Source organism: Sceloporus occidentalis, unplaced genomic scaffold (assembly GCF_023333645.1).
Source record: "Sceloporus occidentalis isolate IW3139 unplaced genomic scaffold, rSceOcc1.0.p SCAF_55, whole genome shotgun sequence".
NCBI classification, from domain to species: domain Eukaryota; kingdom Metazoa; phylum Chordata; class Lepidosauria; order Squamata; family Phrynosomatidae; genus Sceloporus; species Sceloporus occidentalis.
In genome coordinates this window covers 5,668,919-5,741,007 of record NW_028317035.1, presented here as the reverse complement: position 1 = coordinate 5,741,007, position 72,089 = coordinate 5,668,919, and the positions used below count along the sequence as shown (strand labels likewise).

General features: G+C 42.1%; 1 protein-coding gene across 1 annotated transcript; it reads right to left on the bottom strand.

The window, feature by feature from the left end:
* Positions 1-35,554: 35,554 nt before the first annotated feature.
* LOC149287985 (transcription factor Gibbin-like) lies at positions 35,555-69,472 on the bottom strand. The gene is made up of 2 exons (XM_089492310.1): positions 69,406-69,472; positions 35,555-40,350 (listed from the first exon to the last, which is right to left on the bottom strand). The coding sequence occupies exons 1-2, from the start codon at positions 69,470-69,472 to the stop codon at positions 35,555-35,557; spliced, it is 4,863 nt and encodes a 1,620-aa protein (XP_089348436.1).
* Between the last annotated feature and the right edge of the window lie 2,617 nt (positions 69,473-72,089).

Sequence of the window (72,089 nt, the reverse complement as noted above, 5' to 3'; positions counted from 1 at the left end):
CAGGGTTTATGCGCTAAAACACAACACATAGTTGTTGTGTTAACATGCTTAGATCATCTTTTCATCTCACTCTATTCACTATTAATTATATAATTATATCAATCATATTCAATAATTGTAAAGTGTTATGAAAATATGATGGCACTATATAAAACAAATTATTAATAATAATGGGATTCTCTAGTAGTCCAGATTAGTTAAAAAGTATGATTTAACTGTATAATCGCGATCTTAGAGCTTCCACGCCCAATTAAAAACAGATCACTTCCTGTATTATTAATAAACCGTCATTACAAATACTTCCAAGATTCTGTTCTTACGTGGACAACACACATCACTATCCATCACACACTATCCAACACACAAAGATATCCATCCTGGAATCTTTTGAAAAGTTATGATAGATGGTATGCAGAAAGATAATGTAGCAAGAGTGGAATAAAAATACGTATAACCTACTTTGGACCGTTTTCACTATTTCCCACTCTGGTCTCAAAAACATTGCGTTTATTAACGTTATTGGTTTAACGGCAATCCTCTACTAAAACTGAACCATTATCTGCGCTAAATTAGCTTCTAGAAAAATGTATGTTTTACCTACTTAACCGAATTAACAATCACCAATTTCGAACCTAACACTCAACTTTTTGCTGGCTGGTTTTTTGTTTTTTTTAATTATTTATTATTACGCAAGTTTTGGGTTTTTTCCTCACCTTTCCCCGGGTGGTTCGGCTCCTTACACCGGGGAACGACCAACACTGCCCGCCGTGGACACCGCCCGTCAAAGAACCGCCCAGAAGAGGAATGATTGGGTGCAAAAGTCCAAAATGCCCATATGATTGGCTGCAGCTAGTAAATCCATTTGACTGATTGGCTTAGAATACTTCCTTTCTGCTAGTGATTGGCTGTAAAACGCTTCCTTTTTGCTGCTGGTTGCACGGACCCAGCTGTCACTCTGAGAGAAAGTTCTGTTCCGCTTTCGTCGTTCTCCCTATCTTGCTATGTAGAGCATGTATGTGTGCGCTGGTAGGAGGTCAAAGGGCAAATTCTGGGGAACTTTGGGATAGTTTCAGCGAGGTTATCATTAGATATATGTGCAAGTACGTTCTATGTATTATTGTAAATAAAATATCCTCGGTGTCGTTGGTAGTGAGAGAAGGGGTTAAATGCTGCATCATTGATGCTTTGGTTTGCATTTTTAGTATGAGTAAATTATGGTTCTTGTTCGCCCTGTAAAGAGTCACCCGGCTCTCACATGCACTTTAATGGATACAATAACTGTGTTATTAAAAAGGTTTTGTGTCAAATCCCCCTGCATGCATTTCCCGCCCAGATATTTAGATATTTGTATATGAGGTGTGTTCGGGTGAACTCATGTCTTTGCGTGTTATTTACTCACCTCGAGCACTGGTTTGGCAAAAGCTGCGCATGGGGTCAGGCCCCCTTGCACACATGCGGCAACTGCTCCTATTGATTTTTAACATGTAAATGTTCAGCAACATCCATTGAGTGGAATTATAACTCACATCAAGTTTCTTATTTTTTTTCTTTTTCTTTCATTTATAAGGGAGTAAAATGCTCCCCTATACTGTATTTTCTACACTCTTATTTTTAAACCTTGGACTGGGGACAGGAAAATAATTGTAATGTATATTTCTAGCGGGAGGACACAAGGTGTTTGGGTACCTATTTTTACTTTTTTTTTTTTGTTTATCTATTGCTACTCATTTTTTGACTGGAGATCCCTTTGCATTCTTTGAAGACCTCAGGGGTCTCTTCCTCCTCTACCCCTTATGATGTCATGGTGATATCACTAGATTATTTTTTTTATAAAATTTTTTTTTAACTTTTAAAAAATATATGTTTTTGGAAGAGGGAGCCCATCAGAAGTCTCAAAAGTGTCTGGGCAGACCCTCTGGGAAACTTTGTACTTTTTATATTGTTTCAGGCAGTACTATATTGGCGTCGGGATTGTATGTCCTTGGCCATCTAGGGATTGTTTCCAAGGACGTATTAGTACATCCCATGTCATGAAGGACTTAAAAGAAAATTCTTCTATAGATGAGCCTTTATGGACAACTTCCATCAGAATGATGACAAGGATGTAAGTTACAGCCCCTAAAAGAGGGTGCAAAAAAGTGCATTTTCTATCTATATTTTGTTTTAATTATGTGCGCCTACTAGGGTGCCCACATGTCTTGCATTGCCTGGGTCCTGTTCAGCCTCAACCTGGGACAATGGAAGAGAGCTAAGCCAATCCTGAGAGACTTCTCAACCCTCCTAATTGCCTGAGAGTTCAGAAGCCTTTCCTGATAGGCTGAGTTCCTCTGCTCCCGGAATAGTAAGCTGCCGCTGGGGAGATGGGCCTGCTGCCGCATCTCCCTGGATCCCTGTAGCCATTGCAGGTGCGGGGCAGAGGCCAGCGGCACTATGTCCTGTTGCCAGCGCTTCAGCTGGGACTATGGGATCCGCCGACTCCAGTGTCACGGAGAGGCCGCCTTCCAGAGGACAAGTAGTCCATCTCCAGGTACCGTTCCCTGTAGACTTCTAAGTCAGCTGTCAGGGTCAGATCCTGGGATTTTATCGTGGTCTCCGTACAGGTCCCAGAATCTATAGCTGGCCAGGGACGCCAAAGTCCCCACCTTCCGGAGAATAGTGACTTTGTGACCTCAACTCCTGCTGGCCTGCAGCCCAATACAATGCTCGGTATGGGTCCCCAAGCTCGAGTTCCTTCGGCTACTTCCTCCTCGGTGGGCTACCATCTCATCAAACGAAGCTGCAGCTTAACTAGCTCCCCAAAGCACCGTTACGGGATGGGCAGGTTCTTGACTCGGCAGCTGTACCAGTTTTCCACGGCATCTTCCCACAGCTCTAGCTGAATTAGGGCTCTCTATTCCAGCCGTACTTCTTCTGGAATCGGCCCTCCTCGTGTTGCCAGGGTGACCTCAACTCGCCTCTCAAAGTCCCATAATGGAGCTTTCCACTTATAGTCATCAGCTCCTCACATCGCATTCCTCAGTAGATCAGGGTCAATAATATGTAGCTGTTCCCCCATTTTGCAGCTTCCACTCTTCTTGAAAGGTTGTCCATCAGATATTGGAGTGTTTCTGTGGGAATTTTCGGCCATTCATCCAGTAGAGCTTTTTGTGAGGCCAGGCACTGATGTTGGATGAGAAGGTCTGGCTCGCAATCTCCGTTCCAGTTCATCCCAAAGGTTTTCGATGGGGTTGAGGTCAGGGCTCTGCCCGGGCAAGTCAAGTTCTTCCACACCAAACTCATCTAACCATGTCTTTATAGACCTTGCTTTGTGTACAGGGGCACAGTCATGCTGGAATAGAAAAGGACTTTCCCCAAACTGTTTCCCCAAAGTTGGAAGGATAGCATTGTCCAAAATGTCTTGGTATGTCCCCTTCAGCATATAACTCTGAGGGCATGGGTCCCAGCGAGGCAAGCAAACTTTCTGAATGACTGCCTAAACTATGTCCTAAGTCATGACAAACGGTTGAACGCTGTGTGTTCATTGATGCTGGTCATTTATGCATGCAGGTTGCTGCAGGCTGCTATGTATGGAGTCATATATTATTGTTGCACCGCTGTAAGAGGATTGTGTTTCTCTTTCCTATGAAAACAATAAAATGTTTATGCATTTCTTTTCTTGCCCAGATTCAGTTGGTTTGGGGGCTGGAGTTTTTTTCTAGGTCTTTTTAATTTTTGTTAATTCTTATAAAAATTCTGTGATGCCATGCTATGAAATAACCTATAAATCTGCTTTAAGTAACCTACAAAATAACACATACAGTGTGTTATGATAACTCCATCTATTCATCAGATGGTGACCCTTTCATTGTCTTTTTCTTTCACTCAGTAGCTTTAATAGCATTACTGAATCCAACCCTTGTACACTAGGGATTCGTGCACACATATGACGCAATTAGCAATTTCTATAAAACATGTTATTTTGGACCTTTAGTTATTTAAACCATTATAGCTGATCGAATGGTTATGTTGCATAATGGGAAAACTAGCCCTGGCTATATAGGGCAAAATCAGTGTGCCTACCAATCATGCTAGTAATTGTTTTAGCCTTGTTTCCTGAAGGTTCGAGCTGGCTTGGTTTCTAGGAAACAGAGATCGAACGTCCCAAGGTTTTATGTCACCATAGAAAATATCCACAGTGAGCTTGAGTAGATGCTGTCTCATTCACTGTATGTATTACTCTCACTTATTCATGTCCTCACACTCTCATTCACACTAACTCTTATTCATGCTCTCTACACACTTGCATGCTCTACACGTTCATGTATGAGTCATGTACTGTAATTGTGTGTATATATATATATATATCTATCTATCTATATATATATATATATATATATATATATACAATTACAGTACATGACTCATACATGAACGTGTAGAGCATTCAAGTGTGTAGAGAGCATGAATAAGAGTTAGTGTGAATGAGAGTGTGAGGACATGAATAAGTGAGAGTATGAGAGAGTCAGAGAGCATGGGAAAGCAAGAGTCAGATCATGAGTGAGAGTGTGAGAGAGCATGAGCGAGCATCAGCATGTGTGACAGCATGAATAAGATTGAGTGAGAGAGTGAGAACACGAATAAGAGTGAGAGAGCATGATTAATAGTGAGAATGTGAGATAGTGTGAGCATGTGACTGGTGCAAGTGTGAGAGAGTGAATAAGAGTGAGTGAGAATGTGAGAGACCGTGGATAAGAGTGAGCGAAATTGTAAGAGTGTGAGCAAGCGTGAGCAAGGAACAAATGCAAACAAATATAGTGATGGTGGTTATGCTGTACCACCTTCACTGTCTGTCTTGCTATTTAATGATGAAAGTCATGCTGTACCTTGTCTTGCTAACTGAATACTGATGAGGGCTATGCTATAACACCTGCACATACATAATTGGTATCTAGAGTGCTAACGGTTACTTTACTGTCCCATTGTCCCTAATATCCCATTAAGCACATGCAAAAAACTTGCTCCCTGGTCAGCACAAAATGTTAATAGACCACTGGATTTGCATCTGCAGCTCTTATATCATATGATCAATTGCTTGTTAACACAAATAGCTAATTAATCAATCACATGACAGCAGCTCAATGCATTTAGGCATGTAGACATGATCAAGACAACTTGCTGAAGTTCAAAACGAGGATCAGAATTGGGAAGAAAGGGGATTTAAGTGACTTTGAGCGTGGCATGGGTGTTGTGTCAGACAGGCTGGTCTGAGTATTTCAGAAACTGCTGATCTACTGGGATTTTCACTCACAACCATCTCTAGGGTTTACAGGGAATGGTCTAAAAAGGAGAAAATATCCAGTGAGCGGTAGTTGTGTGGATAAAAATGCCTTGTTGATGTCAGAGGTCAGAGGAGAATGGGCAGACTGGTTCAAGATGACAGAAAGGCAACAGTAACTCACATAACTACTCATTGCAACCAAGGTATGCAGAATACCATCTCTGAACGCACAACATGTCGAACCTTGAAGCAGATGGGCTACAGCAGCAGAAGACGACACCGGGTACCACTCATGTCAGCTTAGAACAGGAAACTGAGGCTACAATTCGCACATGCTCACCAAAATTGGACAATGGAAGCCAGGAAGAATGTTGCCTAGTCTGATGAGTCTCGATTCCAGCTGCGACATTCAGATGGCAGGGTCAGTCTTTGGCGTAAACAACATGAAAGCATGGATTCATCCTGCCTTGTTCCCTTGTATCAATGGTTCAGGCTTTTGGTGATGGTGTAAGGGTGTGGGGAACATTTTCTTGGCAGACTTTGGTCCCCTTAGTACCAATTGAACATCGTTTAAACACAATAGCCTACCTGAGTATTGTTGCTGACCATGTCCATCCCTTTATGACCACAGTGTACCCATCTTCTGAAGACTACTTTCAGCAGGATAATGCACCATGTCACAAAGCTTACCTTATCTCACTTAATGACCAATGACGTGCCTGACACGTCATTTCATTAAACGAGCTTAGAAACTTTCTTCGCTTAAACGGTGTTGCTCTAATGCCTCGATGTGCGTCTGCAATACACTGTAAACTTCAATGGTGTCGCTGAAATGCCTCGATCGCAAGGCATTCAGCGACACCGAACACGCACTGCAGGCCTTCCAAAAGAGTAGGCCGAAGTCTGTAGCAGCGGCATCTACCCGTGATCGCTGTAGCGCGGTAGGCCAAAACCGTGGCCTAAAGTTCCAGCAAGTTCCAGGTGTTGCCCAGACAGCATAATGTTGCACACCTGTGGAGGGGAGGGAGGTGAAGCCTGCCTCCACCATCAACTATCCACTAATAATGTTCACACTCTCTGGCAACCAACTAGTGAGGAGCTTGTTCAGCACAGGGGAGGAGTAGATACCTGCAGCACTATAAAAACCCCTCAGACTGTGACCACCTTACTCCAGTGTTCCAGAACGTTGGTTCCTGTATGTCTTTGGACTCCAGATTTCTGTTCTTCTCTGCTCGCCTTGCTACAGACCCTCTATTGGATTCTCCGTTACTTGACCTTTGGCTTTCCTATTGGACTACCCCGCTTGTCTGTTTCCTGACCCTAGGTTGCACTAGCTTTTTCTCGGATCGCCATCGGCCCCTGACCTATTGGACTGTTCCTGAAATTGTTTTGGACTATCCTCTGCTCTTACGCTCCAAACCCAATCCTGACAGCCCAGAACCCAGATTGCATTCACAGGACTTGCCCAGCACCCTGATTTCTCGCTATTTACCTCTACACTTTCTGTGTATCTACCCCCTTTTCTTAATCACTTATCTTGCTGAAGTCCTGCGGTGGGAGGGAGAGGCCTCTGTTTTACTGCTCAGTCACAGTGCGCACGTCTTCAGTGACCGTTTGGTGAGCCTCTCTCACCTTCGCTCCCTGCGTCCAGGGCTCTCTGCTCACCGTGCACCTGTCTCGGCTTGGCCATGCACACAAGAATTTAAAGGAGCCACTCAGCTATTGTAAACACTAAAGTGTATATAATGACTGGAGTGTATTGCACGGGCAAATCTCTCCCTGTTATTTACTTTTGTAGTAGGAGATTTTGTGATACAACAATAAAAAAAATTACGCTTATAAGTAAAATATAGAAAGATAATCATCTTGAATTGACAGTGCCATTTAAGGTACAATTATGCATCGCACATATAAAATTAGAATTTCTACATTGCTTATGCTCAGGTTAGCATCCTTGTAAAATGTATGCAAAGGGATCAATCCACATGCAGAATTGCCTTAGCAATAGTATACTTATATAATAATGTGCCATGCGGAACTTAGTTGTAAGCAGTGCATTCACACTAAGAGAAGTCGGGGAAAACAAGGCACAGACATAGAAATGAAGAAGATATGAAGATTATTAGAGGCTACCTCTGAGTCCCTATTATTCGTTAAGAAAAATTGTTGCGATAGTTCCACTTCATTTGCCACCTAGGGTAAACTTGAGAGTGTTGGGTCAATGAGGAGTGGTTATGCTGCATTTTCCAGATTGACTTTATCCTTTCCACACCATATTTTTTTTTATTTAAGACTAAATAACCTGTAGAAAAATAGTAACGTTTGTCCATAATTAAGTTATATTTAATTAAATTGTGAGGCTGGGATGTCATAGGAAGAGTCTGTGAATTCCAATTTCAAGCGAGTAGGGATTTTGCTGCTATTAAAATGTGTCTATAAAAATACGAAGGAGAGCAATTTTGGGTGATAGAGGTAAGGAAGGAACCGTTTTCTTTATTTATCAAGGCGAAGGTGTTTTCATAGTACTCTCAGAGAGATGGACAAAACCACCAAATGTGGATTATTTTTTATTTTTTTTTCTCAATTCACCGTTTATTAAAAGAAAAACAGACATAGCCATACATCCAAAGGACAAAGCACAGAGGCGGTAATACATGAACATACAGAGAGAAATCAGTATGCAAGAAACCACAGTGGACACATGGCAGATAACAAAACCCCATGGTAAAAAGTAAACAAGGAGCCTAACGTAACGTAAAGGCCCCAGGGGTTAGGGCCAAAAGAACAATAAAACAGTAGTAGCCCAGATCTAGGCCCCACATAGCGAATCATGCAGGAGGATTCCCAGCTCAAGCAGGGCGGGAATTGAGCAAATATGAGACCAAAACAAAAAAAACACAACAACAATAATAAAGGAAACCAACCGTGGTGGACGGACGGAATACCATTAAGGCAAAAAGGAGGCTACACAGGCCTCCAGATGTATGTGCAGAGGTAAACCAGAAATGCAGGGACCGCACAACGGAGCAAAGCCTGGTACCAAAGGCCCAAGGAATCAGGGGAAGTCAAGGGCCGGAGGGCTCCCCGCAGACGCACCCAAGACCCTATGAAAGGAGGGAGAGGACAGAAATGCCCTCCAGGGAAGCCATTTAAGACCATTCGTGTAACCCCTACCTCTAGATGTCAGAACTAAATCCTCCATTTGACATATAAAGTTAACCGTAGCCAGCCAGGCAGAGATAGGGGGGGAACAAGGCTGTTTCCAGAATCGAGGAATGACCGCCCTAGCAGCATTAACCAGGTGGATAGAGAGGGACCTCTTGTAGGACCCTAGGCTCAATTCGGTGTTATGTAACAGCATACACTCAGGGGAGAAGGGAAAATCAGGATCGCCCAATTCCTTAATAACCTCCCAAACCCTAGACCAGAAAGGGCGAACCAGAGGGCAGTCCCACCACAGATGTAAGTAAGTGCCCTCTCCGGCCGCACAACGCCAACACTGCGGGAGGTCCTGGGGAAGGAAGCGGTGCAGCTCTGCTGGAACCTTATACCACCTCGTGAGCAATTTGTAAGCGGACTCCCGTAGCCTACACGAAGTGGCACCCTTATGCACCAGGGAACAAATCTGGGTCCATTCATCCGAGTCAAACGTGCGGCCCAAGTCCCTCTCCCACAAGCTAAAGAAGTAAGGCTTGGTCGGAATACGAAATGACAAAAACAATTTATAGAGGACGGACAGAAGATGGGAATGACGGCCAACGTCCGAGCACAAAAGTTCGAATGGCGTGAGCGGACGAGCCGGGTCAAAAGCCGGAGACAAGGAAGAGAGAAAATGCTTCAGTTGGTGATAAAGAAAAAGGGAACCAAAGGGCGCCTGAGGGGCCCCCAACAAATCAGATAAAGACCGAAGCCCACCATCCTTATAGAGATGGCCCAACCGCAACACCCGCTCCCCGGAGGGAAGGAAAGGACGAATGGCTCCCCGAGAAAGCCCCGGGTGAAAGGCAGGGTTAGAGGAAACAGAAAAGAGTGGACTAGGAGAGCCCACCCAGCACAATTTAGGGAGGTACAATCTGATCACCCTCAAAGTCGCCGCAATGGTCGGATGTGACGAGAGGGAGGGAAACCTAGGTGGAGTCCCCAGCCAAGGTACTGCAGAAATCTCGAGGGGGAACCACGAGCTCTCAAGCAGCACCCACGGCTTCGGAGTCCTGGCCGTCCATTCTACCACCCTGCGCATATGGGAAGCAACCCAATACCCCTCAAGGTCTGGGAGACCCAAGCCACCACAATCCTTAGGGCCTACCAGGTATTTAAAGGCCAACCTGGGAGAGCGGTCATGCCAAATGTATTTAGTAAAGACCCTATGCCAAGCACGAAGGAGCGATTTAGGAAGGTAAACAGGGAGGGTCTGAATCAGGTAGAGAAACCGTGGTAGTATATTCATTTTCAACACCCCTACCCTCCCAAACCAGGAGATATGGGGGAAGGCCCACCTCCTCAGATCCGCCGAAACAGAGGCGAGAAGGGGAGCAAAGTTAACTGCCATCAGGGTAGTAAGGTCCGAGGGTATACGTACCCCCAAATACGTCATATAAGAGGCAACCCAGCGCAAGGGGTAAGCACGCTTAATGGCCTCCTCCAGGTCAGGAGGAATATGAGACCCCAGAATCTCGGACTTCTGTAAGTTAATTTTATACTGAGAGACAGAATGAAACGTCTGTAATTCAGTAGCCAAATGAGAAAGGGAAACCAAGGGGTCCGACAACATGCAGAGCAAGTCGTCAGCATAAATGGACAGCTTATATTCCGCACCGGCCACGGAAAGGCCCGAGATCCCAGGGTTCAATCTAAGAGCATTCGCCAGGGGTTCTAACATAAGAATAAACAGTAAGGGCGACAGTGGACAGCCCTGCCTCGTGCCAAATGTGGATTATTGAACCATTTTGCTTTCAGTTTCTGCATCATAAGTTAGGTGTACCTGGATAGATCTGGGCTAGACATCTGGGAACTAGGTGCTAATGTGATTTGAGCAATGGGAACAGCAAGCAGTTAGTTGTTTTCCAAAGTCTGTTTAATAGGTGATCAAATATACATATTTTGAGGGCAAGTCCTAAAGCAATATAACATTGTAACACCGAGGCTGGTAGGCAGAGTTGTATGATCCTGTGTGCCAGAGAGGTCACGTTTACTAGCCTGTTTGGTTTAGACAACAGCAGATGACAGACTTGAAGATATTTATAGAAGCCTCTATTATTATCTGTTATTATTGTTTTATATAGCGCCATCAAATTCTGTAGTGCTGTACAATGGGTAGACAGGACATAAGTAGTATGTAACATAACAAATTGACTTACAGACACAGCAGGTGAGAAGGGCCCTGCTCAAATGAGCTTACAATCTATATGGATTTAGGGTGTATTACACAATAGGTAAAAGGTAAAAGTGTCATTGTAAGGGATGGACCAGCCACACTAGTGTAAGTATTGCATTAGAGGGACTAGGAGAGGTGAGCTAAGGGAATATGGGGGTGTTAATGTGCAATATTATAAGCATCCTTAAAGAAGTGGGTCTTGAGGGATTTTTTGAAGGACCGAAGGCAGGGGGAGAGACGGATAGACCGGGGGTGGGCATTCCAGAGGATAGGGGCAGCCCTGGAGAAATCTTGTAAGCGTGCATGAGAGGTAGAAATCAGAGGAGAGGATAGAAGGAGATCATTGGATGAGCGGAGAGATCGGTTAGGAGTGTATTTAGAGATGAGCGAGGAGATGTAGGGAGGGGAACCGCTGCAAAGGGCTTTAAAAGTAAGAGTGAAGATTTTGAAATGAATCCTGAAGCGCACAGGCAGCCAGTGAAGAGACGTTAGTAAAGCGATGTGAGAGGAAGATGAGTCTGGCAGCAGCATTCATGGTGGATTGTAGAGAGGTGAGACGTTTAAGAGGGAGACCTAGCTGGTTAGCGTTACAGTAATCAAGACGGTAGATAATCAGGGCATGGACAAGAGCCTTAGTGGCATGCTGTGTTAGGAAGGGACGGATGCGGGCAATGTTTTTAAGATGGAGACGACTGAATGTGGGGGGTGAACGAAAGGTCGGAGTCAAGGGTGACACCAAGACAGCGTGCATGAGTAGGCGGGGAGATGATGATACCAAGATGATCGACTTCCTCAAATCTTCAAAATATCTTAAGGTTGTTGGAGTACTACAGTTTGTTTCCGTATCTTAATAGAAAGACTTGTTCTTGACATCATCTTAGTAGTAAAAAGTAAAGATGCCCGTCGTGGCCATAGCAGGTCACAGGCTCTATGCATCAAGGAATATTTGATGTCTACCAATGCAACTGTTCCTGGTGAAGAGTGTAATAAAAAGGATTGGGACATGACGGCAGCTATTTGATAGTGATGTAACTTATTTTTGGTAGATTTAGCCATCTGTTTGTGATTCTGGTTGGTCTGCAGGTGTGAATAAAACTAAATATAAAATACTTTCCGATCTTCAGTCAAAGGAATGCCACTTTTTGAGGACAGCAATTTAGGCCTCCAAAAAAACCTAAAGGTAAAGCTTGAGTTTTTTATATTAATTATTTAATTGTATGGTTAGATGGTTAGATAGCTGGCTATATTCTTGTAAAGTGGCAATAAGAGGAGGGAGAGAATTTTGCAGATTAGTTAGAACTGTCAGTTCTAAAAACCCCACCTTTACCTCAATTGAAAATGCAAACTGGTATCCTCAAATCTGTGGATGGCTTCTGATAATTATGGCTAGGGGTTCCAAAGCTAATACAAAGTATTGGTAACAGGGGACAACCTTGCCTAGTGCCATTTGTTATTGCAAATAACTAAGATAGGTAGCCTGCATTGGAGACCTTGACTAAAAGATGGGAGTATAGTGCCATAATGGCATTTATGTAAAATAATGGGAGATTATATTTTTGTAAAATGGCCTTAAGAAATCCCTGGTGTTCTTGGTTGGTGGGAGGAATTATCCAATTTAAGGTTATATAGATTTAAATAATACTCTGCAAAGACATGTGTGGTGTTTTCACCAGACTGAGAATAGATATAGAAAATTGCTGATTTGGCTTCATATTTGCCTTGTTCTTTGGTTCCTTTTCCTTGCATGTAGGACATCCACTTTATTTCCTTTTGTTTAAAAGTTCTGCTTTCATTTTTTGGGAATCCTTTCTGTTCGTTAAGTGTTTGTCTTCTATCTCTAGTTTAGTGAGCTTATTATACATAGCTTCTATCTCTAGCTTAATGAGCTTATTATACATAGCTTGGTTTGCTTGTCTAGGAGTTGCAGTTGTTGAGCCTGAAGGGTCCTGCGTTATTTTCTTTATTTTTTCTGGTGCGATGCATGGGCTATAAAGTGACCCCTGACAACAGCTTTCTGCGCCTCCTAGAGAGTCTGCACCAAGGTTCTAGGTAAGTCATTCAACTTAATATAGTCTTTCAGCTTAGTTTTCCAGAAATCCTGTGTAGAGGTTAAAGTTAGAAGGTGATCATTCATTTTCCAGTTCCCTGAGTGTGGGAATTCTGCTTCTAGTTCTAAAGTGATAGGTGTATGGTCCGGTCATGTAATTAAAATGATGGAGCACCCTATTGTTCTTTAGAGAGTTTTTTTTTTTAATCCAGAAGGAAGTGATGAATCCTCGATTAGGAGTTTTGCCCCTACGAAAAAAAGGTATAATCTCTTTTCAGTGGATTTGGTACATGCCAAATGTCATATAACCCAAATTCAGAGATAGTTTGCGCAAAGAGTTTGCTCTGGATTAAAAATGACTTTAAGTATTTGCCTGTTGGTTGTGGTGAGGTGTCGAGAGATGGATTTGCTATGACATTAAAGTCTCCACAAATTATCAGAGAGCCTTTCATGTGGCTTTCTGCATTAGATATGATGTTCCACAGTGTGTGAATTAGAGTTTGTAGCATAAATGTTGATTATGGTGTGATGTGTATTGTTAATGGTGAGTACTGTAATTATGTATCTACCTTTAGGGTCACATTTTACATAGTGGGCTGAAGTAGCTAAAGAGTTGTGTAGCCAGAGTAATACCATAACTTTCTTAGACTGAAATACAGAAGTGAAATGTTGTGAGTGTATGGAAGGGATCTTAAAAATTGCAAAGCAAGTCTCTTGAATACTTTGGAAGCATCTTTAAACAGCATGCAGAGCTAGACATAGTTGAGGCCTTTTGCATTTAATGATAAACATTTTAGATCAATGAGTGTATTTGTGTTTTGCTTGTGATGGTTATAATGAGAGTGAAAAATAGAGTGCAGCTAATACTTGAGTAACAGCTTTAGTCCCTTTTTTAAGAAATTGTGCTAAAGGGTTATATAGACCTGGAACACTCAGTTTCCGTTCTTTATGTGTCTGGGTTCTATGGGAAAGAGGAGAAGGGCATGAGCAAGAAGGGAGAAAGGATAGAACAACCAGTTTAGAAATAGAATGAGAAAAAGTAAAGCAAGTATGGAAAAAGATTCAACTGTTTGAGGTAGAGAAAACCTTGTCTCAGATGATACAAAAAACAAAAACTGACTGCACTCACCCTAATAAAGTTGGCAACAAATATATAAAGATAATATAAAATGAGAGGTTTTGGTTATATGAATTGGCCAAAGCATAATTAAGCTCACCCGCCACATCAAGGCACACTCTCAATGGGGTGAGAACCTACTCTCACCTCCTACATAGTGGGCACACAAAGTTGTTTATACTGCTACCAAAACCTTATTAATGTGTTGGGGGAGGTGCAATTTAACCTCCTGCAAAACCTCTCGTTTATATTATGTTTCTATATATGTTGGCAACTTTATTAGGGTGAGGACCGCAGAAAGTTTTTGTTTTCCGTATACACTGTATAGCCAATACACTGTATTTGCAGCATGCTCACACCTGTTTGGTAAGCTTCACTTTACACATTTTTATTTTTTGAGCCCTGGGACTAGCTTAGCGCACCAACATTTTTCTTTTCTCTGCTCATTCCCAGATGAGATAGGGGTAGTGGGAAGCAACCCAAGAGATTACACTAAACAATAGTAACCCGACCAGGGAAAAACCCATGAAATCACAATCATATATAAGTAGCACATATGGTAAAGCTAATAAGTAACATAAGTTTTGTGTTTAGGAGAAACTATATTCTTTGCTAACAATACCTCACAAGCACTAGGTACATCTTAATATGCATTCATGAAACATTAAAGAACCACAGAGCTAGTGTCAATGTTGAATATTCAAAAAACATTCACTACATCACTAGATCAAGTTAGAAGCTTGAGGTTTAGGCGAAGTGGGAAAAGAAAAAATGTCGGTGCGTTAAGCTAGTCTCAGGCTCAAATAATACAAATGTATAATATGAGGCCTACCAAACAGTGTGAGCATGCTGCAAATACAGTGTGTTGGCTGTACAATGTATACAAAAAACAAAATACTGTCTGCGCTTCTCACCCTAATAAAGTTGGCAACAAATATATAAACATAATATAAATGAGAGGTTTTGGTTATATGAATTGGCCAAAGCATAATTAAGCTCACCCGCCACGTCAAGGCACACTCTCAATAGGGTGAGATCCTACTCTCACCTCCTACATAGTGGGCACACAAAGCAGTTTATACTGCTACCAAAACCTTATTAATGTGTTGGGGGAGGTGCAATTAAACCTCCTCCCATTTAACCCCTGGACAGCAAGCTGCAACCAGACTGATGAGGAGCTAACAACCTCAAATATGTGCAAACAGGGAAAAGAAAAAATGTCGGTGCGCTAAGCTAGTCTCAGGCAGGGCCGGCCCTATAATGGGGCAGACTGGGGCAATTGCCCCAGGCGGCACTTCTCAAGGGGCGGCACTTTGCCGTCCCAAGTGCCGCTGTTTTGTCAGCTGATGCGGCTACCGGCGCCGGTTTTAACATAAATGTAAAACCGCCGCCGTTTAATTACTTGCCTGCGTGCAGCGTGCCGATCGGTTCGGCTCTTCGTTCCACCCCCTTGATGCGCATTGACGCTCAAAGGGGCGGGCTCACGCAGAGCAGGTTCCCGTCACCGCGTGACAAGGAGAAGATCTCGAGCGAGAAGAGGCTGAAGAGCACGTTGGTGGAAGAAGAAAAAGTAAGTATTTAAAAAAAAATAAAAAATTGAGGTGATAAGCGGACCGATGGAGTCGCGGACAGACATTCATGCCCCTAGAGGGTTGCTGTGGAGAGGGGAGTCAGGCGACATTAACAATTGAATATCATTGAAACGTATTTGCGGGCCTACTCTATTTCAATCTGAATATTTTATGAAAAAGGAAACTGAAATTGGTTCTTTGGAGCAGTTGCTGTTTGCTTTGTACCACCAATTTTGGTTCCCATTTCATATTAAATAGAATATCGCCAATATGGAAGAAGGGGAGTGAACACCACCTGCACACATTTCAGACATGGTGCCACCATGTCTGAAATGTGTGCAGGTGGTGTTCACTCCCCTTCTTCCATATTGGCGATATTCTATTTAATATGAAATGGGAACCAAAATTGGTGGTACAAAGCAAACAGCAACTGCTCAAAACAGCACAAATGTATGACCTCAATACCTCAGCACATGAGAGGTGAGCTGTCAGCTCAAGTGTTAAGCCTGTTAAAATGGCTGTTTATGGAGGTTATCATGAACCTCTGAAATCACTGTTTTTTCCTCCAAATATGTATAGGATTTTTTGTAATAAACCTTCTTGGCCTTGGAGCAGGTTTAATGTTAACATACACTGGCTGTGCCTTCTGTTTTTGAGGTAACTACAGCTAATAGCGCTTGTGGTTATCTGTCCTATCTGGTTATCTAAAGAAAGGCCTAATTTTAAAGGGTGGGAAGGACATAATTTTAAAGGAAATATTCATGCTCCTAGAGGGTGGCTGGGGAGTGAGGACACAACAGGGTGGTTAGGACGATCTATACACAAAGGGGGGGGTGATACACATGGGTATAGGGGGCATTATAATTAACCAGTACAAAAGGAGGGGCACAAAGGGGCCTGGCAGGGGGCACAGTCAGATACACACAATAAGCAGCAATGTGGAAAGCATTTTTTATGCTCTTGACAGGTGTCAAAGCCTGTCCTGGTGTGTATTTGTTTATCTGTTTCCTGGCACTTTACTTACTGTAGGGATAAATAGAACTTTGTAATTTTTATTTATCCAGAGACAAAACGCCTTCCTGAATTTCTAGTCACGTCAAAGGACAAAACTCCAGACATCAGTGTGAGGGAAAGTGAAGGTATTGTGTTATTTACTCTATTTCAATCTGAATATTTTATGAAAAAAGAAACTTAAATTGGTTCTTTGGAGTTTGTGAAACACAATTGCTGATTTCATTATAGAGGGGACTATACACCACATATTGCTCCTTACTATACTTACTATATCTTTGTTTTTCTCATTATGTATTTGCGCCCCATGTGGAGGAGTATGCCTTTTAACCCCCTATATGCCACTCTGCCTTCAGAAATGCTCTGCGGGGATCTGGATCTTAGTCTAATAGTCAGACCTCATTTGAGGCAACATAGATTATAAGACGAGGGGTATTTTTTAATAAATCTATTTAAACTATTTATATAAATAAAGCTATGTAAAAATATGGAGTTTGCAGTTGCATGTAAATTATCACTTCCTAATTTTAGTTTTAACTATCATGATATGACATAATGGATGTAGGACAGTTTTTGCAGAATTTTTTTCCCCGAAGCGGGGGGGGGGGGGCAGCATTTCACACTTCGCCCCAGGCAGCACAATGTCTTGGGCCGGCCCTGGTCTCAGGCTCAAATAATACAAATGTATAATATGAGGTCTACCAAACAGTGTGACCATGCTGCAAATACAGTGTGTTGGCTGTACAATGTATACAAAAAACAAAATACTGTATTGAGAGTGTGCCTTGACGTGGCGGGACTGCACAATGACGTCCCGATGACATCGGTGGATGGTCCCACTGACCTCGGGGGAGTTCCCGCTGACGGCAGCGGGAAACACCCCCATTTAAAGGAAAAATGGGCGGCGAGCGGGGCGTGCAAAGACCCCGCTCCCACGACCTGGAGGATTCGGGTCTTGAACCGGAGGAGTATCGCTCACCCAAAATCTCCGGGTCAAACCCGGAGAGTTCCCAGGTATGGTGATGGGGTGAGTCAAGTGTTAGTGGTGCCTGGTGCAGTATTAAGTCAACATCCCCTGGTAACTAACATACACACAAACTTACTGTAGCACCCAATTATCCAAACATCATAGACTTACATACACACGCTTTGTCTCCTACCACCCTAACACAATACACTAACAGTTTAAGGGAATCTAATGAGACTCTCTATAAACAAACCGATGATGCAAAGGTGCAAGTACTACAAGAGTCGTGAGCACTGGATTGTTACACAAACTGCCTTTGGGAGGAAATATGCAGGACTCAACGGTATTCCTCATTAATACTGGTTCTGCAGGGCGCTTTCTGTTACCAACATCTCATCTGTTGTCTTCTGAGTTTCTGAACTAAATAGCAGCATATATGTGATTTGGATGTATAGAGAAATGTGTGTTAGTATAGAGACAAAAATATTAAAGGTAATTCAGAATGAAACAATATAGAAAAAGAATGTAGTTGTTTTAACTGTCTGTGTTGCAGATTTGCCAGACACAGAGGTAATTCATGTTCTGTAATTAGTGAAATGTTGAGTCCCTTTGGGTGTTTTTGTTAACCCCAGGTACTCCAGCAAGCAATGTAATTATCCTAATATTGCCTCATCAAAATGCAGGTGACTGCATCTGACATTATCTCTGCACAGTGTATAATATGGGAAAGAGAGGGCTTTCTTTACCCATGACTATAAGCAAAATGGCATCCAGAATAAACATCAATCTAATGTCTCACTAGAAAATCATTTGAGAGCTGTGATGTGACCAGAAACATTTTAAATTCGTAAAGTGGAATACCCATGAAAAAAAAAAATTGAACAGACTATACACGATTGTGTATAGTCATGTAGGTTATCATTGACAAAATCTTCATTTAGTTGTCTTAGGCTTCCATTAGTTGCAGACCTGAAGATGTACATTGTTGTCACTCGTGTGGTGTTTTGAGTTACCTGTCCTGCATAAGGACAGAGCTGTTTTTTTATTTCCCTTCAAGGCCAAGGCATTTGTGCAGTGTGGCTGTTTAGCTGTCGTTTCTTCTCTCCCATTTAGTGTACCCACACAATATATATATATTCTTTCAGATTCTTTTGATCATATCATTTACTATTAAAAAAAACATGGTGAAAAATAGAAAAAAAGCACTTTTTTCTGACTTGAAAAATGTCCTGAGTTTAGAAATACTCAATGTTTTTTTATGTTTTATGCACGTTATAGACCAATATGTACAAGATTTTTTTCAAATCTGATCATACTGCACCTCTCTGCCATTTGGGACATCTTTGAAGCATGTCAGTTCAATTTACTCCATCAAACTATATATGTTTGAAAACTAGACACACCCCAGGGTTTTTCAAATTCCAGTATTTTACCTCTTTCCATGTGCTAATTCTAATATTAGCCTTTGTCAAAACTTGTGGTAGTAAATGTTTTTTTTACTCACATATTTTTAGTATGCATTTACCGCTCCTGGTATTAGTCACTGCCAAACAACACCCCATATGTGTTCAACATCTCCTGAGTACTGTGATACCACCCATGTATAGGTTTGTTGGGTTGTTCGGGAACTAAAAGGCCATATTTGGCAGGTGCACATTTTTTATTTGGTATTTTTATATCTGGTCATCCTTCACCCATGTCCTATTTGGGACATACTTAATCCCGGCCAATTAAATATACCCAATAAACCCATATATTTTTACATGGGTTAGAAACAAAAGGTTTGGTGCTCTAATAACACAGTAATTTGAGCATAATGTGTATTTATTGAGTGTACAAACATTTACAGTTCTTATACATGTTGTGATACTGTATGCGATCATAGTTATGTACAAAAGGTCTTGTTTTAGAAATTCTTCAACTGTTTGTGAACAGTAGACTCCAAGACACATAAGTAGTAAAGTTAAGTAGTAAATAGGTAATTAATGGATGAGAATTTGATCATTAGCACTCAAAAGTGTATGCAGCTCCAGTTTTTTTAAAATATGCAAGAGAAAACTTCAGGATACTCTTAATGATCCATTACCTTGTAGACTTCAATTTTATGGCTGCAGAGAAATGTAAAGTTAAGAAGAATTTGCTAAGAACTTGCTGCAGGGTTCAGCACATATTAAAGTCAATAGGGAATAAATTGGACTGAACTTGAAAGGACTTTACCGGGACTTTAACTGACACATGAAATGTAAAATGAATTATCATTAAGAAATACTTTAGCATAACTTAATTCTTTTATGGAAAAAAAAAACACCTATATAACATGTACTCCTAAGATAATTACTATGTAAGGGACGATTTTTCCTTATGGGCATTGAGAACATTTGATTTCTTTTCATACCACAAAGGGTTGGGTTTAGCACCAGGCATCCCATGCAACAGTCTGTTGCTCCTGAATCAGGCTCTTGCCCCACTTTACTGGGGGGGGGGGTTATCATCCTATTGCAACCCAAATCCCTGTGCCCCTCTCTCTTTATGTGTCTACTTTCTAAGAGAGCTTAGATGGTGTGGTGCATAAGGGTGTATCACAGTGTTTTAAAGGCTTAAGTGCTAGTGATGTATAGATAAAACAACAAAGCAAAGCAAAAAATGTTTATAAATTCAATTTTGTATACACACAGTAATTGTGTAAAAACATAACTCTTTCAAAAATAATGTGGGAAATGAGTGGGGTACAGAAGATTATGGGGTGCTTTTTGTACTGTTCCTTATCCAACCCTTACAGATGCTGCCAAACCAATAAACAACTTAACAAAAGGTGAGACATAATGTAATGGGACACAATAGTCATATAGATCATGTCAACACAATGTTAAGATGGGTGTTTCCATGGTATACACACAGAGCCGGCCTTAGGTGTTCAGGCGCCCTGTGTGGACTAGTTCTCTGACCCCCCCCGACAAAAAAGAAAGGGAATAAATATAGTTTTAATTAGAGATTATTTATGTGCAAGTGCAAACAAGCACAATAATATATAACTGGAAACACTGGTAAAAATAATGTACCTTAAATACATTAAATATAGGGAAAAAAGACAGCTAACAGAGCAATCTTTGTAACAAAAACATTTTCCCATTAAATATTGAAAAAATTGGACCCTAGGCAATTATTTTCATTTGCATCCCCTCCACGCACCTTAGCATGCAATCACTCCCTCTGCTCCCACACCAAAAAATATATATTTCCACACTGACTGCAGATTAGGGGAAGACTGTGAGAGTCAGTGCAGTCTTCCCTCCTGAGTCTACTGTAACTTTGAAAGGTCCTCTCTTCCGTACTCTTCCCCAGACTCCTTTTGTCCCCTCATTCACTAAGCCACACCTCTCTTTCCTTTCTCCCTCTAGTTCAGGTATAGATCAAATAAACAACACATGTAAACAACACTTGCGTGTAAAGCATTGCAGGTATAGTTCAACAGATTAACACACAAACCCAGTTTTGCAGGTATAGATCAATTGGGGATCACATGCCAACGCAGCACTGAAGGTATAGATCAAATAAACAACACATGGAAACAGCACTGCAGGTATAGATCAACTAAATAAGATCTACAAACCCTGTATTTGCAGGTATACATAAATAATATATGGAAACATAGCATAGTATATATAGAGCAAGAGAATAACACACAAATCCGGCTTTGCAGGTATGGATCAACTGGAAATCACGTTTAAACTCAGCATTAAAGGTATAGATAAAAAAAACGAAATTACAGGCATATATCACAGATTGCACACCCCAAAGCCAGCCCTGGCGTCCACATAGAACTTGACCAGCACCCAGATTACATACACAAATTACAGCCCAGCCTGAGCCATCTTTGTCCCCAAACACCCTGCCTGTGCCATCTTTGTCCCATAAACACCCTGTCTGTCCCATCTTGGTCCCCAAAGCTCAAACACCCTGCTTGTGCCATCTTTGCCTTCAAATCACTTAAATATCTATCATACACACAAAACACTTTACAGTCACTCCTTCAAGCTGTTGTTTACACAATTCCTTCATACAATTATTCATTCTCTCACTCATTCACACAAATCATTTACACATATTCATTAATGCATTCTCACAATTCATCCACACATTAATTTATACTCACTCATTCACGCAATTCATCCACACATTCATTATCTTCCTCATTCACGCAATTCATACAGACATTAATTCATTTATTATCTCACGCTTTCACGCAATTCATACAGACATTAATTCATTTATTATCTCACATTTTCACGCAATTCATACAGACATTAATTCATTTATTATCTCACGCTTTCACACAATTCATGCACACATTAATTCATTTATTATCTCCCAAAATTCATCCACCTACCAATTCATTCATCCCCACACATTCACACAATTCATCCACACATTAATTCTCTTACTCATTCTCACTCTCTTTCAAGATTCTTACAACCTCCCTTTCTCAAAATCTCCTCCCCCTTCTCACTATCTACCCACCTTCTTACTATCAACCCCCTCTCCCCCTTCTTACTATCTACCTATCTCCCCTTTCTTACTATCTACTCCCCTTCTCACTATCTACCCCCTTCTTACTATCAACACCCTATCCCCCTTCTTACTATTTACCCCCCCCTTGTAGTTTACTTACCCTGGGGAAGTCCTGTGGTGGGAACGCGAGGCCTGTCTCTCTGTCCTGCCGCGGCGCGTGCAGCTTCACTGCTGAGCGTTGGAATATGACGTCAGAGCTCCCACCACCGCAGTCAGGGCAGCGGTAGGGACCTGAGAGACAAAGCAGAGCCGAGCGGTTGCTAAAAACTTTTTCATGTGCGACCACTCGGTGCCCCTTTCTCTCCTCCTCCTCTCGCCGTTAGTGATGGGACAGCCGCACTGCGCCCCTGCTGCCGAGGCGCCATGTGCGGCCGCACAGGTCACACACCCCTAGGCCGGCCCTGTATACACATAAGCAGGGATGGGCAAAGTATCCATAGAAGTACACCAGTGTCTTTGGCAAGGTTTGTGAAGGTCCATAGTACAACATTAAATTGTCCACCATGAGTAATATTGGTGCCTAACCCTGCACATAAGTCAACCTAGGGCAGATAATGTAACTAACAAGGAGGCGGAGGCCTGTCCAGCTGTTAGAGCAAACCTCCCAACTAACAATTCTTCTTGCTTAGTGAATCCCTTGATGCCAAGCTCTAGGTTATGATGTCATTTTACTGCACTCTTGGAGAAGTCTGTGCTGGAAGATGCACAGACTTCCACACCTATCGTGCTGTGCAGCATTTATACACCCTTTGCTGCTGATGGTCCTAAAATAAGCCAGTACCAAGGCAAGTTACACCATTTACCCTTCAATAAAGATGGCCCTACATACATACAGTGGCAAGAAAAATTAAACTAATCCTTTGGAATTACCTGGTTTTCTGCATTACTTGTTCAAAAAATAAGATCTGATCTACATTTAAGTCACAAGTATAGACAAACACAATGTGTTTAACCTAATAACACAAAACCAATGCTAATCAGTTAGGTCTTTATTGGACACACTCATTTAACATTCACAGAGCTGGTAGAAAAAGTAAGTGTACCCTTGGATTTAGTAACTGGTTGGACCCTCTGGCAGCATTAACCGCAAACAATTACTTCTGGTAGCTACAGATCAGACCTGCACAACATTCAAGCTGCTTAAGCTCAGCCATATTTTTAGGATGTATGGTGTGAACGGCTTTCTTGAAGTCATTCCGCTGCATCTCTGCGTTCTGGGCTCTGACTTGGCCACTCCAAAAGGTGGGTTTTCTTGTTTTTCAAGTCATTCTGTAGTCTTCAATACTTAAGATCCTGCTGTATCACCCATCTTCTATCGAACGTCAGCTGGCGGACAGCCGTACTGTGACATTATCCTATATGAAACCTTGATAAACTTGGGGATTCATTGTCCCTCTGATGATAGCATGCTGTCGAGGCCCCAAAGCAGCCCCAAATTATGATGCTCCCTCTACCATACTTTACTGTTGGGATGTTTTTATGTTGCTATGCGGGGCCCTTTTTGCCATAAGTAGTACTGTGTGCTCTTACTGAACAAATCAACCTTAGTTTCATCAGTCCACAAAACATATTCCCAGTAGCGTTGCTTAGTGTCAAGATGGTCATTGGCAAAGTTCATGTGCACAGGTATTTTTTGGAGAGCAGCAGCTTCCGCCATGGTGTCCTTCCACGGACCCCATGCCCGTTCAATGTTTTGCGTACGGTAGACTCATCAACAGAGATGTTAACCAGTTCCATTATTTCCTTCAAGCCTTCAGCTGTCACTCTCTGGTTCTTTTTTAGCCCATTAAGAATTCTGCCTTATGCCCAGTCATCTTGCAGAGACCCCACTTCTTGTCTCAATTTATAAATAATTTGTCTAACTGTGAACTAATGAATATATAAATTTTTTGAGATTTATTTGTAACCCTTTCCAGCCTTATGCAACTCAACAACTCTTAATTGTAGATTTCTTTTTTTGTGAGGAATGGCTCACATCAGCAAATGCTTCTTGAGAATACCAAATGGCAAGTTGAGATGGGGGAATCACAAAGGGCCAGCACTGATGGTTAGTAAATTCCTGCTGCCTTTTGGGGTTTGCTTTTTCTGTTTATAATTTGTTTACATATATATACCTACTGTTGTACGGATATAGCTATTTGGCCTTTTTATACTTAGCTAGGGATAGACTAGGCGGCATAGTCACTACTTCTATCCAGAAATGGTTAAGATGAAGCTTTATCTTATTTTACTGGAAAACCTCATTAAAAATAGATAGTTTGGATCAATTATGAGCAGACTAGAGACCCCTGCTAGAGCAAGTATGGATCTCCCTGGTTCCATGCACTACACCACCAAGAGCATGGGTACAGATGCGTACAAACTTTTCTTATCACACTGTTCAGGATGTAACTTCAGGAGATGGGCAACCTGAAGACCAAATGTGAGAGTGAATCTACGATTCAGTGATTTTTGTTTTAAGCTCTTTCACTTAAAACAAAATCTGAAGTATAAATCTTAAGGTATCTGATGTTTCTGTGTCATTTGAGAAAATTTTATAGAACTATAGCTTCACTGTAGATAAAAATGTGATATCTTTCTATGTGACAACATATCACAAATTCTTTTACTAAAAAAATAGCCCTACTAAAAAATAGGTATTTCATCACTTCAACAGTACCCATATAGGGGACAATGATTAAGTAATTTTGTGCTCATTAGGAGAAGTCCTTTCATTTGTGGAAACTGGAAGCTAAACTAATGGCACTTTACAACAATTCACAGTTTTGAGTTTGTATAGTCCAATAAAATATCATACACTGCACAATTTAACACACTAATTCAGCAACAGAGAGAATTAGTAAGGGATCTGTATGTTTGGAATAAAAAAATCTTCAGTCCTGGCCGTGAGAAGTCACGGGAAGCTCCACCAGTTCGCTAGGAGGTTATGTCCACAAGTGTGATGTTCGATGATGTACCTGCGTTATACCGTGTATCTAAGGTTGTTTATACACGGTTGGAGCCTACTAACCAATGGCTTTAGCTAAGCCCTAATTAGAGTGAAATTATATAATAACGCAGCCTTTAACAAGGAGACTTGTAGTGGACAATTTAATGCTGTTCTGTGGACCCTCACAAACCTTACAAACAGATACTTTGTCTATCCGTGCTCAGCTAGAAAATTTGTCTGTAAACCTTCCTTTTACCACTGCAGAACGTGTAGGAAATTTTTAATTTTTTATCACTTAATTAATCATTTAATTCTTTTCTTCACTCACTGAATTGGTGATTTTCATTCTTTTCATACACACATTTTTACCATGAGTAAGGCTTGCACATGTGTATTAAATAATGCCACATTAAGAAACAGAATGCTTAAAGTGCCTCCCCTACACAGTGGTAGCAGATTGACACTGGCACTTAAATTATGGCTCCAGAATGAATTATCTACCCTTATGGGATATATAAAACCTATCAATCAAAACATGTTATAATGTGGATGGGAATGGAAGTACTAAAAGCCACTAGCATCTGGAGCGCCCCGCCCCCCCAAAATGTTATATATCATGATAGCAATAAATTATCATCATAGGAACTTCCTATTGTGCCTTACATGTACTCCAGACTGTATATATTTATTAGTAAATGTACATGTCTCTTTGATGTTGGTATCCATTAATATGTTTATGGTATGGAGTAATTATGGGACTATATGTAGTGGTTTTGATACAATCCACCTGGTTACTGTCCAGTTTTCATTTATGAATTTTGCTTATTAAGCTTTGATCGAGGCTGTAGTATTCAAGAATATGACCTGTATATTGAATTTGTCAAATGCACCCTTCCTTAAAAGTTATGTCAGATCTGGTTGTGTACAAATACCAAATCACCTCCTTTATATGCATTTGTACAATTTAGAACCTTAAAACGTAGAGCAGAATTTCATATTATGGCATGCTATATGTAGTCTGGTCCCCTTTGGGGAACTGAAAGGCAGCCTAGTGTACATGTCAAGCGTTTGAAGTAGGAGCAGTGCTGCTGTTGCCAGTTCCAGCTGACCTCCTTACAGTCACCTCAGAGCAAACATCCCCCCACATTACTATCCCTGTTCTCCATATGCTCACTATTTTTTTAGCCAATCTTCACCCTCCCATGCGAACCTTTGCCATTAATAACTCCTGTGCTTTTTCTTTATTTATTCCAACACCCTATCTTTTCTGAACCCTATTATACCCTTGAACATTTATCCCCTTCATTCATTAATTTATTTACCCAGAACCTCTGTGAACGAAGGGTGGTGATAAAGAGGGCTGTTCAGGGTAAGCGAGATAGAAGGTGATGGTGAGATTAAAAAAAAAAAAACACAGGAAGAGATGGACAGCATGAAACAGACAAAAGCAGTGAAGGCCTCTCTCTTTCTTCTCTCGTTTCCATGGTAACATGTCACCCTCACACCTTCTGTCCCTGACATGTCACATAGCTCCTGGCTCTGTCCCCAGCCTCTGACTGACAGGAGGGAAAGGGCTTTATGCGCGCACACACACACAAACACATCCAGTCTCTTGCATGTGCCCCCCCCCTCACAACTCTACACTTTATAAACATTATGGGCTTGTCTCATACCTATATTATAAATATATATATATATATATATACATATATATATACATAAATACATATATTAATATATATATACATAAATACACCTACTACATATACCTTTCCATGTACAATGCACATTCTTTTAAAACCCTTATATTGACTGAAGTAATGCTGTCAGATGCTTCTTGTTTCAGATTAGCATTATGTATATAATGACTTCAACAGACAACATATAGATATTGTAATAAATAAAACTTTGTGTGGACTTGTCAGAGTTGTCACACATATACCCCCTACAACATAGTATGATTTTACTATAAACGTCTAAAAGTATAGAACTTTGAATATTAGCCCAGTGCCAGCAATTGACATTTGCAAATATTTCTGCATAGAGTAAAAAAGAACTTCCATTGGAGCAATAAATTTACATTGCATATACCATATGTGGAAACAAAGATATAGAGACCAAAACATCATTAGTTATGAACCGACATTTTACAATTACTTCTATATGGGGGGGGGGACAACAAACTCTCCCATTGGACCAACATATTTACAATGCATATGTGTCACATATATCCCACTCTATAATATCTTACACCAGTGTATGATTTTACTGTGGAAATTTAAAGATATAGAGCCCTAAATACCAGCCCATTGGTTAGAAACCAACATTTTTAATACTTCCATAAGGAAATTAAGAATTAATTTTACTAATTGCAAAGATCCTCCAATGCTCCCTTATGAGTTGGCGTTATCTAAAGCGCAAAGCGTGTTAAAGCTATGTATTTTATTTCTACCGATTATGATGCGTTTTCTGCAAATTAAACACTCTACATTTATTACTGGGGTCCAAAGCCCATTTTATTTTATTTTTTTATTACCCTGTGCAGAAATATTGTAAAATGTGTAATTGAAGAAATGTTTAAGGCTCAGTATCTTTAATTTCCACAGTAAAACTTTACTATATTGTCAGATATTATAGAGAGAAGTGCATGTGACACATCTGCAATGTAACTATATTTGTCCAATCGTAATTTTTTTTATATTCTATATTGAAAAATGTCAGTTTTTAACCAATGGGCTGATATTTGGCGCTCTATGTCTTTAAATCTCCACACTAAAGTCAGACCGTATTGTAACATGTTATGGAGGGGGATGTGTGTGAGGTATATGCAATATATACTGGTCTGATTGTTTTTTTTTTTCACCCTATACATAAATATTGTAAAATGTGGCCGACATTTAGAGGTCCTATATCTACATTTCACAGTAAAATCATATAGTATTGTAAAATATCATAAAGGATGCTTTTGACACTGTGGACCACCCTCTTCTCCTTCAAATGCTTCATGATCTTGGCCTCCGTGATACTGCTCTCTCATGGCTCACTTCCTACCTCTCTGATCGTACCTTCAGCGTCTGTCTCCAGTAACACTTCCCCCTCCCCTCCCTCTCTGTTGGGGTACCCCAAGGCTCAGTTTTAGGACCCCTTCTGTTCTTCCACCCTTGGCAAACTGATCTCATCAATACCACCTGTACGCTGATGACACCCAGATCTATCTATCCTCCCCTGATCTCTCTCCCTCTGTCTTAGATCATGTAACTAATTGCCTTGCATCTGTCTCTACCTGGATGTCTGCACATTTCTTGAAACTTAACCTCTCCAAAACTGAACTCATCTTCCCTCCCTCCAATGCTAAGATTCCCCCATCTATCTCCCTCAATGTTAATGGTGCTATGATCTCCCCGTCTACTCATGCACGCTGTCTTGGTGTCACCCTTGACTCCGACCTTTCGTTCACACCCCATATTCAGTCTGTCTCTAATAACTGTGCCAGTCTCCCTCTTAACCGTCTCACCCCTCTACAATCCACCATGAATGCTGCTGCCACTTATCTTCCTCTCCCCTCTGTCTCTTCACTGGCTGCCTGTGCGCTTCAGGACTCATTTCAAAATCCTCACTCTTACTTTCAAAGCCCTTCACAGCGGTTCCCCTCCTAACATCTCCTCACTCATCTCTAAATACACTCCTAACCGGTCTCTCCGCTCATCCAATGATCTCCTTCCATCCTCTCCTCTGATTTCTAGCTCTCATGCCCACTTACAAGATTTCTCAAAGGCTGCCCCTATCCTCTGGAATGCCCTCCCCCTGTCTATCCGTCTCTCCCCCTGCCTTTATTCATTCAAAAAATCCCTCAAGACCCACTTCTTTAAGGATGCTTACAACATATCACACTAACACCCTCCCATATTCTTTTAGCTCACCTTTCCTAGTCCCTCTCCTGCAATACTTTTACTAGTGTGGCTGGTCTATCCCTAACAATGGCACTTTTACCTATTGTGAAATATACCCTAAATCCCTCTAGACTGTAAGCTCGTTTGAGCAGGGCCCTTCTCACCTGTTGTCTTTGTTAATGAATTTGTTACATACTACTTGTTATGTCCTGTCTACCCATTGTACAGCGCTACGGAATTTGATGGTGCTATATAAAACAATAATAAGAATCTGCATTGTAAACATATTGGTTCAATGGGAGATTGTTTTTACCCCATTTATTGAAAATTGGCAGTTTGTAACCAATGAGCTGACGTTGGAAGCTTATATCGCAGGATATTGTTATTATTTGCAATGTAAGTATATTGATCCAATGGTAGTTTTTGTTTTACTCTATGCAAAAGTATTGACAAATGTCTATTGCTGACACTGGGACGATATTCAAACCTCTATACCATTAAGACTTTTATAGTAAAATCATACCATATTGTAGGGGTATATACGTGAGACACCTCTGCCAAAGTCCAATCAGTTTTATTCATTACTACTAATGCGAAATCTGAAAGAAAAACTTTCTGATAACTGACTTATATTGGTGCATTTTGTTATCTGGTGAATATCACAAGGTACAATGCAAAAATCAGTTAAGGGAAGACGATCAACTTAGTATGGACAATTATTTTATTTAGCGTATTATGTGGAGAGCTTATGGCTTGTAGGTTCTTATTTACTAAACACGGACCATATTTGCTACGGTTAGTGAGTCTAACAATTGAATATCGTGGCCAACTGCTGCAACCAATAACGTATTCATATAAACACCTTGAATTAGCCTAGTGTCTCCTGGGGCAAATGTCATAAGGATTTCTATGGATGACTTTGTGGCACCTAGATGGATCTCTGCACCACAATCTTTAAGAACTATGCGAAGCACAATCCTCTGATTATGATTTTGCCATCCACTTTAGCTACTGTTCATAGGTTCGTAATTTGCTTTTAACATTACTTTAGGCACTGTTTTAGCGATGAAATTGAGGTAGAGCCCTGCGCGGGACTGTTTTTTTTTAATCCCGCTCCCGCATATTTTTTGTCCAATCCTGCCCGCTCCCGCAATGCGTGTTCTACTCCCACCACATTTGTGGTCAATCCCACACGATCCCGCCACAAATCACGCCCACCTCCTTACTTGAACTGCAGATTTCCCGCACGGCTGCCCTCGAGTTGCTCCCTCATAGTGTCTCTTTTCTTGCTCCGCCCAAGAACACAGCAGCATCATGGGAAGTGGCGTCACATCACGTGACTCCGCTTTGTTCCTGGGCGGAGCAAGAGAAGAGACCCTGTAAGGTTTCCCGCAAGTTTCCCGCAGGAACCGCCTCCCAATTCAGTCCTCTAAATTGAGGTCAACATCTTTTTACTGCGTGTCTGTTGGATCTTGGATATACACCTTCAAATGTATCACGCATTTACAGTCAATCACCTCACGGTTTATTTTCAAAAACCTTGTGTACCTTTTTTTAATCTGACCTACAGAACCCTTAACTCTGCAGCCTCCTTACAGCTCTACCCTCTCATCCAAATACACTTCTAACCTCCCTCTTCGTTCCTCTCACAACCTGCATCTCTTCTATGAGTATTCAAGATTTCAACCGTGCCGTACCCCTGCTCTGGAATCACCTACCTTTTTGCGTCAGACTTTCTCCGTAGTACACAAGCATCAAAACCTCTCTGAAAACCCACTTTTTTCTCTTTGTGGTTTTAAGTTGTAACAGCACTATGGAATCTGCTGGTGTTATACAAATAAATGTAATGTAATCTATTTACAATCACTCATCAAGCAGAACACGTGGTCACCTTGCACAAGCCTCATAGCAAACAGCTCGCTTCCTCACACACAGCTGTGTCAGTGCACAATGTACAGGGTCAGACATCTGGGCTGTTGCCAAGCAACCGAGCGCCCCCCACTTGCCACTTACCTGGCATTGAGACACCACCCTGCAGGCAAATCTGGAAGAGCAGCAGTGACCTCCACCCCCAACTAATCTACTGCAAGGCCAGCAAGGGGAATTAACCTGCAGCCTGCCAGAGAAAAGCTTGCGGAGTGTGACAGCACAACTCTTCCCCAGCCAGAAAGAGCCTCACCATGCGAGACAAAATAAAGCCTTTCCTGGCAGACCTGCCTCATGTAGCCAAGCGAAGACAGAGGATCCTTGCATTGTAGAAATGTAACCCTTCCCTGGCCACAAGACACTGTCTTCTATATCCATCTCCGTTTCAGATTTCTGCAGTGTGAACATCTCTCGGTAAGAGCCTTGCTGAGTGCTGCTGTGTATTACGCTGCTAGCCAAAGAACCAAGCAGGTTGTGCAAATTTAACTCTTTGTAAGAAGCCTGCAGGTTGTGTATCTTAATCCCCTCCTAGAGCACCATACCTCTTTTAATGGAAGATTTAGGTGGCTTGATAAAGTTCATTAACGAGAAAACTTGGCGGCGTCTTATTTAGGGTATGCAAAGTGTCCACCACTGGCTCACAGAATTCATTGTCGCTTATGAGGCTCCACAATATGGCAGTGGAAAACATTTGAAATAATTTCATGTTATCCCATAGAACCCTGCAAAAGAAGAAACTGCACCAGTATCTGCTTATAAGTATTATACCTCCCAAATGGCCCTGATTAATAGGACTTTCTTTTTGGGCAGCTCAGAACTTTTGCCAGGAAGAATTTTAGCAGTGTTCTATAGCCAAATCACATCATTGTGTATAGAAAAAGGAGAACATGTTTGTAAACTAAGTTTTGTACACAAAATCCATTTTTCTATTTCTAAAGTCTCACTAGATTGCATAAATTAATACATTTGGAAAATCCATGCTCCCCTCCTAGCCACAATGCTAGTCCCATCCCTAAAAAAGTGCTAGTCTTTGGCCACTAAAAATGTTGGGAGGCATGGCACATGCACAGATAGACATAGATATCCGTTATATGTAACTAGTGTGAAAGTGTGCTTGGTTCTATGAATATATTTTTAAAAAACACTGCAAGAAAGCAATGAAGAACCAGAGTATGCGCAGGGGAAAGGGGGAGAGCTGTGAAGGCCCCGGAGGGATTGTGGGAGGACAGTCTGTTCTTAGCAAGGAGGGTCATAGAGCAGCAGGAGATTGTCACACTGCTGGCACAGTGAGAGGAGAGAGGGAACTGACGAATGGGACATCAAGAGCCTGGCGTGAACTAGTAGAGAGGGAGGGAGAGCAAAGGACAGCAATTTTAACCAAGGACAGAGAGAGGGGGAATGGGAAGGGAGAAATTAAAAAAGGAGAAAATATTAGATGGAGGAGCAGTAATACATGATAGAAATTGGGATGCAAGTAGATAACGAGGTGAACAAATTAAAAAGGGAAGGTGTTATTTAGTGTTGATGTTAACAGACGGGGCAAATATTTATGGGGAAAGTGAGTAGTTATATGATTGAATAGTGCAAGAATGAGGTGTTACCTGGAAATTGGAGGAAATTGGGAAGCACGGATGAGACAGGATGGAGTGACAGAGTAGAGAAAATGGGGAGCGTGGGAGGAGGGAGTGGGTGAGGATGTAAAGGTGGAATAAAGATGATAAATGATAAAACGAAGTTGAGCAGAATGTGTTGGGGAAAGATAAGGAGATGTGAAGGTGAGAGATTGAGAGGGTGTGTGAGCTAGAAATGAAGAAAGATCACAGACGTTAGTAAACAGGGAGCTGGTTCATACAAATCACGGGTAGAGGATAGTAGAGTAACTATGCTGGAGCAAAGAGTGTTAAAAATAAAATGAACTTGGAAACATAATTTAAGCAGTGGAATACATAAAATGGAAACCTACTCTCACAGTAGGCCTAAAGTGACTGCCACATGCCCTCTAACACTGTCCAAAAGCTATAAAGATACCAAAATGGGTCATTTCATGCCTAGAACATGTTCATATAACACAAATTATATTCATGAATAAATGGCAAGCTTTACACACATTCAGATACATTAAAACACACAAGGCCATCTTGGACAATACACAATTTATGAGAAATCCTTGTTATTTACAATAAATAGTTTTAACCGCCGATGGGTGGTGGTGGTAGGTTACATACGCAAGTTCAGTGCAGCCGGTTGATGGGGGAGGGGAGGGAGGTTAGAGTTAATGGTGCAGGATTATGGGTTTGTGAGGGGGGGCTGGGGGTTATTTTACCCTTTCCTTCTAAGAGATGCCAATGCATGGTATGCAACTAGCTGTGAGGCGTAAACACGACTCTCTCCCCCACCCCTCCCCCAAACATTCCCCACCTCCACATTTTCGTTTTTTAAACATTAAAAAAAAATCTTATGTACAATTTTTGCTGGTTTTGTGAAGAAAAGGAACAAAAAAAACAAAGAAAAAAAAACAACTTTCTGAAAGGGCAAATTTAGGAAAAGAGAGGGTCCCAGAGCTCAGGAAGGAAGAGGGAGCGCACACATGATTTAGGTGTTTCAGGCTCAGAGGGGGGATCCCACTGCATTTCTTCTGGCTTCCGAGTAGGGAGGAGGGTCTGAGCTGTAGATTTAATGAAGAAAAAAAGTAAATTTTTAATTCTAGAAATTGCAATTCAGAATAACAGAGAAAACTGAGCACAATGCCACAACAGTAAAGCAGGTGTTTTCTGAGAAAGGCTGTTTGTTGGTTTATTAGACAGTGACGACATGCTGAAGGTTAGTAAATGGAGAGCAAATAGCTAGTATACTCTGCCACCAGAGCCAACAGCAATTTGGCAAGGAGGAGGAAGGAGACTATTAAAATGGGATAAGACAAGGAGAAGAGAAGGAACAATAGTGGTAGAAAAACAAACTAAGAAAGGCACAATGTTTGTTGTACTTATCAGTAATGACAAAAGGGGTTTATTCATTAGAACCTTAACACATTTACTGAAACAGCTTACAATTGTTTAAGAAAAAGTATAAGACATTTGGTTTAAAATTAAGGGCCAACCGTATATAAGGAAAGCAATCACACATGGCAAAATGTGGAAGAACCAGCCTATTTATGATCCACTTCCCCACCACCAACTTTTACAAAGACAGCTTTAACCAATAAGGGACAATAAAGTAAGAAGAGAAATAAGTTAATAAGGAAGTTATATATATGTATACACACAATTTAGTGTACTGCGAAGTGTAAGATCTGGGAACAGCAACGTATACACTTTAACTTGAAAACAATCACACCATCGGCCAAGCACGTCCTGGTTTCTGCAAGTTTAGCCCCCACGGCTTTTAATGCTAGCGCACATAACCTGAAGCACAGCCTGTGGGAAGGGATATGCTCAAGCTTCTCGCAAACTAAAAAGGAGACATCACAGCTTTTTTGTTTTCAAAAGAGTAACTGGGAGATATTTAGTTAAAAGTTTTATTTTACCACATGGAAGAAAAGAACTATGCCTCAAAGCTATGGGCCAAGATTATCTAATCAATTTCCTGTCCTGGTGTTCTCCCCCTTTGCCTAACATTTACAAAGGCAGCCAGGGCCATCCAACAAGGAAACAGTAAAAGAGACAACATAATGCGGAGGTATAATTCAGATCATGAGATCCTATGATATACACATAATGTGGGTTTTTAATATTACTCATTTTAATTCCTAAACACCATTACATGTTCTTATCTAGAGTATACAACTTAGAGTTAATCTGTCACATTTCCTACATTGTATTAACACCTTGCAGAAAAGCAGTGTGTTGCTATGGGCATGATGCTCATCAAAAAAGTATCTTGGGTGGGTGCTGCCCTTGGCCCAACCCGAGGCAGTGCCCCTTTAACACGCCAAGTGCCTCTATATGATATATCCAGGCACATTACATGTTTGACCCGAAGTAAGATCACTAAAGAGGCTGTGTCGAGTAGGCACAGTGGTTCTTGGTGCATATGGGCTACTTAAATTGGAGATCTCTGATCTACCCAACCAGCCCAAGAAGTGGCCCTTATCTATTATGTGGCAGAAGGGATGCCACCCCCTGAAATTTCTCTACTAGGCCTAGTTGGTTAGAGATCAGTGAAGCAAACTGGATTTGTGTCATTGATCATTGTAGAAACCCCTCAACCACTGTATGTGTATGAAATGCAATTTTCTTTGGCAGAATGGGCACTCATTTCCTGTAGCAAATATTTTTTTTAAATACAAAAATAATTTATAAAGTTGATGAGCAGCTGAAATGAAAGTACCGTATATTATCTCCATACTGGGAAAACGTTCTTCTATAATTATTGGAAAATAACTTGCTATGTGGTATTAAAATAAAGCTTAATACAACACTTAAAAGGTTTTTATAACATTGAGAGCTCAATTTTCATACTTTTGATCTGTATGGTGGCCACTTTCAACCTGTTAAACTCCCAGTCACTATTTCACACAATGGTGTCACACTGTACCACCAACATGCTAGAAAGGCTGACCTTCTGTTAAACAGAATTGGAAATTGTCATGGGTGTTCATTTATGTAAAAAAATGCAGTAGGGTGTTTGGATATTTAATACCCCGGTATACAGGCTATTCCATGGTACCTCCTTTTTGGACTATAGATTAAAGTGGGTTAACACCCAACATTCAACTGCTTTTTACATCAAATCCAAAGTGAGCAGTTCCCAATGACCACTGGAGCTCACGGGAGAGGAACAGATGGAGATAAAATGTGAATGTAACACACACACACACAAACGCAGTGTATTCGTGATGCTTCTCACCTTGCCCCATGGCCTCCACTGCTCCTGACGACTCCAGGCTTGCCACCACCACTAAAGGGAGGTGACTGTAAAGTTGTCCTCGGGGATATTCTCAGGTCCCAGGAACCCACCTTTCAGATTGGGTGGGGACAAAACAGGGGGACCCTGTGGGGGAAAGGCAGGATAGCGATAGGTTTCCTGGAGCTGCACCATAGAGTCTCTCTGCACTGGGGAGTGGGTAATATCGCTGAGCAGTGGGCAAGGGTATGGGGTTCTATGGTGTCCCCTCACCATGTCCAGCGTCTCTTTGTCCCTTTTAGGGCTGGGGATGTGGGGGCTCAGGCAGGATGCCCCCTCCCCCCTCCTGCCCATAAAGTCTGAGAGTAAGCCCCCTTTGCCATCATAAGGGGGGCTTCTAGGTGGGTACCAGTAACTAGCATTCTTGCAACTGGGAGGCTCATAACGGTGGTGAGTTGAGGGTTGCGGAGGCAGCTGCTCCCGGCAAGAGGGCAAATGAGGAGGCAGACTGTGCTTCAAGGGATCACAGGATGAGTGAGGAGGGGGTACTAGCTTCCTTCCCTCCCCTGGCCTTAGCTCAAGAGTAGGGGAGCAGTTTGGGGAGAAGGGAGAGTCCTGTAAGGGATGGTCGTAACCTAGGCCTGGTGGTGGTGGAGCATGGGGGCCACCAGTGGTGGTGTTGCCAGCTGTAGTTATGTGGGAAAAGTGTTTGACAGGCTCTAAGTCTGTGGAAGGAGGGCCCAGCCCAGGGGAGTCACTCTGGAACCCAAATGTGCCATCAGAAGGGGTGGATGGGTTCATGGAATAAGGTCCAGAGAAATCACAAGGTGGCTCCCTCTCCCCCACGCCAAACGCCCGCGAGTGGGAGGGCAGAGGTGACATGCTACTATCCCCACTATAACAGTCCAGTCCTAGATCTGAGGTCTCCTGGAAAAGAGAGCTTATAGAGGATGAAGGAGGTGGAACAGGTGGTTTTGGAGCAAACTTGGCCTTGCCTGAACCTCTTTCTTTCTTGCTAGCTGCACAGCCTCCCCCTCTGCCACCCCTCGGTCCCCTAGGGCCACCTCCTCGTTTGGTGGGAAAGCCTGTTGGTGGTGCAGCTGCAGAAGAGGAGGAAGAGGAGGGAGATGATGAAGAGAATCCCAAATGATGATGTTGGTGGGAAGGTTCAAACATATCAGCTTTCTTCCTTCGCCCTCTGCCTGGTTTTGCTGCCTGGTGGAAGAGCACACTTTGATTCCAACTGTACCCTGGGGCAGATGATGTCTCATTCCAATCCATCATGAGCTTCTCTAGGCTGGAAAGGCTTGATTGGCCCTCACTGGATGAGGCTTCGCTATTGGCTCTTCGATACCCAGCCCCAGGTTGTGTATACTGTGTGCTGTCTGATGAGGACTCTGACAAGTTGTCTGTGTTCTGCTTGGCTTTCTGTGGGGTATAGTTGCTGATATCCAGAATAACGTTGGGCTCTGCCATGTGGCAGTCAAACCCTGGGCCATATAGCTGACCAAAGCTGTCAGGTCCCCAGTCTGCCTGGCCATAGCCCTGTCGGAAGCCCCACGGCCCTGTTGCTGTTGAGCCTGTAAAGGTACGGTTATTTTCCCCAGGGAAAAGTGGCCCAGAAACTTTAGGTAGCATGTATCCAGCAGGTGAAGATGTAGCTGAGCGGCTCTCACTTCTTATTGGTGGGAAATTAGGCATTTCAGATGTGTTGAAGAAGGTGTTTTTGGAAAGAGTGATACCTGACCCCACTGTTGGCTGCTGCTGTTGGCTAAATCCTGTGCTGCTGTGGGCACTTCCTGGTGATGAAGGGAGGCTATTGCCTCCACCACTGTAAGAGAAGCTGCAGTCCTTGTTGCTTATACAGTCTGGGGGTCCTGGATACTGTTTGTTTGGGGCAAAGACTCCATGACTGGACAAACTCTGCCCACTAGGTCCAGGAAAGCCTCCATATTGACCAAAACCTCCCGCATGTTGTGAAGTTGGAGAGCGTGATAGCAGCTTCTGGAAGGCATCTGATCCACGACATTCTGGTTGGGTTAGTGATGAATAATTTGCAGTTCCTCGACTTGGTTGAAATTGTTGCCTGGCCTGTGCTGAACTTTGGTATGGTGAATCTTGGGTGCTAGCTTTAGCTCCTCGGGAACTGGAAAAGGACTGGAGTGCCCTGGGGTTTGGGGAAGCAGATGATCCAGAAAAAGTAGATGCTGATTTTCGGGCTTCTTGCCTCTGGGCAGAAATGGAGAAATCTACAAGATCGGACGAGTCATCGGAGTCCAAGAGGGAGCGGAAGTATCCTGTGAAGAGACCATGTCGATCCTGCCCTCCTCCTTCAGCCTGTGAAACAGACCCAGCTCCTGTGTAGTAACCTGGGCGATTTGGTGAACCACTGTGCAGTGCTGAAAAACCTCTGTGATCAGGTCCTTGGTAGTTGCAGTGCCGACCACCTGACTGATTGTGGGAGAGTTGAGAGAGCCACTGTCCTCCTTTGCCCTCATTTCCCCAATCAGATATACTCTGATAACCAAAGCCACTCTCTCCTTCCATATCACCAAGCAAAGCCCCATTTTTTCGTGACCTCCTTTTACGTTTAGGTTTAGCATTAGGGTCTGGCTCCATTCGTGGCTGTCTCCGTTTGCGTGGCTTCAATGGGTCAACAGGCCTTGGCTTTGACTTCTTTTTTCCAATGCCCTCAAAGAATTCACTAAAGGAACAGCGAGACAGTTCTGCATTGTGACTGTTACAACCTCCTCTACGTCCTGGACCACCACCACGGCCACCTCGTCTGCGATAACCTTGTACTTTATGTAGATATTGAGAAATATTGTTGGTTTCAGGGGCCTGATGCACAGATTCTGGCAGGGTTGGGGTCCAGCAGCGAGGTGGTGAAGTGCGCCCTGTCCCTTGACTTTGCCTATTCAGGAATGCAAGTTTTGCCAGCACATCACTGTACTCTGATTTGCTATCATTAGTCTCTGCCACATAGGAAGGCTGAGGGGATGGCAGCTTCTGCTTCCTCCGTCTCCTCTTCTTCACTAACTCTCCATCTGTCAATGAGGCCAATGGCTGGGGAGTTGGAGAGGATGGTGCAGTTGGCTCGTTGGGTGGTAACTGTGGCAGCAATGGAGGGGTATCCCGTGCTAGCACTAGATTTTTGGGGGGGCGTCCTCTTCTCCTCTTGAGTATAATTGGTAGTTCGCCAGGTGGGAAAACCATAACAACATTACGTCCATTATTCTTCATTTTCAGGAGGGATGTGGGACCTGGGCCAGAGCCCCCAATTAACTCCCCCCCTTCTACACTCACAGTACTACTGAAAGATGACACTTTGTAGCTGGTCTTGTTTCTCCTTCCCATAGGCATTGGGATCTTGGCAATCTTCACCACCATCTTGCGGACACCTCGTCGCTTTGGCTTCTGTGGGGGACCCTCTTCCGCAGGTTGTATTGCAAGGGGTTTCTGGTTTAGTGTAGTATTAGTAAATGTGTTGTGCTCATGTGGTCTGTAGGCCCTTGGTTCATCTGGTGTTCGATGGTAGGGGGGCATCACAAATGCACGAGACAGACTACTTTCTGATGCTCGTGGCCTGCCAGGCCTCCTTCTTCTGCCTCTACCAGGCCTATCCCCTCGGCGACCTCTAGCTCCAAATCTATGACCCCCACGATGAGAAAATGGCATTCGTCTTAGAGTCTCTGATGTGGGAGAAAAGAGTGGAAGCATCCACGGCATTTCTGTCTCCAATTGTGATTCCACCACAGGTCCACTCTCTGTTGATTTCTGTCCTTTTGTGACTCCCCTATCATCTTGTCTGTTCTCATCATCCGATGTTTCCTCTTTGCTATTCACCCTCCTGTCCCCTGTCCTCTCTTCCTGTTTAACGGTCTTACCCTGATCCTGATATATCCTAGCCTCTTCCTGCTTTGCTTCCCATTTTACTTTTGCCCCCAACTTTTGCTTATCCTCATGCTCTGTTAATTTTTGTTCTTCTTCCTGCTCACCCTCTGACAACTCATCTTCCTGTTTACATTCCTCCTGCTCTTCACCTGATGACTCCCCTTCCTGTTTATTCCCTTCCTGTTCCTCCCCCGATGACTCCTCTCCATTCTTACTTTCCTCACCAGATTCTCCTTCCTGCCCTCTTCCCTCCTGCTCTTCCACTGACTCCTCTTCCTGTTTACTTCCTTCCTGCTCCTCCTCCGACTCCTCCTCTTTACTTTCATCTGGCTCCTCCCCAGATTCTTCTTCCTGTTCATCTCTTTTCCCCTCCCCTGACACCTCATCCGGATTAAGTCCATTCTCTTCCTGTCTCCTGCCGGTTACCCCCTCCTTCTCTCTTTCACACTCTGTGGGCCGTGGGTCCATCCAGGCAAGTGCCGCTAGTTCTCTAAGGACATCAGAATTGGCCGATTCCATTGAGTTGGAAGAAAGAGAGTTGGCTTCCTTCTCCATTGGTTCTGTGGCCTTTTCCTCAGGGCTTCGTAGGCCACAGGCAAGGCTTTGGGAAGAGAAAAAACTATACTGCAATCCTGGCTCTGCATCCTCTGGCTCTGAAGCAGAACTTGTAACATGTGAGCAGTCCAAACGCACACCACTGGATCTTAGATTGTTGGACAGCTGGCTAAGGTCCTTCATGATATCCATCAATCGCACAACAGGCTGAAGATTGACACGTCCGTTGCCACATTTGCTCTGTAGTAGTGCAATGATTCCATCAACACCCAATCTTGGTGGCCCTCCTGTTTGTCTGCAAAAAGAATTGCTGGACCGGCCCCAGGACTCGTGTCGGGGAGAAAGTGGATCCTCGTCTTGAGGTGAACAAATATGAGACTCCTGATGGACAAGGGAGGAATCTGAAAAATAAAGAGGCGGAACAAATTATACAGATCCACCAAGGTTTAACTTAACATAATAGGTGGTGTAATTAATGTTTTGTCTAAGTGGAATATTACCTCTGCAAAGCACACATATATATTTTTTACATACACACTAAATATAATGAAACATGTACTTTATGTATAGTTATATAAAATACTTACTTTCTTGCTTTGAAATTCTCCCACTGTATTTGGTGTCCCTGTAAGTAAACAAGGATCAAGGTGAGACCATGACTTACATCCTAGCCCCCAAAGCTCAATCATCCGCATACAAACTCAGTCTATATTAGTTATAGTTAATATCAACTGATCTACCTAGACGTAGCCATATTTCATTTGTGTCTTGATATAGAATTTCACATAATTAAATGGGAGCATGTTTTCTCTCACAAGGCTGACCACTTAATAGAGTGGTAAGTGTTAATTTGAATGCTATAATCATCTTCCAAATGCAACAAAATAGCAAATTTCAGCACAGTTTTGAAATCAGAGTATTCAATAGGACTGAGCCAAATTAAGTAGAAACACAGTTTCCAAATGTTCATTCAGTTGGCATGTAAACTCAGGTGGGACAGAAGAGTAGGATAATCATAAAAGACTAGTGCAGCAAGGAGGATACGCTTGCTTAATGGGGAGTCCCACAAACAATGTAAATTTTATATATTGCAGAGGCCTTAGCACACACACAGAATGTTATTTTGGCAAAAGAAAGGTAAGTAAAGACTAAAGTAACCAGTAATAACAGAATCCTAACATGCTTACAGTGGCTACAGACTGTCCGTCACTGCCTGTAGTTTTATCTATACAAGTTTTTCTATGTTGCTCCATTTGTATTTATGTATGTAATGCTTTGTCCATCAATTTCTTTCTCCCTCCCTGTGAATGGTGTTATGTGATGAGAAATGATCATCTTCATATTGTTGGGGTTAGACATTCACAGAATATACAGTTTATGGTGTAACAGAGCCTTAAAGTGGACCTGTTACTTTTCTCAAAACAATTTAGTTTGATGCACAAAACAAACCCATGTAGCCATATCTAATGGGTATATCATGAGGAAATGTAACAGTCTAATAAGGGTTGAAAAATCATGCTGATCTTGAGAATCATTCTGCCCTATTGTTAATGTTATTGCCAATTATTGCTGATTGGATCCAGGTAGTCTTTACAAAACGCACAAGCTACAGTTTTAATTACTGGATTTATTAACGCCAAGATATGGCAATAACGTTCCCTTTTCACCAAACCTAAAATGCTTTGTTTCTCTTACTATTTAAACCGCCTGCGTAAAGATCCCAAACGGACAGTTTCCATTAGCTGCACTTTATGTCATCAACATGCAGTAAATGGGCCTTCTATCTAAAAGAATATTAATGTTTCCCCAAACTCCCGGACCAGATTATAATAAACCCCAACAATAACGTTCCATATACAAATATAATGTAAATGTTTCCAACAGAACCAATTCCTAGATGTGAGTCCTATATTTGGAACCTTAAACAAAGAATCAATTTGTGGTGCAATGAAAAGGATGTCATAAGATTAAAGGCTACAAGAGAAAGAGGGTGCTTTGCATAGAGAGGATGAATAGCACCCTCTTGTGGAAGTAGCACAATGTGCAGTGGTTAAATATTGATAAAAGGGAATACAGGACTTAATGACACACAGACATACGTGTCACAGACAGACATTTGACTTTCACCTTGCCCGTGGGTGTCTGCAGACCAGGGTCACTCTGCGGCCCCGCTCGGTATCCTTTGAGTGTGTCTGTCGCCTCTCACTGGGTGAGTCTCCATTTTCCAGGCTTGGGGGAACAAGGCCTGCAGTACTGACATCTGTAAAAGGGGTAAGAGAGATTGTTTCATGAATACAAGAGATGCAACCATGTTGCATTCATAGGTTCCCCTCCTGTGATGTGTGAATAACACTGTTACCATGTATCCAAGTAGATTTTGTGCATTCAGCTGTGTGTCACTGCATGTATGAGCAGCCAGACAGTTGTCCAGATCTCCCTCCCACCTGTCTCAATAGCTCCCTTCTGACCCTGCTTCTCCCATTCCTATTCCTCTTTACCACTCTCCCTTTTTCTTTCCCATCTCTCCCCTTCTGTCCCTCTTTCCCTCCCCCTCTTTCCTGCTTCTCTCCCCTGCTGTCTCTCTGCTCCTGCTTCTCTCCTCCTCTCTCACTTTCCTGTTATCTGTATCTCAGTATCCTGCAGAGTGGTGTATATATAATATGCCTCTTTCTCTCCTTCACGCACTGACACAAACCCTCACCTCAGGGCTGTAAGCTCTCCCCCTCCTCTCTCAAACTTAATCCCATGATCTCCTCACGCCTCTCCTCAAGGCTTCACGCATTCTCTCTCTCTCTGCATCCATAGCTCTCCCCTCTAACTCACCTCAGTTCATAAGACCCATATGCCTCTCCAACTTGCTCGTCATTCACTCAAGTCCTTTTATTTCTCTAGCCTTGTTTACTCCTCTCCTCCCTCAGCATTCTTACCCTTCAGCTCTTCTTTCTGCTCACCCCCCTACCCAGTGGCTCTCAACACTGCCAGACCTTTCTCTGTTCTGCCAGCATGCCTGTGCCCAGGGAAATGTGTGCATGTGGCTTTGCCCAGGAAAGGGTGTGGGTGTGTGTGTGTGTGTGTGTGTGCGCACTCCTGTTCCTGGATAATAGTATTTATATATATCCTGAGTATTCATGTATAAAGGCCTCACTACCATTTAATGTATACCTGAGACATGTACATGTCTGTCAAGAGTTTACTGCCTGGGAACATTTGCTCGCCTTTTTCAGTGTATACATATAAGCATGTAATTTTTGTGTTCATGCAAGCACCTCTATAGAGGAGTCTAACTATAGACAGGCACCTACCTACAGAGCCAAACTGATTGCTACTAACGCAGCTCTAAGAAGAAAAAAAAAAATCCCCAGGGTCCCTAATTCTTCATGCATCCCAGCCCACACAGAGTCCAAATACAAAAATGACCTTAGAGGTGTGTGCCTTCAAGGAGGGCATGCTTACAGCATGTTCAAATCTGAATGATTTGGAGAGAAGTACACACAAAAATCAGAAGGCTTGAAGAGGTATGCAATAAATTAATGTGTGAACCAACATGCTAGAAGACAACACCCCTCCTCCTCTCGTTCCCATATGATTCCCATCAGATGTCTCTGGTGCACAGCAGGTCACTGGATACAGGTTTCTAAAAGATTAAGCAGACCACACAAAAGGGAGGACAGAAAAGGGATAGATGCTTAAGGACTCTGTTAGTGTGTTACAAAAACTATACAACCGTGATGAAGAAGGTGGGGGATCAATGTACTGGAGGGACAAAATAGTAGCAATACTAAAAGCATGGAGCGGGTTGGGAGAAAAAGAAATAATGTATCTATCGAAAGACTCATAGGGTGACAGTAAAAAAAAATAGACTGCTGGAATAGGCACAACATCAGGAAGTGTGCTTGTGTAACAGCTGAGTGTGAGTGTGTGTGTGTGTGTGTGTGTGTGTGTGTGTGTGTGCGCGCTCATTTGAAGAGGGGGTGAAGGTAGAGGGCAGACAGATGGCGCAGTGATGAGAGGAGGGAGCAGGAATTGGATTCCAGGCACAGGACTAATTATAGCTGCCCTCCTCCCAGAATGCTTTGAGGCAGAAAGCACTCAGCCAGGGAACCACATCCTGGCAGAGCAATTGCTTCCCAGCTAGAGAGCAAGCCCTACAGAGCTTGGCAGTGTAATCTTTTTATGGTCTGAGGGATTTTTTTTATTTTTTTTTTTAACTGAATGTGGTACTGTAACTCTTTCTCTGCTAGTGTCCGTTTAAAGCTAGCTCACCTCCATTAGCACGCCTATTCTTATAAACCCGACTAATCCTTTCTTGGAGACACACAGCACAGATGCTCCGTTAAACCGGCCTGTTGCACTCTGTATATTAATACACATTTGATATACTGTTGCTAGAGTACAACTCCTATCATTCTGCATCAGCCAGAACGAACAATGGAGGTTTTTACGAACCATTTATAATTTAAACAAAATGTTTTCTTCTAGAAACTAAAAATAAAATAAATGTGATTGATAACAGAGTATTCGGAGAGAGGAAAAACAGCACACTTCCCAGTTTGCATATAAATGAGGACTGGGAGATCCCTAGGTCTAGGTAATCAAGATTAGGGTCTCAAGTATGTAACAGGAGATGCATGTGGCCCATGCTAGGACAGTGTATCCACATTTGTGACTATAACAGGTCTTTGTCGTTAGTGGATTCAGATGACTGTAGTTTTTCGAAGAATGTTTACTAGATTTCACTAAGCTTTACATAAAATACAAACGCTAAACAAGAAACACATTTGCGTCCAAAAAGTTCAGTAGTAATGTTTGAAAGACAAATGTATTCCCTGCTATCTATTCCGCATAGTATAGTATATAGTGGGACCACGACACGGCTGCCATTTACTGCTGTGTGTGTATATACATATACACATATATACATACGCAGAGGAAAATGTGGATTTGAAAAGGTTATCTGGCAAACACCAATTCAAAATTTTGAAGTTTGTACTGATCTGGATAAAGGCTAGAACCCTCCATCATCGTTCCAAGGCAGGTGTATTAATAAAATACCCACCAACCAATCCAATGTCATTGAACTATACATTATACAAGGCCAGCCAAGCTCTTGCTGCAGCAGAAGCAGCTGAGATGACCCTTCATAAAGTGAAGGAGCTGAAATACAACTCCCTTTAGTGAATGAACTGCAGGGTGACTTTACATGGGACACTCCGTAGTGCTGCTAAACTCACTTTCCATGAACCAAGAGTCAAGCAAGCTAGATCCCAAAAGGCATGACAAGGCACCTCTGGGCTCAATCCTGAACGTACATGCACAGCACACGGTTGCAAGCAGTTGCCAGGTATATATCAACAGAAAACAAGATGATTGGTCATTTAAAGGCAGCCATATGAAGACTGAGAATTTGTGTGTAATTCATAATCCTCGAATTTGCAAAACACTAATGGGCAAGTGACAGACTACAGTTGGTACAAGGACATTATTCAGCCTCACCATATTCCACAGTTTGAAGTTGTTCTAAAAGAATGGGCCACTAATGGTGTGCGCATGCATGCTTCTCTTCCCCTCATTAAATATATCATATACATACTCTCATTATTTCTATGTATGTGCCAAAGATTAACATTAAGGACATGCCAAGTAACTGGCCACTAGACGTGACTTTGACCAGCCTAACAGAAGCATAATTTTTTTTTTTGTCAACTAGCTTTTAGGTACCCAAGTGTTAGGGTGAGATTTATGTATCAGCGATCTGTGTTTATGGAAAAGTGTATGTTCTTTGTGAGTTGTTATCTGTGTAGATGTTCCTGATGGATGGGCACTAAAAGGCATAGCCTCCCAATAGGTGCGAAAGGAATATTATTCGGAATTGGTATAGAAATGTGTTACTGATGTACGTATCAGAAACCAATGAAACTCATGTTATTCATGTATACTTGGGGAAAGAGATAGATGCAAGATACCCATAAGCAGTGTAATCTTACGTTCTAAACGAGCGGGTAATGGGTAAATAGTATAGGGTGTCTGTGTAAGGATATGGTGCCATAAATGTTATGGTGTAACCAGAGTATGTATCACGAAGAAAGGGAAGGACCCATCATGTATAATCAGCATCCCTATGACCATTATATGCTCCTTGATGACACTTCTGAAATGATATAAGAAGCACCCAGAACAGTATATTCCTCCCACCAGATGTCTCTCTTCCCTTTTCCCACTAGAAAGGCAAGTACACCAACTCCTTCCTTCCCTCCCTTTCTCCTGTCTGTCCTGTCTCCTCTGTCTCTCTCATCCTTTATTTATCTGCTTCCTCCTGCGTGCACAGATTAGCTGCTCCCCGCTGGATCCAGGATCTGTCAGACAGGCAGATAAAATACACAGCTACAGAGAGGGGGGTGCACAGATACTCAGCATCACTATACAGCACTGTGTGTTCATTCTCTGTGAAGATAACGTTTGTCACCCTCATCTTTCACAGGAATACGGCTGTATGGGGCATTACACTAGGTAGGGCCGGGGGAGAAGAAGCATGTTGCCTGGATACAGGCTGTGGAAGTGGGTCATGCAGCAGTGGGGACACAGTGACATCTGAACAGGGAGTGCTCACAATTAACCCCCACACTGGCATGGAGTAAAGTTACGGAGAAGGTACAGACTGCGTGTAAATTCATGCAAATCTATCCACCTGTGTTTATAGAAACATTTATTCCACATGTTTCATATTAAATGCAGTGTCAATAGGTGGTTGTAAGAGCAGGGCCCTCTTCTCCTTCTGTACCTGTATGCCCTATGTTTGCTTACGTTATTGGTAATCTTACTACTATTGTGTATTTCCTTATACCTTCATTGTAATAGCCATGGAATCTGTACGGGACAAAGTGTGTGCCTGTGTGTATATATTTCTAACACATATACCAGCCTCCACAAGTTAAAGCAAGGTTTTATTTCTTATGTAAATGCCACCAAAAGGATTTTTTATAAATGAAAACATGCTGTGATTGTGACAGGTCCCCTATTACAGCAACAGCCTAATGTCCCTTACACCCCTACTATAGAAGAATTAAAGTACTTTGTGAGTACTACTTTAATATGCATTTTTCCAAAATGGGGGGAAAAATTAAAACATAACACTTAAACACAGTATTTGAAACCATTTTTCTCTTCCTCCAAGCTGCAAAGTCTGTTGATACAGATTGGCTGTTTAAGCTATCAATCAGTGGCAATACGGTAGTTGCAGTGAAATCAATGGGAGTATTCCGGTCGTGGATTGATAATCAGTGGGAGGAAACTGCCCCCACTGAATAAAATGTGAAGACTTCACAGGGCTGGATCAGCTGGAGGCAAGGACACCAGGATCAGTGAGATCAAACTAAGCAAAAACTCATTTCAGAAACTAAACTATACATTGTGGAGGGTTGGCAATGCCAGTAGATTACATACTTAGCAACCAGTTATATCTGCACATAGAAAAACATGCAAAGGTAATTCTATTCCTACCACCATATCTGGGAACTCTCCTGGTGAAACACCACTTCACCGGTTCTCCAGGTCCAGACCCGAATCCTCTTGGTCGTGGGAGCAGGGTATTGGCACAGCCCACTGCCTGCCTATTTTCCCTTTAAATGGGGGTGTTTCCCGCCAACGTCATCAGGACCGCCCACTGATGTCAGTGGGCAGTCCTGGCCGCGCCCCGCAAGGGAAGGCTCCGGGTAGCTGAAGCGTCACTTAACAGATGTGCTAAAGAATGGCTCAAAAAGGCTTCAAGAAGCGTACTTAAAATGGATTGTAATGGTTTACTGTAGTAGTATGCTATATAAAGGTGTGTGGGTGTGTAATATATATATATATATATATATTTATTTATTACACACAGCAATAGTTATTTCGCTTTATATATATATATATAGCCTTAAAATTTATGCAGCACCTCATATAGTACATACAAACATAGGGTACGAACACACCTACAATGACCCTAGCGGATCCTGCAAGCAAGCTTACATTCTAGAAGTAGGGCAGAGTGCCTGTATACAAACCTATCATTTCATTGGATGAAAAGGATCAATGGGCGGAGACTTGTGGTCAGAAGCCCCATATACTAATGGACAATCATGCAGTGAAACAATGAACAAAGAACGGCTGACTTGAGCGACTAAAGTTAAGCTTGCGGTCTACTCTACAGCAGACAGCTTTGTTATACACAAATGGGGCATATATAGCAGAGGTCTGTATAGCTCCTAGATACATGCATATATACTTCCATCATGCACCACTGACCCAGTCTGATTTTTGCAGACTGTGGGTGGAGAAACCTGTCAAACTTTTAGAGCACAAAGCACACAGCATGTGCAGCAGGTCAACCAATATCTACAGCCTGTGAAGTAAATGTGTACAGTTACAACACACACATATATATATATATTATAGCTATCTCTTTCCTTTAGTTTTTTTTGTTTTGGAAGCATGTATATTAAATTACTTACAGAGGACATTACCATGTATTCTTCTATAGTAGAGGACTCTGCCCTTAAGGAAATATTTGCTGTTAAGGTAAGGCAAGTAAGATCCGTAGCAAAACTAACACTTTGGTGTGTGTATATTATATATATATATATATATATATATATATATATATATATATATATATATATATATATATATATATACACACATTTTTATTTATTTATTTTTTAAATTGATGTGCCATGAAGCCAATTTTGTAATAAACTTTGAAAACTAAGCACTTTTTTGTGCACGCTGTGCTGTCATTCTGGCATTGCACACTGGGGTATACATAGCTCACAGAAAGCCTGCCAAATTAAAAAACAGCCATTGTTTCTTTCCCCATACCAATAACATATACTCCCATATATGAGAAGATATCCACCAAGGCTCCCATACTAACCCTTCTCTCTAGATGACCCAAAGGTTTATCAATATTATACACTAAATCTGTCATCTATACAAGTCCAAAAAATGAATTAAAAAGGAAAGATTGAACTACTTATATGGATTTAAGATTTGTTGCCTTGCAACATTTCACTTCCAGTAAAATTATTCCAGTCACTTACAGCCCTGCACGAGTTATGTTTGCAGGAAGCAGTTATCTAAAGCCATCTCTGGCTGGAAGGTGACAAGGTCACACTATCCCCAGAGTGGACAGTGACATCATCTTAAAGGGGAAGGCATACTTTGTTCTAAAAAAGCATTGGGCTACCCCGGGTTCTGCTGACATTCCATGGTTTTATTGCCCAAAAGTTCAGAGGCTGCAACAAAACGTCAGAAAACTACAAATTGTCGAGAATTGAAAAGTTAATACTTGAACTGCAGTGAATGGTCGCTAGGAGTCTGACCTCTTTCAGTATAATCAGTTCAGCGATTCTAAATATACCTGTAAGAAATGGCTATGCTGCAGAAGCATGAAAATTAAAGAGCAGATGGACCACTGTATGGCCAGCCTTGGCTTGAGATAGCTCTGCTACCAAGAACAAAGCCATGGATACTGCCATCTAAAAGTTGACATTTATGAAGAATTTCCAAAAACTACCAACGTAGCCATCTAATTGTGAGCCACAAAACAAACACCCCCATCTGCTTACTGCAACATCACTTCACCAGATTAGGCCAGATAGACCTGTGGCAGCACTTATTCATAAGGGAGGATACTGTTCACCTAAGAGAGAATAGGTTTCCCTACCCCTTGTTAAACGCCATTCAGGGGATACATTTGCCCTGAAAGCATCTCTTACGCTTCGGTTGAGATCTTAAGCAGCCAATCAATGACAAGAAATTTCAGGTCATAGAGCAAGAAAGACGTTGCAGCACGACTGCAAATTATGTGTCAGCTAAGTGGAGAAATGCATATTAAAGTACTTACAGAAGTATGGGTGTCAGGGGGATTACTCAGATGACGTGAAAGATCAAAGTAGTATGCCACGTAGGGTCCCTGAGGCCCAATTTCACCCTTGAGATGTAGAGGAGCACTGGTATGACTTATGACTAAAATTACTTCGAAATTTGGAAAACTGGCTTCCATATTTAAGAAACTTCAAGATGGTGGAATGCGTTCTGAATTAAGTCAGTTGCCAATCTACAATGACAGGAAGTTCCCTCAGCGAAAGCTCAATGAAACATTGGAAGATTGGGAGCATTTTTCCTGAAAAGGGAGCAGTTAAAACAAATAAAAGTTTCCTCTAATCGTATTCTTTAGGTGACAGTCTTAATACAACTGCTGACCGATTCATACAATAAAGTTAATTTTTGGAAGCATCTTAATTCCTGCTGGGATTGAATAAAGCTTACTTTGGGTGCAGGGAAGATTTTTTTAAGTATTACTTGAGCAGTCTTGCAAAAATACTTCTGCTATAACTGTGGAACCAATAAATTCAGAATGGCTCATTGTTAGTACTACTCCTGAAATATTTTTCAAACACACTGGCATGAGCTGTAGGATCTAAAAATCTATCTCCTGTAGTCGTAAGATTTGAGCTAACAGTGGGGAAACACAAAACTTGTGAATATTAGGGAAGAATGTCTCGTTAAAACCACCGTCTGGTAGAAATACAATTCTAGAAAGTACCTCTTTTTCATAAAATACAGTTTCAGAACAAGAACACAGCCTCTCCAGCTAGTGAGGGAATGACTGCAACAGCAGAATGTGAAAAAGCTATATCCTGCTAAGCAACCAATAGCCCAACTGAGCTGTTGTCTTGGTTACCACACTAATTAAACACTGGATGTCCAGATCATGCTGGCCACTCACATGGACCACAGACGAAGAAGCCTGAAAGTTGCCATGAAAATCAGAAGGAATTCTGGTACAATAACGATACCAGCAGCTGTATAGCGTATTCCCCGTGTTGTATTAATGTAACCACAGGTAAAACAGTTACTTTTATCTGAAGCTACCAACTCTGCACCAAAACTGGTGCCTTAAATGTGGACATAAACAAAGATTTTGTAAAAATGAATCCCCTTTTTTTATAGTCACGGTTGTCTTAAAAGGCATGGTGTGTTTTCTTCTGCTTTTCATTAGGGACTGTTTACAATGACAGATCCCTAGATCCACAGAGGCACTTTATTCTCAGACGAGGTGAAAACCCAGCCCTATATGTTTAAAAACTGCCATCCCGAGTGTAAGAATTAAAAATGCATGATTGATATACATAGCGGTGTTTCTTTGTGCTTCTTCAGAGACTGGAGGGAGGGGGGTTCTCTTCTAAAAACATCTAACCAATATGCTCATTTTCTCTTTGTTGAAAACTCTTGGTAAGTATTTTTCCCCACAGTGGCTAAAATGAAAGATGTGGCAAGAATCACACTAAATGTCCCAGTGATGTCAGCAAATGCTCAAGATTGTAAGCTTGCGAGCAGGGCTCTCCGCACCTAATGTATCAGTTTGTCGTAGTATGTCAATTCCCGACTTGTCATACCCCTTGAATATATGTATTGTATTAAGCGCTGCGTAAATTGTTGCCGCTATATTAATAAAAGATAATAATAACAAAAAGCTGCACTCATTGTTGAATCAATGGTTGCAGACAGTAATAGAGCACTCTAAATCCTTGGATAGGAGAGGAGTATTTCTGATACAAGGTCCCCAAACTGTCTAAACAAGAAGGTAATAAGGTACTTCTGGACTTTTCTGGACCCACTTCTCTAATTTGCAGAGTTCCCTGCATATCCATAGAGACTTGGGTGTAACTGGTGTACAAATAAAAGGGGACTGTGTTAAAGGCAGGACTACCATATACCTTTGGTGCCATCATTTGACATTTCTCGTAAATTACAAAATGCAAGCCTAAAAATAAGTTCTAGAAACGAATGGAAATATTGAATTGAAAATAAAGACTGGACCACGTAATAAACTAGCAAATGATCGAAGAAAATAATCTTGGGTGAACTGCAGCATACACATGTATACACATAGACAACAGCAACTGCCAACCCCCTGCAGAATACATGCTGCCACTTGCACCTCCAAATACAGATGATTTGGACAGAATCAAGAGGATGGTCACTGAATAGGTGCGGTAAAAGCCAACTGGCTGGGGCTTGGAAATGAACATACCATGACATCCTCTGAAGTTATTTTGGCAGGAAAGCACAGATCCTTCTCATATAGGTGACCAAGCCTTGGCAAGTTCCTTTAAATGGCGGTTTCTTCTTGGCACGCCATTTTTTCTTATACTGTGCAGCCTGCTGTCTGTACAGCCCACATGAGAAACAAAATCGAGACAAGAGTTGGGGTGCAGGCACTATCCTCGTGTTTCTTTTTCATAAAAACCAGCTCAGCATTCACAAGTAATGAATCAGAGGTTTCCTGAAAAATAAAACGCCAGTTGGGGCCACTGACCCAAAATAAGCAATATTGTGCCTCTATCTGTGCCTATCAACTATGACCTTTGGTTACATGTCAACGAGTTTGCGGTGCATAAGCGGAGACAGGACCATAAAGTTCAGCCATAGACCAGCCTGGGAAGTTGAGCTCTAAATGAGTAATTGAATGTTTAAATTTGGAGTCCAGGTAGCTTATTATCTCTACTGGCTTCCATGTGGCTGCACCAAACCATTTTCACTTTAGGTTAGGAGGCATGTAAAAGGGACATAATAAACATAAAAGGTAGGTGGGTGTTAATAGAAAGGGGTCCCGGGCAGCCCAGAGTTATAAGGGAAACTATGTGCCAGGGTAAGTAGAGGAAAAATGTATTTTTGAAAAGGAAAGCAGATGGTGATAGAAAAGTGTAGTCAGAAATTATGTATCGAAAAAGGTAAGGGAAAGACATTCTCTATGTGAGACGAAACGTGAGAACAAGAAAAGTGTAGGAGTAAAGATACTTTGTAGAAAAGGGGTGCGTGGCAAGTGGATAAAGCAGGCAGGGGCAGGCGAGAATAACCCCACATATATTAGAGAAGGTCAGAACACACTCATCACCATGACAACCAGTAAATACGCAGTCTGCACAAAAGCAAAGTGCTCTATCACAAAGCAGTGCAAGGACAGTGGCAGTTTCAGCTTCCTCCAGCTATCACGAGGGACAGCATCTCTGTGAAGTAATGTATTCGGCTTGTTTCCACCTTCATGTATTTATATGGAACAGCAGCTATATCTATCAAACAGTGGCAATGCAAGCCTATTCACATCCCCACACAAGCATGGAACCTATACACAAGGTGATCTTATCTTCCTAAATGGGTTTCAAATGCTTTTCGGTCATTTGCCTTCTTTTATGCAGCTTTAAACTCAAAGTGGAGTTTAAATTCCCACCATGTCACACATACACACCTAAACCAAACCAACCACAAACCTATGAAATGAATCGCCCAATACCAAAATCTCCTCTCAGAATGCCACTTTCAAAATGAACTTCCCCACGTTTAACCCACTGGGAAAGTAATAAAGGCAGGAACTAAATATTGGAGTGCTACCAATGTGTTATGCATGTGGCTGGTGATACCATGCTTTACAGCAATGAAAAGAAAGCTTAAAAGCTTGCTATCAAGGGTTAACATGTCATCTTGAATGAAGAGGAGAAAGCTAGCTTTCTTAGGACACATCCTGCCATAAATGTTCTGTGGAAACCTGGTGGATCCCATCTTAAAACCAGTGGAACATGGAGAGCACCCATGCAGGGCATCTTCAGGATGTCCTGTCATAAGTGCCATAAAATCTTAGAGGGGACCAGAAACTTGGGTCACATAGGGGTGACACAGAGCTAGAATTTGAGAAATATGGTTAAGATTCCACAAAAGAATCACAAAATGAAGATGTGTGCGGACAGTGTGACCTTAAGTCCTGTTTAACCCCCTCCTTCCAAGCCTCCCAAGAAATAACAATGGATGACCTGACAGGTAGCTAGTGGGTGTTACAGTGTACACTGTATGTTTGTAGTTACATGGGGACATGACCACCCCACAGTTATTAATGTATCAGGTACCAACTCATTAGGAGTGCCGTAAAGTGCCTGGGCTACACGCTCTCCTGCCAGGTGACGTCAAACGGGCGTCTCCTAAAGACAAAGGAAGAAGATCCCTATGAGAACGGGAACCTGCGAATAAAAAATGTAAAACTATTTTTTTTGGACCAAGGACTTCATTTGTGTTTTCTGTGTTTTACCCCCGTTCATTTTACAATGCCTTGTATGTATTTTTTTTTTTAAATTAAAGGGAACTTGGTGTTTGCACCAAATACAGTTTTTGGGTTGTGGGGTGAACAGGTTTGGGGTTAAGGTGTAGTGGCTTTGTGCCCTGCGGAGGGAGTGGAGAGCGAGTTAGTTTTTTTTCTCTCCCATAACCCTTTTGCAACACCATTCCTCCCTAAAGACACAGTGAGAGACGGCAGGCAGTTGGTGGTCGCTCCTTTGGTTGGGGTGCCAATGAGACTATCTTTCTGCTTAAGCTTTTCACTCCTGCCTAATTTTAATGTACCGCAAATTTATCCGATTCTAAGCTTTTAGTAAAACTTGACCGATGAAGCTCTCCACATTAAGCAGAGACACCGAGTACAGTGTGGTCTCTTTGCTCCCCCACACGCTGGCTACTATAGTAACGCAACAAGGCTGCCAGGTCAGGCTGCATGCACTTCTGCATCACACTTTCCCCTCCATGGAAGGAATAGTTGGGAGGTGGAAGGAGGATGTCATGGGGAGTTAGCACGACTTGCAGTCTCCACTGAAAGCACATACTCATTTGGCTGATCCGGTGAAGGAACCATGGATTGGATTTCTGTCAGACACTGGAAATTCTATGTTTGAAAAGCCCACTCCTATATATGCCCAAGGAATTTTCCTTAACTTTATTTTCATACGCGATACATACAGATAAGTGTATTGAAAAACGTCAAAAGATGTCCCAAAGGCCTATTAGGGAATCCCTACTGAGCTAAGGGAACATCTATACTCTGATGTGTGCCTACTTGTGATTGTCTGTGCTTTAATTATTGTTGGCAGCTATGATATATGTATGTATGTATGTATGTATAAATAATCTGACACTTTTTGATCCTATGAACTAAGTTACTGTCAATGGCCAAAATCATGATGAAAACACAAAAACACTTCATTCTATGCCTACCCATAAAGCAACCAGACACTACCAAGGTCTGATCTTGCTACACAAACGAAAGATCCATAATAAAAACATGCAGTATTATCTCGTTGAGCTGCCAAAAAACATCTCCCTGTATAACCCAGCATTCTGCTGACTTTCCACACTATAGAGATTTCCTTAGATTTTTAATGCAACTCCTCCTTGCACCGCTCACATCATTTTATAGTGTGTATTATTAGGGTCACACCTGACCCTGTACAACAACTGTGGACAACATACTCAGTACCAGAATATCATACACCAAAGAAGAATTTTCCTTCCTCTGAACACGGTGCTGAAGGTTATTCTAATGGATGTTGGATCTGAAACAGATCCAGGGACATCTGTTCCACCCTGTAATTATGGAAAGCCAAGAGGGAGAGAGGCAGAGGAAAGAGGGAGAGAGAGATTAGGAGGCAGGAAGATAAGGCCAAGGAGAGAGGGAGGAGAGAGAAGCAATATAGCTTCACAACACACCTCTCAAAGCTGTACTGGCAAGAAATAAACTGCAACATCGTAGCAACAGAATTCACAAATCACTACCCCATAACAGGACCTTACAGAGAACGAGAGATAAAGTGACAGACCTTGATACCTATACCACAGCTATAATGACAATCACTAGTCTAAGCTAAACACGCATCCTGTCTTAAAATTGTTTTCAACATGGAAAATTTCAAGACCGTTTCATAAAACTGCAATTTTAGGATCTCTAACATCTGCATGAACAAAGAGTGAAACACACGATTATCTATGTCGTACTGTCATGAATTAGCAATGTGAAGGTATCTGCCCCAAGGCTCCCCATGCACACAGGGCTCTCTGAATCAACGAGAATCCCCCCTAGCTCACAATACTTTATGTAACTCACATTCACAGAACTCCACGTGCCTATGCACAAATAAACACGTACTTACTCCTTACACATAGATATTTATGTAACCTATGCAAAAGTTCTATGTCAAATTAGACAGGAGGTTTGACAAGTTCTGGACATGTAACAAACCTGTAAACAAGCCTAAGCAATATCACACCCTGCTTGTTCTGCCCGAGCACCACATGGCCATCACTCCACCCCTATCTAATCGGGCCTGGAGCAGACGGGGCAGAGCTGGGATTCCAGGTCCATGGCCCTGGGGAGAGGGGGACAGCAGAGACACACATGTGAAGCAATGCCCAAGCTAAGAGAGAATAAACAGGGACGCTCAAACGGGGGGGGGGGTGCATGGTAAGATATTGAACAGCAGTTCGAAAGAGAGGCAAGGGAAAACGATAAAAATAACACTGAAAGAAAGAAACTTGATGGAAATAAAGAGGTGGGTGAGAAAAAAAGTGAGAAGAAAACTGGGGTAGGGGTGCATTGCAAGACAGAATGAGACAGGAGAGAATAAACAGAGCGCGGAGAAAGATGTTTGGTAAGGGGGGCGAGTATGGGAGAGGAAGAGCAGAAGGAGAGAAGGCAGATCCGCCAAGACATTATCACCTCTTTCCAACATCTGAGACAGACCAGGAATAACCACACAGGCTCACAGGAGGGGGAGAAATAGAAAAGGTTACACTGCCACAGCCTACAGGGTTCCCTGGCAAGGAATTAGTTACACAGCTACACTCTACAGAATCTTCTGTCTGGAAAGAAAAGGGTTACACTGTCACACTGCTGTTCTCCCTATGGGGATTTAAATTCCACACCATATGCCCTTAGTGATCTTGGTGTGTGAGGGAGGAGGAAGAAGAGGAGGGGGGAGAGGGGTAAGGAGCTTTAAAGCCAAATAAACATGCTGAGGTGATAAGACTTACCAAGGCTAGAGGAGGAAGCAGTTTAGTAGCCATGCCAGGTCAATGACCAGTCTGAACCGGATTAAAACAAAAGACAGGCTATTTTAAGAACCCCTCACCCTCTGCTGAAAAGAAAAAATACAGGGATCAACAGAGGATGGAGGTGGGAGGAGAGCTGTATGAATCCCACACCTTAAACCCATTAAAACACATCATTGTTTGGTCAGTGGAACTGACCCTTTAACCATGAAACAAGCCCATATGCTCCATTACACACATACTGACATTATTACTTCTTCTCACATTGACCTAATCTATTGATAAAGAATACCTGCAAAGTTGCTCTATCTCTAAAAGGGTTTTGAGGGGGCCACTTGTGCTCCCGATGCAAGGAGCTGAAGTAGCATTAAAATATCAAGGAAATATCCAAAACAGAACCACTGGGGGCATATTTTCACAGCTAAATTCACACTGGCTAGTCAGGTGTCTGGTTAAAAAAATATATATATATATGTTTAGCCAAAATTATTTCAAAGGCATTGTTCACCTGCACACCTTTGTAGACCCAATTTTATTTTAGGTATTTGAGATAGGACCCTATGGAATATAGTTCCTATAGTTCCAGCTCTCTGGTATCTATTATACATTTTCTTGCAAGGACAAGAGGTGACTTGGCCTTTTATACTGCATAGCGATACTGGAGAACTGAAATATTCAACTCATCTGCAAGTTCCTGGGTTAGTTAAAGGGACAATCTAATGTGTTTGACAGCCCTACTAGAGAAGAATACATAAGTACTACTGGTGTGAACAGGTGTCCACAGATGAGGAGCCAACATCAAAAAGATTATTCTTCCCTTCATCCAATTTCATGCTCTTCTTTATTTCAGCCTGTTCACTCCTTAAGCGGATTTTCCCCTCATCAATTCTTTCTTTCAGACCACCACGTTTCTTTAAGACCCCTCCTTACAACTGCTCAAATTACTTACCGACATCCTGAACCCTTACTAAAAGATGGATGTGTATCTATGAAAACTAAAGCACTTACATGACAGAATTTCCAGCTATCCTGCAAATTCTTCTTTCTACCTCCACGAAACGAAATTTTTTGCGGCTGCTTGGTTGTCAATCAGTGGCAGGAAAGTAATTGCATTAAAATCAATGGAGAAACTTTACTCATGTGCACTGGGGTCTATACCGGACACAGCATCCGCCGGAGGCAGCACTGGAATTGACTGGAGGAGAGTCACATGCATTTAAAGAGGAGGGGGTAGTGTAAACCCCCCCAGGCCAATTTAGATTATTAGACTGACTTTCAGTACTGGACACTGTGCATCGGGGGGGGGGGGGGGGGGGATAGTATACAATATTTTATTTTATAACTACTAGTATCACATTAAGGCCCAAAGAAAAATATTTTTTCATTAGACTTCCCCTCTTCTGGCAAGCACTGGTTTATAAAGTAGAAGGCATAACGCACCTGAGCATTTTGATGGCACACAGGGGTGTCTAGTTCTAAAGTAACGCTTGTGCATGCTAGTAAAGGGTTAAGTGACAGTAGAAGGGGTCCGAATTCCTTCCCAGCTGCAGGCATGGCTGCTCCTCCCCCTCCTCCTATCTGCACACACCTGGCAGGACACTGCTCCCCGTTTCACAAGGCTGCTCTCATCTCACAGGAGCAGCATTGTGTGGACCTGACATGGGAAGAAGGAGGGGGAATACCCATGAACACTGGGGACAATATATAAAGGATTGCCAGTCAGGGGGTAAAGGCTGCCCACGGACATCGCTTCATTTTCTACTACAAAAATACATAGAAACACTAACATGGTTTTTGCTCTGCAAACACACAGACAAAATGCGCTTAGTAATCAATCTGTGCAAAGGTATCCCCTCAAATAGTAGGGACTTAAGGGCAGGAGACAGAGGCTTGGGATGATACAAAGATCTTCTTCTTCCTGTCCTTCCTAGTACCGTTTACAGGGCAGGCATTTCAAATAAATACTTCCTCCCAGTAAAGGCTTCACCCATGAGCGCAAAAAGCCACATGGTAACCATCTGCTTAAACCAGCAAGGGAGAATGAGAAGGCAAAATCTCTGTTCAGGCAATGCAGCAAAACACATTTAAACTACAACGATGTGAGCGAATAAAGATGAATCCTGTGATGTTTTACGTTAAATAAGATCTTAAAAACGTGCGTATCATTTAGACCCAATTCCTTGGTAAATTTCACGTAAACCCTTCAGTGAGGAGCCAACACATGGTGAAACTGGATGTACAAGGAGGAAACCCAAGGAAAAAAAAAAGGAAAGGTAGAGCTTTAATCAAGGGAAAAGAGGCAAACAAGAGCAGAACAATGCTGGAAAAATGGGGTTGTGGACACAAGGACCTTGGGAAGAAGACAACTGGTAAGGGAGAAAAAGCAAAAGATGTACAGCATAGGAATAAGTAAAAGGGCAAGGGGAAGGCAGATGAGGAATCTAGAACGTGAAAAAGATTGAAAAAAACAGAGCAAGCACGGCACTGAGAAGAGCTGAGTGTAGGGAAAGCCGAATGAGAAAAGTGCAGAGGGAGCACAATGAGAGAAAAGAGCAAGAAAAGCAGAATGAGAAAGAGGGAAAGACAGCTGGGGGGAGAGAGCAGAACAAAACACAGGAAGGGATAAAACTACACAAATCAAAAAATGCAGAGCTGAAATGAAAAGCATAAGAGAAGAGAGAACCAGGGAAGTTAGAAGGAAAAAAGCAGGGTAGACAAGGCCAAAGCCAGAAAAGCACATTCAATGAGAAGAGAAACAGGTAAGGAAATAGGTAATGAGAGGTGGAAAGTAAACACAGGAAAATCACGCAAGGAAGACAGGCGCAGCATGTGCAAGGCCACACGGCAAGCAAGCCAGGGATAATACAAAAAAGCTTTAGTAAAATGAAGTGCACGGCAGAAATTGGGAGTGGGGTAGAAAAAATAGACTGCTAGGCAGAAAGGGGATGTAGACGACTGGGATACTTATGGAGGGACTGCAACAGTGAATGAGGGGCCGTGATTGTCAAGCAGGAAAAGGGGGGGGGGGGTGAAATACAAAGGGAAATCGATACATTAAAGCAGGGAGGGAGGGAGAGAGATGGAGAAAGAGGAGCTTGAGAAGCAGCAGTTAGCAGCAGGCAGGGGACCTGGCAGTGCCAGCCCTCAGCATGTAACACAGAGCACAGATGGGGGGAGAGAGAGAGAGGAATAGCAATCTCTTTTCAGCGTCCAAATCCTACTTCCCCCTCCTCTCCATACTCTCTCGCTCCCTCTCTCCCGGGCTGCAGGGCTGGAATTTTCCACTGGTTTTTTGCACATCCCTCAGCCTCCAGGAATGCGGCTGGCTACTTCTCCCTCCATGCACAACCAGGGGAGAGGAGGCCAGGACACCAGCAGCTATAGGGGGGTGGGGGACTAAGGAAGAGGAGGTGGTAGGACACAGCTGGCCAGCCCCCTAAAAGGGAGGCTCTGCCTGCTCAACACATGTGCCTTCTTCAGCCAGTCCCCACTGACAGTCTCCTAGACCGACATACACTATAACACCCACTATGCAGTCAACTATGAGACATATACTCGCTCATTCAGTCACCTGTGCAATTAGACAAGTGCTAATGACACTCTGCAGAAAATTATCAAGGGACATTTAAAAACATCAGCCTGCATCCTGGAAGAAAATAAGACAAACGTGATAAAATCTAAACATTTAAGTACATAAAGGGGTTCATCAAAGAAATGGGAAATGCTGGGAAAAAAGGTAAGTGTCAGATGTTAAGATGAGAGGGTGGTGGATAAGCAGAGCCGTCTTCCAGCAGAAATAGCAGAGCTTCACACAATGAGGGAATTTAAGTATGCATGAGATAGACAGAAGGCTGTAGTGCACTGTATACACATTTTAAGATCTTACAGAAAGAAAGATGGGCTTTTAGCTGCCATCTATTCCTTTCTGCACCCCAATATTTTAGGAGAGAGTCTGTGCAAATGGTACAACAATCTGAACCACCTCTAATAGGCACTTGGTAAACAGGCGCCATGTAATATTATCTATACTCAATTTTTAAAATATTTGTTTTAATGAATCGTGAATTGTAGGTAGCACTTTTTACGTCATTAACCCCTTCTGATATAACCCAATTACAATAGGGAAAGCACGGCGCTGTTGATTCGTCAAGCACTGGGATCCACCATTGGATTATCACATTAAAGATGTTTTTGATGCATCTAAGCATGTATTTAGGACTATAAAGATTTATAGAAAGAACACTAAATAGTACAACAACAAAACGTAAACAAATAGAACAGGATAATAAGTATCTAAGAAATCAGTCATTTATTTCAAAAGCAGCTCAGACTGATGTCAATATGATTTTAGACTGACAGCTTAGGGTTGCTTACAAGATCACTTTAATACTCATTCTTCCAACAAAAAAACAAAGAAAAAAACAAAAACACACTTACATGAGGCAGAAACTGCAGCTCTTTAGTCCGCCATGGTCTAATGATTTTTGCCATTGATTGGACTGTTGAAGTAGCCAATCCGTGACAACTTTCTATGAAGCTGGTCTCTTGTGTACTCACCCTCTAAATCTTCGAGCAAAACCTCTTTTCCACCTCAAAGTAACAACCCAAGCTGATAAACAGGTTACATTTGGTAGTATGGCAGCTTGTAAAAGTTGATTACAGGTGAGTGAAGTTTTAATATATTACACAGTGTTATTATATTTTGCAAGTATATTAAATACTATATCAGATATATAGACCATGTGTCCGTATCACAAAAAAAACTTAAATTTAACTGTCAGGCTGTGCGTATTGTCACCTAACCTCCCAGGGTCCAAAAGGTTTCTCCGGGGCTTGTAGCTCTCGGTGACGCATACACTGCCCATTGTTTATGTTGCGATCCAATACATAACAGTTCTTTGCAAATAATTGTTTTAACCCCATCTGTTTTCGTTTCAGCCATCACAATAGACTTTACTCCCTTAACGAAATAGCTTACATGGCACCCGCATATCGTTTAACAATTATATGATTTACTGGTTCAGTAAATGGCGCCTTCAAAAAAAGTATTTAAATTCCTTTTGCTCCGAAGGCTTTCTATAGTGTATGTTCTGGTGTTTCCATGGTTACCCAATGCTTTAGAGAACAATCCTATGGCCTTCCTCTGACTAGGCGAGACTTCCTGTGTGCAGGGCTGCAATTTTCCATTTATCAACATCTCTACCCTGGTCCTGAACATTAACACTTTAAACATTTCCACACTCTTGTACTGTGATGTACATCAAAGAGTCCGCACAATAGAACCGCTCAGTAAAAAGGACATCCATTCTAAAAGCTTTAACTCTCCTTCGTCTACAGCAACAAAAAGAAGCTCACACGGGCATCATTTTAATAAGAAATCCATGTGGCCAGTAAGAAGTGCCTATGTGGGCAGATATGCCTGTACATGCCAATACGAAGCAGATTCGCACTGGACCACGATACACGATCTAGGCACTGAAGCCTGTTAGACAGGATTGGCTACCGATGGCAGAATTTGCTGGAGAATGCACATAAAAAATCAGCCAAAAACTGGAAGAAATGCTCCCAAGCTCTACAATATACGAAGGCAGTGAATATTAGCTGTGTAAAACGTACAGTGGCCATCAAAAAACTAAAATAGAAAGGGACGTTCCAGCCATCATCTGCACTTCAACGCATATGTCAGCTGTGTGGTAGCGTCCCCCGTGTAAATGCATGGATTCTGCAGAATGCCACAGTCTAAGCCCCCAGGTATATGCTGCGCAGGAGATGTATGTGTTCAGCAGCTCGTGACACGTGAAATACTTCCCGCCATTCAGCTGCAGCGCTAGCTCGGTAAGCGCCAAGGGGGGTTTGTAATCAGACCCTGTGCGCATGCGTGGAAAATGCTTCCATTGATTTCAAGCAGCCATTCAGTAGAGCAAAACAGCGGACCACTGAGGGGCAGGGGGGCTCGCTGCAGCTTCTTCTTAAGGAAAGTATTTTTTTTTTTTTGGTAGGTTTAATGAATGTATGTGAAAGTATGCATCCATTCTTCAGGGGCTCCTTGGGACACTAGATTGTCCCTTTATAGTTGTACGTGCACATAGCGGAGAATCAATTTAAGGAATTACCTTTAAACCAAATGGGGAAACAAAAAAACTAAAAAAAATTCGGAATTTCAAGGAACTACTGGATACAGTGAGATGAGATACTACTAAGCACAACTAACCAACAAATTTGTCTAGACTACTGAAACTGATCCATATTTCAATTCTTGCCTCTAAGATATTTTCTAATTCATGTTCTAGTCTATTTATACATATATAATATATATAAAAAATATTGTATTTATAGTTACATGAGGGATATTTAGAGATGCCATAGAAACCAGAGCGCTGTATTAAACACTACAGATAGCAAGTATATGATTTTTAGAGAGAGACACACAGAGAGAAAACCGCTCCTTACTACTGGATAGGTGTGCAATGAGATATTTTATACACACACACACTGTTTAGCAATCCGAGGAAAATGATCCATTTGCTGTGGACCTCAACCCATTAGTCACCCTATGTCCCAGACACTCAGTCCCTATTAGTTTTCTGGTGTCATCTGCCTGCTACATCACCCCAGAGCACCCCGTCTCCCTCACGTTTCCCAAAACTGTGATATTCATGAACACACAGCCCCTCTCCATCCATCCTCCCCCCTCTCCTCTGGGATGCGGCCTACTCTCCTATGCCTGCTGTCTGTCAGGTCCTTGCCACATATTTTCCTCTGACCCCCAACCGCTCCTTGCTGCAGCAGAGTGGGAGGGGGTGGGGGAGCGCCAGCACAGGCTCCAGGGCACAAGGGGAGGGGGGGGAGAAATCCGACAGGGCTCCAACATCGATCTGATAACAGAGCTTAAGCTGGCACCTCACCATTCTTGTGCAGATAACACACACACAGATTATAATGGTAAGGAAAGAAACGCATGTGGATCTAATCTCTTCAACGGAAGGTAACTTTTTTTTTTCTTTAAACACATGATATGCAGAAGAATATGCAGTCTTCAGGCTGTAAAGATTTCTCAACACCTAAATAATCAAATTATAGTTCATTTAAAATGTTTCATTTTAGTCTATAAACATTGTTGCTTGCGTATAATTTATTGTACAAAATGTCAATATAAAATAGAATAGTAGTACAAGGGCAATAGTCTTGTGAATTACTTAATAGGTTTAAGGGCATCTCATAAAGTAGCCCGTGTAGTGCAAAAACAGCTGAATGATATTGCGATCTGGTTCAGCAAGGATGTTTTTAAACAAATGTAGTGACTAAAATAAATGAATAGAAAACATTGAATTGAAAAATGATGTATAGAATATTTAATTGATATAAAAAGCTTTTGTGCATTGTCAAACACAAGTGCAAGCACGCATCCACATATTAAACATTACGGAGGACAGCATCAGAAAAAAATGCATAGAAGTTTAAGACGAAAACCTAATAGAAAAGTGCAAAACAAATCTATTGGGAGAAATTCTCTTTAAATGATATAGTAAGTGCAATAGCTATACATGCATATGAACCATTGACGCTGTTCCCCACAGAACATTAATCATGCTCTATAGCATGTTAAACAAATAATTCTTAGCAGATCTGTCATTTCATTCTTTCCTCTTGATGTTTAATCGCATAAAAACACAGGAACTTTTAAGAAGCCTTTTTCAGTTTCTACGGCAACCACCTATCAGGGCCCATCATATCATGACAAAGTGTACCTTGCCAAACTATGGATTTGGGAACAATTATCTATAGTATTAGGTACAGAAAAGGAAAATTCAGAAGAGTGGCAATAGATCGTGTATATATATATGTATATATATGTATATATATATATATATACACACACACACACACTTTCAAAAGTCTTTTCTTCTCAGATTCTAAGACTCAGCTGCAGTTGGTGGCTCCTATATGCAGGGAACAGATTACGTTTGGTTTTCATTACCATATTTCTACAAGTGGCCTTTTTTCCCCCCACCTAAGGCTGCACACATACACAATTTGTGTGCTTGGAGTTTTAGTTCTACAAAAGTGGTACAGCTAACTGCTGGCTGCTCTGGACAGGATGACATTTGTGATATTTCACACAAATCAAATTGTGTCCGTGACGATCATTTTATTGCATGCTTGCTGAATCTTCTCCTCAACTCATGAAGTAATGATTCAGTGGAAATTTCTAGAAGCCATGAATGTTATTTTGGGAGCGTCTGCTTCCCGACAGTTGGGGTTTCTCCATTCCAGGCATGCTAAATAAGCAAAAAAAAAAACCACAAAAAAATGTGCCCTGGGGTTAAGTACTAGTGTTCTAATGAGGCATTTTTGGTTACATGAAAGTAATTACTGGTCCTGTAGTAAAACAAAAAGCATGAGGTAAGTAGAGACACTAAGCCACAAACAACTCAGTAACACGTTAACACAGCCGTGCACTACAATTGACAAGCTGATTCACAAAGCAGATTCACTTAGATACAGAAATGCATGCGTCACTAAAGTGAGTTTTTACAATGATTTATATCTGCAAGGTATAGCAATGCTGGTTATCTCCTAGAAGGCCTACATGTGTACTTTGATGTTCACATTGGCAGAAGTCATTAATACAGCAACAGGCAAAGTGTCCAGATACCACCACCACATCATTTGCGTACACTTCCATGGCTCTGCACATGTACCTAATAGAATCGGAGAAAATGCTGGCCTGCTGATCTTTCAAAACCTAAGCACCGACAGTGGTTGCCAACACATCATGAACCATGAATTTGCTTACAACTATTTTTACTCATACTGAATTATGCTCAGCTTTTCCACCAACATCAAGTATAGAGAAATTTGGATTTACTGGTTGACCTCAGAATCAACCATAAACGTGCGTTTCCCCTATTTGCTGTGAGAAAAGCTCATACAATAACGTAACTAAATGTTTAAGAACATTTACCTTGACAGAATATATAGATGTTGCTATAGAAACATCATCCAATATGTGTGTGTAAACATCAAGAACTCAGACATTGAGTCTAAATATAAAATACATTTAACTATATACATTCTAGATAATCATCTTGATTGCCTACTGTATGACTAGTGAAATGTAAACTTCCCACTCAAGCCTACTTTTGATTTGTACAGCAGGATGTTGCTTTAAGAATCCTTCATCCCACAGCCCCCAACCAATGGAAATGATGACGTTCAGAAGTTTGTTCTCCAATTGGTTGTTCACAATTGACAGCTATTTCTAAAACAGTCCAGTCCCACCCACAACAGTTCCTGTAACCTCCTCTCCCACTTGGCCACATACATAAACATTATAAAACCACGTTAAAGACCAATTATGTATGCAAGTCTAAAGATATTCTAACGGTGGGCAAAATGTTTGATATCTTCTTTAAAAACAAGGCACACAAAATGTATTATTAATAGCCGATTTAACATCTTAAACGTGTCACTGTCAAAGCCACAAGCCAGATACTTTTCATACATGAAGCTGTTAGTGGGAAGGTTTCCTACAGGGTGGAAAGTCCCAGACATGGAGATAAATATACAAACGCCGCCAAGCATTCTTTTTCTTACTGCACCACTTCATATGCAGGCAGTATGAAATTCAAGAAGGGACAGCAACTCAAAGCAGAGAAAATGGCCAAGCCAGAGTCACGGCTGAGCAGCTCAGGGGAGATATATGGAAGGTGAAAGCATTAGCAGTGCCAAAAAGCCAGAGGAAGAGGCACAGACTGAAGAAAAAAAAAATCTAAGAAATGGCTGGAGGAAGAATGGGTGGGGACAGTTGGACAGGAGCAAGACAACCTAAAAGATACAGTCATATGGAAAAATAAGAAAAGTAAGCATTAGTAAGCTAGTCAAGGGGTAGTTAACTTGCAGAAGAATGTGGAATTGGAGAAGGGGGGTGAGAAAGGCATGCTCCATAGACCAGTCAGTCATAGGTCCAGAGGCAGGAGATATGGTCAGGCAGCATTCCAGAAGACAGCAGGCAGATGCATACATGCACATCTAGGTGCTCAAGCACAGTAGGGGTAGATAAAAGAAGAGACCATGCATTCCAAACTGCAATGCACAAACTGTTAAAAGTGTGCATATTTTGAAAGATATCCCAGGCTTTTGCATACATTTCATCCACGCCTCCCTAATAATGACCTTAAAATGTAACGATTTCTTTAAAGCATGTACATCTTTGGTCTTTTATTTACGATTTAAATATCTTTGGAGCAATAACATTTTCTCTTGACGACACAAACAAAAATAATAATAAACCCCATACAAGTTTGACGCAAAAGCGTTCTCCAGAATTGGTCCAACCCCACTACTTTCAGACAATTTCACATTGTTTCCTTAATAGAACTACCAAAGGCTCTAAGCTGTCCACAGACACGCTGATCTGAGATCCCCCCCTACACCAAGTCCTTGAGCAACTGACAATTCATCGCACAGTTGAGCAATGTTTCCTAGTGGTAACTTGAGCTGGGTTAAATTGTTAATTTAGTGCTCACAAACAATGAAAAACCTTCACTCGCTGTGGTTGCTTAAGATTAAATCAAGGAACCCTGCTATACATACAAAAACAGTACCTGTTGGCTCTAAACCTCTACACTAATGGCTATAGCACAAATAATGAAAGGAAGGATTGCAAGATATAAGAACACTTCCACCATATGTCTTAACCATTATTTTTGGAAGACGCCAAAAATTTTAAAAAATGATATACTTGTTATAAGCAGGAATTTAAAAAGGCAGTATATGTAAGGCCCTTTTCGTTGCAACCACCCAAAAAAATGTTATATTTGCAAAAAATACAGTACCTGCATTTAATGTGATTTTTACATACGTAAATACAGAAAGTGGGTACTAGCATATCTTATAGAATAGTTTACAGATATACCCTGAAAACAAAACACATTATGTGTAAATACGTGATATATATATATATGTATTTATATATATGTGAATTGGTTATGTAACTGCAAAACCATTATATACACTATTATCCACTTACTTCCAACCTGCCCTGATCTCCTGTGTGTGCCACCACGGACTGCTCCAGACAGTGTGTATGTAAATATGTATATATGTGTGTGATATTCTCCCAGCCACCTCCCCTTTGTACTGATTGGCTGCAAGAACCCAGAGTGTCATTGTTTTTGCCTGTGACATATAAAAACACACACATTTAAATGTTTCAGATCTGTTTGCATTCTGCCGAGTGAGAAAAAAAAGAAACTACTAAACCTGAAGCGTATCTAGATAGTCTTACATGGGGAATATGAGATTTTTCTCCCCGTTACCGGAGCAATGCTAATATTTTCCATAGTCGTACACACGTAGGCGTATTAACACAAAAAAAGGGGCCAGTGTCACAGAAAACTCAGAGGGGCCCCACACTACAGCTCCTCCCTTTAAGCCTCCTGCACCCAACTGATTGGGAAACAGAGGAAGTTAGAAGGACACAGACAATGAATGTCACCTGAGCTGGGACATATGTCCTCTGACCCCCCCCCCTCCCACCTCCATCAGGGTATAATGGCATCTTTTAATTAGAGAAGAAGGGGGAGGGAAAGACACACAACTGGGTTGTTTTCTAATTTACACGACGAAAACAATACGGATAAAAGAAACATAAGGATCTCTTTGGGCAAGAGGGAATTTTAACTAAAGGGAAAGAGGCAACTTTAAGACCGCAATCAGCCATTAGTAAGCAAAGATGCAGATAATAGAGGGAAGACATAGGAGGTTAAAGGTCTACGTGGAGAGATGCAATAACAGAGGTAGCAATGTACAAAGACTACATGACAGTGATCTGCATGGATGGGAAGTCACTGTGATATACGTTCAAAGGCCTATATAAAAGGGTATAGAACAAAACTAGAAGCAGCAGAGGAAGACAGTGAAACAGTGATGGTGTGAGAAGCAGATACAGAGAGAGGAAAGAGGTATTAACCACATGCAGACCAGATTGGTCGATACCTTCCTGAGACAGTCACCTGGGGTTCGGAGAAATAAAGAGAGGGGGGAGAGCAAGAGACACACTGGAATTAAACAGAGACAGGTATAGTATGGGGAATCAGAGGGGGGCTCAGAGGAAATAAGGCACTGCCGCCGTGCATTAAGACATCTTCTCGTAACGACTGAATGAGACAGTCTCCCGGGTATACAGAAATACGGAGCACAGGAGACCGACTCAAATTGGTCCTCCCGGGAAAAAGCAAATAACCCCGTGTATATATTTACAGTAATTGTGTAAATCTAAGTGGCAAAAAACCCCCCACTGAATATAAGGGGCTACGTTTTGCAAATCAGTAAAGCCATGGGGGCTCTCCTAAATATGCTCGCGTAGCCCATTTCTTCTTATTATTCCTATTAATACTCACACACCGACACCCCTTCTCGCCAATGATGTCCTGTGTGTGTCTGTTTACACACGCAGGCTCCATGCCAGGATGCACACACCGACCCCGGTAACCCCCCGCCCGCACTGACCGCTCCCCCCTCTGCTCTCTCCATTGAGCTAAAGCACTGACCGCTCCCCGCCGGCTCCTGCTGCTCTCGGCCACTCATGGCTGCTCCGGCTCCACTCACGGTCAGCATGGTCACATCATCCCGGGGCCGGGGGTCCGCGGGGCCTCGGTAACTGGCTATTCCCTCGGGGGAGGTTAATGCCGGAAATGTGCCTCTAGTCCCGGTACAGCCTTGTCTGGCTCACAGCGGCACGGCTTTAGGTATCCGCGCCTGTTCAGGGGCCAGGTTCTCTCGGTGTGGCTGTCACTGTATCCGGCTTTCTCTCTCCAGGTGTCCCTTGCTGTGCTCCCTCTGTGCTGCTTGGCTGCACCTCCCCTCCTGTCGGTTTCCTCCTCGCCGCTTCTCCCGGTGTATGCAAAATTTCAACCCCCGGTGTGTTGTCTACACGGTCTCGGTCTTTCTCCGGTATTTCCTTCGGTCTAACCACCAATCTCTCTCCACCTCCGTGTCTCTGCGCCGAGTGTCTCTGAGCCGCCTCCGCCCGCCGCTAGCACCGCCTCCTGCCCTCCCTCTATGGTTCTCGCTGCATGCCGGGACATGGAGTCCTCCCCGCTGGGCCTCTCTCAAGTGAGTGAAGTGCATCCCGGGAACTGTAGTTCATGTCCAAGGCTCTGTTTGCGGCACATGCTTCCATATGTCAGATCGCACGCCATAATCATTGCGCAAGCGTAATTGGCCTGGGATGCCAGGCATGCTGGGAGTTGTAGTTTCTTTGGGCGCTTATCGAAGCAGATAATACAGCTGATGGCGTGATAATGTCGTGTATTAAACAGAGAACATGGTAAATAAACCAAAAAAGTACTTTTTGCGATTATCTTTCAACCCTATAGTACATGAGCTTTATTATAGTGAGAGACGCCGCAAGGTATGATGGCTCCTGTAGTTCCTCGGTGTACAAAGGCATTATGGTACACGTAGTTCCTTCGTTTTATCACTAAGGCATTTTGGAAGTTGTAGTTCTTTTTTTAAAGTATAAAAATATATGCTGGCACTTTGGTCGTTGTGAAACTGTAGGGAGACAGGTGTTATATCAAGATGTGAACTGCTACTGGGAAAGCTGTACATAAAGCTAGGAATATATTATATCAAGAATGGCTGTGCTAATATTTGCAGTTATAATACTGCTGGATTTCTTACAGGGTCCCGTTGGTAAAAAAAAAACAAACACCACAGTAAAAGGATTATCAGGGAAACCCTTTCACACTGAATGCATATATGTGTTATGCCTCCCAGTAATAATTATAATACATTTATTTTTATCTTTTATTTATATAGTGCCAACAATTTACGCAGTACATACATTCTTAGGGTATGACGGAACTAAGATACAGGTAGATATGAAAATCAATGTACGGCTTTCTTATGCTATGGAATGAAGACAATGGGAGTTATTTAGCCCTTCACGTGGCTATGTGTTTAATTATATACAATTAATTGAGTTGGGGGGATGATGTGTCATTTCAGCTATACATTGTGCCTGCCAATCGGCTAGGAAATGTATATGAGAAAGATTATTTGATATTTTACACCCCCCCCCCCATTTTCGCTATACTGGCATTAAACCGGAGTAGTAATAAAAACTACAATCCTTTCCACTATGTCACAGAATGCTGTTTGTTGTGAGTACATAATTCTGGCTTCAAACAGCACTCAGGTAGGCATTCTAAGAATCCACAGAAAAAGGCACCAGCAGAGTTCACTGGCACTATACAAATAAAAGGTAATATATATATATATTAATATTAGCACAATGTAAATATATTGTCTTCCAAACTTTTTCAGGGAACTTTATGTCCACCTTACTTTTTCACCCCCGGATCCTTAGGATACCTAAGTTACACTCAAACCAACTGTTATGCAAATAATACTTTAATTTTTTATCCAAATTCATGGAAGGATTCATCAGAATTCTACTCAAGGGAATGAAAATCTCTCATAGGTTCCCAGAACTATTGCTGGATAAACTGGCAATGCTGAACTAATCTTTCAGAAAATTATAAAAATATAAAGATGGGAGAAGATGCATCTCATAAAGAATGCTTATGTCATGCAGTGGTATACAACTATTGTCATTAATTGTGCCATCTGGGATGCCAATCCTACTTCCATACTTAGGAACTTTCTGACTGGGGCTACCCAGAGCTCTCCCTATAGGATGTAGGTTAGAGGTCCTGCTGACATCGCGGTCAGTAAAGCTAATGTTGCAGGTGGTGCTCCTGACATCGGGGGACACAGGCTATTTTGAATAAGGACGTTGACAGGGAGCACAGATGGGAATTTTCCTGGCTCAGGCTACACGGAGCCCCCCTTGAGGGATGCAGGTAGGAGGTCCCACTGACATTGGTCGCAGGACACACGCGAAACCAGGAGAGTTCCCAGATATGGCGGAAAGTGGGGCGTGCTGCAATGACGCTCCTATGGCTCTGAGTTTCCCCTTAGTGACCCGGAGAAACAGCTCTTCACCTGGAGTTTCTAGGTATGACTACTTCTCGATTGAAAGGATGCAGCTTGGGTTCTAATTATTTACAGTATTGGTTTGTCTATATCTTTCAAATTTAGATGAGTGCTATGCTCCATTTCCAGAATTCACAGGCATTTTAACAATAGTTTATAATTGCTAAGGTATGTCTCTGTACTACTTTTGTCATACTCATACGCAGCTATCAACATGGAACAACAACAAATT

What these genes read in the sequence shown, in the direction of transcription:
- LOC149287985 (XM_089492310.1), bottom strand. Translation starts at nt 69,472, where the DNA reads ATGCTGACCGTGAGTGGAGCCGGAGCAGCCATGAGTGGCCGAGAGCAG. An exon ending in GCAGGAGCCGGCGGGGAGCG is followed by an intron (nt 40,351 to 69,405) that starts GTCAGTGCTTTA and finishes TTTATTTTTCAG; the next exon opens with ATTCCTCCCTTGTCCATCAG.